General features: G+C 42.3%; 4 protein-coding genes and 4 non-coding genes across 12 annotated transcripts in view; 7 read left to right on the top strand and 1 right to left on the bottom strand.

Moving 5' to 3' along the window:
* Window positions 1-28,815: 28,815 nt before the first annotated feature.
* Window positions 28,816-32,124, top strand: LOC4326841 (acidic leucine-rich nuclear phosphoprotein 32-related protein). The gene is made up of 2 exons (XM_015766089.3): window positions 28,816-29,305; window positions 31,516-32,124. The coding sequence occupies exons 1-2, from the start codon at window positions 28,892-28,894 to the stop codon at window positions 31,768-31,770; spliced, it is 669 nt and encodes a 222-aa protein (XP_015621575.1). The 5' UTR covers window positions 28,816-28,891; the 3' UTR covers window positions 31,771-32,124.
* On the top strand, window positions 30,436-30,532 carry LOC112937712 (small nucleolar RNA Z119). Its single transcript, XR_003240371.1, has one exon. It is a non-coding gene; the product is annotated as a small nucleolar RNA Z119 (small nucleolar RNA).
* Window positions 30,654-30,751, top strand: LOC112937710 (small nucleolar RNA Z119). Its single transcript, XR_003240370.1, has one exon. It is a non-coding gene; the product is annotated as a small nucleolar RNA Z119 (small nucleolar RNA).
* LOC112937707 (small nucleolar RNA Z122) lies at window positions 30,890-30,984 on the top strand. The gene has a single exon (XR_003240367.1). It is a non-coding gene; the product is annotated as a small nucleolar RNA Z122 (small nucleolar RNA).
* LOC112937706 (small nucleolar RNA Z122) lies at window positions 31,288-31,376 on the top strand. Its single transcript, XR_003240366.1, has one exon. It is a non-coding gene; the product is annotated as a small nucleolar RNA Z122 (small nucleolar RNA).
* A 2,242-nt stretch (window positions 32,125-34,366) lies between the features above and the next one.
* LOC4326840 (serine carboxypeptidase-like 26) lies at window positions 34,367-38,223 on the top strand. 2 transcript variants are annotated; one of them, XM_015766669.3, is made up of 10 exons: window positions 34,367-34,794; window positions 35,053-35,160; window positions 35,292-35,387; window positions 35,484-35,576; window positions 36,180-36,268; window positions 36,593-36,868; window positions 36,958-37,103; window positions 37,193-37,288; window positions 37,611-37,716; window positions 37,836-38,223. In XM_015766669.3, the coding sequence occupies exons 1-10, from the start codon at window positions 34,386-34,388 to the stop codon at window positions 37,986-37,988; spliced, it is 1,572 nt and encodes a 523-aa protein (XP_015622155.2). In that variant the 5' UTR covers window positions 34,367-34,385; the 3' UTR covers window positions 37,989-38,223. The 2 variants fall into 2 exon arrangements, with proteins under 2 accessions (XP_015622155.2, XP_015622154.2); XM_015766668.3 differs by having other exon boundaries at window positions 36,955-37,103.
* Window positions 37,988-57,438, bottom strand: LOC4326839 (serine carboxypeptidase-like 26). Of its 4 annotated transcripts, XR_010738896.1 has the most exons (11): window positions 56,901-57,438; window positions 56,701-56,808; window positions 56,497-56,592; window positions 56,315-56,407; window positions 55,548-55,636; window positions 54,909-55,184; window positions 54,693-54,841; window positions 41,153-41,281; window positions 39,134-39,229; window positions 38,807-38,912; window positions 38,190-38,664 (listed from the first exon to the last, which is right to left on the bottom strand). XR_010738896.1 is itself a non-coding variant. In XM_015766667.3 (10 exons), exons 1-10 carry the CDS (start codon window positions 57,241-57,243, stop codon window positions 38,518-38,520), a joined length of 1,503 nt encoding a protein of 500 aa, XP_015622153.1. In that variant the 5' UTR covers window positions 57,244-57,438; the 3' UTR covers window positions 37,988-38,517. The 4 variants fall into 4 exon arrangements, 2 of the variants coding, with proteins under 2 accessions (XP_015622153.1, XP_025881007.1); XR_010738895.1 differs by lacking the exon at window positions 41,153-41,281 and having other exon boundaries at window positions 37,988-38,664; window positions 38,807-38,964; XM_015766667.3 differs by lacking the exon at window positions 41,153-41,281 and having other exon boundaries at window positions 37,988-38,664.
* A 10,563-nt stretch (window positions 57,439-68,001) lies between these two features.
* Window positions 68,002-71,456, top strand: part of LOC9266994 (gibberellin 2-beta-dioxygenase 2-like) — a 10,336-nt gene continuing 6,881 nt past the window's right edge. Inside the window, exon 1 of the mRNA XM_015782092.3 lies at window positions 68,002-68,572. Coding sequence (XP_015637578.2) covers window positions 68,028-68,572 — 545 coding nt within the window. The 5' untranslated portion in view covers window positions 68,002-68,027. The remainder of the gene's footprint in view (window positions 68,573-71,456) is intronic.

The following is a 71,456-nucleotide window of genomic DNA, read 5'->3' as shown; positions in this document are numbered from 1 at the left end:
GAAGCAGTTGAAGCACAGACGCTGCGGACCTGAAGCGTCCCTGCGACCTTGAACAGGCTGCACAGTTGGCGTAGGAGGACGTGGCGCACGAGTCCCTTGCTGATTCTGCTGCTGTTGCTGCTGTGGGACGCGCACCACGAATTGAGGTCGAGGCGCGGAGCGAGGTTGCTGTTGCTGCTGCTGCTGCTGCGAGGAGGATCCCCCTGGGTAGGGATTGGTGTAGCGGACCCTCTGGTTAGCACCCTGCTGATTGCGGAAATTCGCCAAGCGGCGCTTGTGCGATTCCAGCTCCTTGTGCTTGGCTTCCAAGCGGATGCTCTTGTCCACCAGACGTTGGAAGTCCGGGTAGTCTCCAGAGACTAGACGAACAGACAGCTCAGGGTCCATTCCTGCCAAGAACTTCTCTTGCTTCTCCTCATCTTCCCGCACATCCTCCGGGGCATAACGGGCTAGATTGTTGAACTCATGCAAATACTCCATCACGGAGCGGTTGCCTTGCTTCAACTCCCGAAATTCCCTTTTCTTAAGAGCCACGACTCCAGCGGGCACATGGGTTCTCCGGAAAGCGGCGGTGAAGCGAGTCCAAGTGATCGGCTGTCCCTCTGGCTGCGTAGCCTGGAAGTGGTCCCACCAGAGAGATGCGGGTCCCTGCAGCTGATGGGCGGCGAAGACGACTTTCTCTTCGTCACTGCACTGCACCGTGTCCAGCTTCTTCCCCACGGCATGCAACCAATCCAACGCATCCACAGGGTTGTTGGAGCTAGAGAAGGTGGGTGGGCGGATGCGGAGGAACTCGGCGAGTTTAGAGTGTTGTGGGGGTGGTGGGGGAGCATTCTGTTGTGGCGGGTTTTGAAGGTGGTGGAGGAAAGCATTCATCATGTTGGCTTGCTGGGCGAGGATTTGGGTGAGAATGGCGTTGGTGTCTGGTGGTGGTGGTGGAGGTGGATTGCCTTGGTGGTTGGGGTTGCTGCCCTCGGGTTGGTTGCCTTCACCGGTGTTAACATTTCTCCTGGTCGTCACCATCTGAAAACCCCACACAGAACCAGCAAACAGAGAAGGAGAGCTGACGATTAAAACTAACCACCCACGACTACTATTATTCTTAAATTTATCACTGCTATTAAATTGGTTCATTAATGTTCAAGTTGCTTAGGCAAATAAAATAAGACAGGCTCCGACATAGTTACACCACACACCGGCGTAACCATGCCCCACACGACTCAACAAGAAGATAAACGAGAAAGAACACACGCGCAGGCCTACTAACTGCTCGTCTAACGCTGCGACGGGCCAGGACGGAAGGTGAGCAACAGCGCACCCTCCGTGCTACCAACGCCGGAGGCTTCCCCCTCCTGGGGAATCACGGGCGCAGGCTCGGCACGAGGGGTCTCGACGAAGCAGGTCCACGCCAGGGACTGACGAACAAGCTCGGGCCTGGAGGTGCTCTTGCGGGCGGTGATCTTCTGGCTGCGGCAGACGCGGCGACGCTTGGGACGGCTGTCCTCTCCCTGGGCGATCTTGAGCTGATGCAGCTGCGCCTCCAACGCGTCGAGGTCCTTCTTGAGCTGCAGGTTCTCCTGACGCAGCTCCAGGATCTTCATGTTGTTCTCCACCATGCCACGACGCACCATCTGGTGGAAGTCGATACGAGCCGCGTCGTACGCCTCCACCATGCGTGCCAGATGCACGACGGTAGCGTCATCCTCCGAGCTGGCGTCTCGGAAGGTGGCGTAGTCGCGGGCTCCTCCGCGACGAGGGTGGTAGCGGTAGGGCGAGTGCTGCAACTCGTCCGGGTAGCGCTGGTGAAGGGTGCCGATGGCGAGGAGAGCGGCGTTCTGGCAAGCGGCGGGGAAGGAATCCCCACCCGCGGTGACTGCCAGCGAAGTCCGCTCGGGAGAGCCGGAGAGGATCACTGCAGTGACCTCCCAACCAGCGTGAGGCTCTGCATCCTCACCCTCCTGCTCCGGGAGCGGCCTGGCCTGGTAATCCACTCCATGTGGATACCCCAAGACCACGCACATGCCTCGCAGCTCCAAGACGAAGCCAGTCATGTCCAAACCACGACGGGTAACGCTGCCGGCCATCTACAAACAAAAACAAAAGAAAAGCAACATTTTAAAAGATCAGATTTTGACGATAAATGAAGCAGCAAGACAAAGAGAGAATAGCGGGTTTTCACAAATAATAAAGGATTTTTATTTTTGAAAATATAGCTAAGGCTTGGGATCTACGGCTCGTCCTAGGGTCAAGGGAGGCTCTGATACCAACTTGTCACGACCGGAAATCACCCAACAGGCGTTCCTGACGTGCGTGCATTATTCCTTGTCCCAGGAGGCAAGGTACACCAAAAGTTGATACAATTCAGAGTTTAACAAGCGGAAGCGTAAATAGAATTATTACATGGGCAACGAAGGCCCAACACACTCAAAGACAACGAAAAACAGCGGAAGACTAGGGCGACGACCACAGGCGCTTGACGGCAGGCACGAGCTAGACACCGAAGCCTTCATCTTCCAGGAACTCCTCATCTGGGCTTGGGAAAAATTGAGCAAGACTGAGTACAACCACCGTACTCAACAAGACACACCCACGAATGCATAATAAATGCAAGGGAGTACAAAGGAATTATAATATAGGGATTAAGTTTTGCAGTAAACAGCATTTAAAAGTCACTTAGTTGCTCAAAGCTACTTTGTAAAGACGATCCTAGAGCTACACAGTATTATTAAACAAGGCCGTGAACCCTCACGAACCTGCCTTAACCCAAGGCCTACGATGATTCGGACCGAACTGGCAACCCGACCCTGGGTCCCAGCTCGTCCCAAGCCAACCCAGGCCAACCATTTCACATTTTAGTTGTTGAGCAAATTTTAAGAATTATAACACTGACTTGGGTACATTGCTCGGCTTGCCCATAACCGAGGGCGCGGCTATTCGAATAGATTATACTCTGATCAGAGGTGTACATCTTTACCCACAAGACACATCTTCCTCACGTGTAACCACGTGCCACATACCACCACGGTATACAGACGGAAGACGTGACATAGTTTCCAACCCATCCTAGCCTTAGACAAGAGTACCGACCCAATCCCGCCTGCGGCCGGAACCCCCGGGACAGGCAGGCAGGACTGAGCCCCTAGCAGCAGGGCACCAACCCTCTGCCATATGACATCTCGACTACCGGGCCGCAGCTCGTGTAGCCTTCATTTGCCCTGGAGAATGTCCATCGACCCCCGACTTCATCCATCTCCAATCCGTGTACTTTTGTTTATGACTAGACTGAGCCACAAACTAAGCCTTACCCACTAGACATGTGGAAGTACGGTAGCGCTTTGCAACAGAGGCCCGAGCTTAATCCTTATAGTGGCCGGGGTGCTACTTCCCACAACTGGCATGCACCCAAACCCCACCGAAAACAGGTTTTAGGGGTTTTGAAAGGGGAAGAGAGGTGTATGTCCAATTCCACCATAAACCAACAATTCCATAGTGTCCAGATGATATGAGAATTCCCAAAGTCTAAAGTTATAAAACCACCTAATGTTGCCTAATTAATCAGCGAAGCATCTACCTAAATTCATACTAGTGGAACCACGAATAGAGTACCCACTAGTTGGGGTTTTATTTATTCTAGGGTGAACAAGGTAATAATATCAATAACAATAATAATAAGGTCATAACAAAGGTAAATAGGCATGGCTAAATAAAACAGTGATAACGTGGGAATTTAAATAAAGCGATAATGCAATAATTTAAATCAACATAATTTTATAAACTGGGATTCAATATGATCAAGATGATGTGTCTTGCCTTGCTCGATTTCCCAATCGACGGCTTCGACTTCCACGAAGAGCGGATCTTCCGAAGCTGCAGCGTCTACACGACCAACGGAAAAGAAAAAGGCTTTAACACTAAATAACTCCACATAACAGCAGAAACAAAGCACAAAAATGGGTTCTTTACATCTTAAGGAAAAATTAGAGACTTGAACGGTCCAATTCCGAGTTCAAATGGCCAAGATATGGCCATTTGAAGTTTATATGCTCTTTAAATGGATATTTGCGAATTTCTTCATTTAATTTTCAATTAAAAATCTCATTTATTGCGTCAGCCGAGGGAGCGGGCGCGCGGACCGGGTCCACGGGAAGTGGGGCCCACGCGTCAGCCCCACGGTCCACGGTGGACCGGGCGCACGCGGCTGGCGGCGGTCGGCGCCGTGGGTCCCGCGCGTCAGCCGCACCCGCGGGCGCGGGCGGCTGACGGCCGGGCCCACTTGGCAGCCGCGAGGGCACGCCCGAAGGCGGCCTCGCCAGCACGGCCGACGGGAGGGGGACGCGCACCCGCGCCCCGATGGTCGCCGCCGGCGACCACCGGCGCGGCGGAGCGGCACCCGAGAGAGAGGAGGGAAGGGGGAAACGAAGGGGACGGTCCACGGCTCACCCCGAGACAGCGAAGGCGGCGGAAACGGCGGACGGAGCGGAGGAAGACGGCGGCGCGGTTCGGGAAGACGATGACGACGGTGCTCCGGCGGTCGGCGGGCGAAGCGGAGCGGCGGACGGGGTCGGCGGCAACACGGCGAAGCGGACGGAGGTGTCGCCGAGTAAGGAGGAAGTCCGGAGCGGCGGCGGCGGCGGAACGGAGCTCGGCGGCGATGGCGGAGAGAGCGGAGCACGGCGCGAGCACGAATCCGACGGCGAGAGCGAGCGGCGAGCGGCGGAAACGGAAGAGAGAGGCACGGGGGATGATTTTAAAGCACCGAGAGGGAGAGAGGGCGGCCGGGGAGGAAGGAAACCGGCCGCGGAGTTCTCGGGTTCCATAGATGCGCCGGCGACGATTACGGGCTTGATTCGAACGAATCCGAGGGAGAGAGAGAGGGAAAAGAGGGGGAAGAGGGAGAGGGAATCACGGGGAGTGATTCCCCTCTCTTTAATGCGCGCGGGGACGGCGGGATGCGGCGCAATCCGCGGCGGCGGCGGCGCTAGGGCACGGGCGCGGCGGCGGGCGCGGCGGGAGGAAGGCGATGACAGGTGGGCCCCACCCGTCAGCGAGAGTGGCGGGCGGGCCCGCCTGTCAGCGGCGCGCGCGCGCGCGGGGAGCCGATGGGCCGCGGGAGAAGAGAGAGAGAGAGGGAGGGAGAAGTGGGCCGAGCCGGCCCAAGAGGGAAGGGGGGGAAAAGAACTTCTTTTAGGATTTTCTTTTTATAAACCTTTTCCACTTTGTTTATTTCTTTTCAATTATTATTTGTGCTCTGAAAATTCCACTAAAATTTATTTAAGCATTTTAGGCTTTTAGGAAATATACAAAAATCCTACAAGCCTCATTTGACTTTTATCTTTGCACATTTTAATTGTTGGAGGCTTTCACATGAACTTTACTTATTCTTTTGCACAATTTCGAGGACAGATTTTAGAGTCGATTTGGGACGTGACACGAGGAGTGGGGGTGAAACCTGAGGTGTGGTGTGCTTGGTTAGAGGGGGTTATGCGAAGGGTCCTGTCACGGCCTCTTTCCGGTATGTCGTGGTGACATGTCGGCGCACGGAAACGTGTCGTGGGGCTGTGTCTTGTGGGTACAGTTGTACACCTCTGATCAGAGTAAAACTATTCGAATAGCCGTGCCCGCGGTTATGGGCGGTCAACCAGATTCACCGTGATTAGTCTCACCCTAGTGTAATCTGTTGAATTTGGATAGTTTAGGTGGATGGTTGGGCCTGTCGCAACGTGGGTTAGCGTTGGACAGCGGATGTCTAATACTGTTCAATTTTTTTACAACTGTTTTCGCATTAAATTCCTGTTTATAAATGCCAGTATTTATGCAAATGAACCTGCTTAGCTATCCCTTGTTAAATCCATGCATCATACCCCTATTCCGGTATGACTTGCTGAGTACAGTGGGTAGTACTCAGTCTTGCTCTACTTTTCCCCCCAACCTCAGAGCTCGAGTATGTGTCCGATGGCGGGTTCTCCGAGGAGTAGGCTTCGTCCGTGCCGTCGAGGATGCCTGTGGAGTGGTGTTCCCGCTGCCGTTCAAGTCAAGGCTTAGCTCCAGTTTCTTTTGTTTTTCCGCTGCATTTCTGTCAGACCTTTATAATGTTTGTAAGACGTGGATCTGTATGTCAACATTGTCGTTTGTGTACCCCGGCTGGTCCTGGACGGGGGTTTTAATACACATTCTGCTTGGAATTCTATTCGGGAATTTCTGGGCGTGACACCGGGCGACGGCGAGGACGAGGCTGTGCGGCGGCTCGGTGCGACGTGGAGGCCGGGACGACGTGATGGGGCTGTGCGATGGCGCGGGGCTCGGGTGCTCGGCTATGCGGCGGCAAGAGGCAGGGCGTGGCCACGCGGTGGTCAGCGGTCGCCTCCCCCTCCTCTCCATGGCCAACGCCACCTGCCTCTTGTCGCTGCCTCCACAGGTTCAAAGATTAGGCTATTTTTAGGGAATTTTTGGATTTGTTTTTTATCTTTGGTTCTTGTTTTTCCCTTGTTTTGTTATGTATCCGATTTTATTGTATTGAAGCTGTGAAACACTGATTTTGAAATGTATAAAATCCAAAGTGATTGAGTAATAATCCAAAGTAATAATCCAGAAAACTGTTGAGTAATGGCAGCAAGTGATTGGGTTCAGTAGTTCCTCATAGAAAATTACTGACTCTAGAGATATGGTAATATGGAGAAGACAAAATTGTTTGAAGCATGCACAGAACCGGAAGCGCCCCTTGTTTCAAAGAGAGGAGGACAGGTTATTCACATTTACTTTAATGGTCAGAGGTGAATTGAAAGCTAAGCAGTGGTAATTAAGACCACGGGGGGAAATAAGGATGTCTCCTATGTTACCATAATATGTAGAAGTATCGACGTAATTTCATAGAGTCATTCGATCTGAACGCTACATGAAGAACATAAGCCAGATGACGGAACGCAGAGACCATGTAGAAGATCATAACATGACCGATTCAGCATATTTGGATTCATTTCCTATAGGAAAAAGTACGAATTACCCCCCCATCCCCCCGAACTATCGCGGTCATTTGAATTACCCCCCTAAACCACAAAACCGGACATTCTTCACCCCGAACTATGTAAACCGGACGAATTACCCCCTCGACCCAATCCGCGGTGGTTTTGGTCTACGTGGCGTACGCGTGGCAGTCCAGTCAGCATTTTATTTATTAAAAAAATGTGGGACCCACCTGTCATACTCCTATCCAACTATTCCCCTCTCTCTCTCTTCTCTCATTCTCTCTCACTCACGCGCACGGAGAGGCAGGCGGGCGACAGGGAGCGGCGGCGGCGGTGGAGGCGAGCGGCGGCGGGGTGCGACGGAGGAGGCAAGGCGAGGCGGTGGCGGCGGAGGAGGAGGAGGAGGAGACAAGCGGCGGGGGATGAGGCGGCGGGGTGCGGCAGAGGAGGCGAGTGGCGGCAGGGTGCGGCGGAGGAGACGAGCGGTGGTGGGGTGTGGCGGAGGAGACGGGCGGCGGCGGGGTGTGGCGGAGGAGGCGAGCGCAGCAGCAGCGGTGGCGTCGCGGGCCACGCGGAGCCGCCTCGCCGCGACGAGCGCCACCACGACCATGGCGAGGCAGGCCGTCGCAGCGTCTGGCCGGTCGACCAGGCTAGCGTCGTGGGTCACGCGGAGCCGCCTCGCCTCGACGAGCGCCGCCACGACCATGGCGAGACAGGTCATCGCCATGTGGGCGCCGATGCGCTGGAGCATCGTGATGCCGCCGCCGCCTCGCCTCCTCCGCCCCCGCCGTTCGACTCGCCGCCGCGCTCACCTCTCCACCCCATCGCCTCCTCCGCCGCCGCCTCGCCTCGCCTCGCCGCCGCGCTCGCCTCTCCACCCCCTCGCCTCCTCCGCCGTCGCCGCCTGTCCTCGCCGCCGCCACCGCCGCCGCCATCTCGCCTTGCCTCGCCACGTTCCTGCCTCCGCCGCCGTCATCTAAAGGAGGAGAGAGAGAGAATAGAGAGAGAGAAACTGATAGGTGGGGCCCACCTATTTTTTAATAAATAAATTGCTGACTGGACTGCCACGTAGACCAAAACCACCGCGGATTGGATCGAGGGCGGTAATTCGTCCGGTTTATATAGTTTGAGGTGAATAATGTCCGGTTTTGTGGTTCAGGGGGTAATTCAGATGACCGCGATAGTTCGGGGGGGGGGGGTATTTCCTATATATCCACTCATGTGGTACTGCATCATACGATTCATATAAGATCCATCTGGGGAGAAGTCTCCATTTCTCCTTACGTCTTGTATGTTGGCAGAACGCACGGTCCAAGAGAAACTTATTAAACCTGAAGAGCTTTATCCGCTATCGAGACCATTTTCTTTCCTCACTCTCTAGGTGAGATAGCTGATACGCCCAACATAATAGTGGTCTCCTACTTTACTTCCCTGACCTTGTTTTCTTCTTTCTTTATGAATTAGAGTGCGTCTCTAGGGACGAGCCTGCTGATCTAACCGATTCATTGGTTGATTGGGAATCTAATTCTACAGAGAAAGTGTGGTTCAGGTCACCGCTGACATAGAAGTTTTGAAAAAGGGAGGGTAGCGATGAACATATGTAATAAAACTAGTGAATTACTAGCAAATTTCCAAATAGAATAGTGCATCCACGTCAGCATCTCTATTTGTCATTTCTAGATTGAATTCTTATGCTGATCTTTTGTTATGACTTGGTTTCCATTGTCCGATTCTGAGGATGCAAAGTAACGATCGAGAGGAGCGATGGGTGCAACACCTGACAGGTGAAAGCGATAGTGACGAAAAAAATGGACGAAACGGACGACTGACGGGTGAAAGCTATAGTGACGAAAAAAACGGACGAAACGGATGACTACGATTGAAAAAGATATAAATTTTAAAATATTAATTTAATAGGGTATTGAATATAATGATGTAAACTTTATCAAACATTATCGAGGCAATTTCGTTACGTACGTATTTCAAGTATAATGATATATTATAACCTAAATTTGTAAAGTAATAATTATTTTCTCATTTATACGTACATGGAGAAAAGAAGAGAAAAAGAAAAAGGGAATGAGAGAGAAGCGGATGGGTGGCCGTGGTTGGTTGGTTGGTACATGTACGTGTGTATGTACGTACTGGGAGGATGAGAGGTGGGACCGGATCTGGGTCAGGTGTACTAGGTAGTGTGAGTGTGTGACTGCAAGTTAAGCAGTTACACCAGCACCACTGAATTCGAAACGGATGATCCAGATGCATCTAGCAAGAACTGTTGTGCTTTACTAGGAAAAAGTATTTCTGAATTCACTGTAGCAAGCGATTTGGACTATTGGATCAAGAAACAGAGGGCTCAAACTGTGTGCAGTCGCAATAGCAACTGATCTCAATCCAGTGGGACTGTGTTATTCGGTTTATTTCTAACAATTTAAATATTGAACCCACCGTTTTGATTGAAAATCAAAGGCTTTTTTCTCAAAATTTCTACGATTTTTTCTAATTTATTAGAACGTCACGTGATAGCTTGGGAACATTTTAAGAAAGTTTAGTGGACTTTTCATATATACTTCCTCTGTTTTTTAATGGATAACACCGTTGATTTTCTGAGATACGTTTGACCATACATCTTACTAAAAAAATATGTAATTATTATTCATTTATTGTGACTTAATTTATCGTTAAATGTTCTTTAAGTATGATTTAAATATTTTTATATTTATACAATTTTTTAATAAGACGAATGATCAAATGTTGATAAAAAAAAGTTAACGGTATCATACATTAACAACGGTAGTAATAGATAATGTCTATATTCATATACTCCCTTTGTGTTAAAATATAGCTAATTCTGCACCTAGCCCTTCATCTGAAACCAATCATAACCGTTCCTTACTCAATTTCACCTACTTTCTTAATTTTCATATAAAACAAAAAAGATAGCTATATTTTCAGACAAAAGAAATACATGCAAGGTAAACCGAATCGGATTACTTCACGGTTCCAAACAGATGTGTATCGGTAGCTTTGATAGTTTGAATATAATTTAAGCTCCTTGCATGTCTCTACTATTAGAAAAATTGAAAATGTTTCCACCAGAATTTTGGTACGTCGTTCGTGTTTGAATCGGTTTTAATTTTATGTTTCTATCAAATCCTTTCTTTTTTTTTTTCTTATGCCAGAGTGTCCATCTTATCCGAGACACGCACGAATTAATTAGGCCCACACCTTTTCACGCGCCCCTTGCCCCAAATCGGGTCTACGCCTAAGTTTGTTTTTCACACGCGCCTTTGCGCGCCGCCGCGATTGGGCCCGCAACGCCCTTGCGCACGCGATTTTCCACATGCCCGATAAGGCCCACGACACCCTTTTCGCATGCCTGATTGGGACTACATCACCCTCGCCCGCGATTTAAAAATTGAAGATATTTTTGTCAAAACTATGGTACGTTGTCCGTATCCGATTCCCGTCACGCATAACAATTGCGAAGTTACGACTCGTGAGTGAACTGCGAAAGAGAGTTTGTATGATGTGGATACCAAGCGAATGAAATTCGTAGAGTCCGTGTGGATATCATGTACGTCATTGCCCAGATCATCTGATTCTATTCGTATTACACGACACATCCCTGTGACATATTAGCATGATTTCAAGTCAGTCTCCACACATACTTGTACGTACTATCAGAAATACCTTTGCAATAATACAGAAGAATCAATTTTACTTTCAAAAAAAACATGCCAACCGAATGAAAGATCATCGAACTTGTTGATTTCATCCGTCATCAATTCCTGCTCGACTTGAGGTAAAGTTGGACGACAAATCGAACTCGTGTTTAAAGGCCTCATTGTTTAACTTATGCTTATTCATGAATTTGAATTTTTGGTTTTTATCGTACTTTATTTTACCTCATTTATTTTTGAGTCACTAAGAACATGTATATAAAACATTTGCACACAAATAATCTTTTATTTAATAATAAGTGATTTGGATAAGCACATGAATAAACGAAAAAATGTATTGTGATTATTTATCCACCGATACATATGTTATATTGGCTCTACCTGTTGCAACGCATGGGCATCTTTTCTAGTAACACATAGGTACAAATAATATTGTTCTATTTGAGATTTTATCTACATCGCTATAATCTGGCCCACCACACAAGCAACAGTTCATATTACTTATTTTTCTTCCATTAATGCCCCCCTCCCCCAGAAATATTTTAATTTTTTTCAGTTTAGGACGCAAGTATGATCAGGTTGAGCCAAACTTAGCGCGGTTCTAAAACCATTTTTTAAGAAGTTCTTTCTTAAAATAATTTTGTCCAGTCAAGCCAAAATATACTGAAATATTGGTCAGAGTATCTTTTATTGAATTATCACAAAATCATATTGTCCTATGGTAAGAGTATATTTTAATGAATTATTAATTTCTTAACCATCCTTAATGCTAGAACCTTTGCTTCGTAGCGGAATACATGGATGAATCTAGATTTAATATTATAGAAATAATGGATAGATATATGCTGAAAATAATGTGGATGGTGATTTCACATGATGCATCTTGAGCTCTAGAATATTATAAATTGTAGTATAAGATTTACTTCCTCGTGTTTTGGGTTTTGAATAAATTCATGTATGGATCCATGTATATGTTTCGTATATGTGTCCAAATTTATATGGATGTTAGTAATTTAAATCAGGGATGGAAAGACCAAACCATCTTATAATTTGGAACATACTATGTAGTAATAGTTACCTATGGATGATGAGATTGTATATGTGCATGTTAAGTTTTGGGATGCATTTGGGACAACCACAATGTATGAAAAAAAATAATCTTAAGACAATGATTACACTTATAAAGTGAGCCATATATTTTGTGGGAAGTAGCATTAGCTTAAGGTGCACCTTATGCTTAAGCTCTACCACATGCAAAAAGAATTTTTTTTCTCTCATTCACCTCATGAGCAATAGTTGAAGCATTTTTGTCCATCTTATGCGGGCTCGTTTTGTGACAAAATCCGTGTCATACCATTGTGAGAATTGCTTTAATTAACAATAATGCACTATTTATGGGTCTCATCTTAATGTTACACTACACCATAAACATTAATATTACACAATAGAAGATGTGTAGAAGGTCTATACTTAGTTGGTTAGCCTAAAATTTGCTGCCGAGATGGCTATGCTCTTTTTTTTATTTTTTGGCAAAACTGCTATAACTGCCCTACATATAGAACACGAAGTTTCCTCCAGAAAGTTTGTATTTGCTGTTAAAAATATCGATAACGTCAGTCTTTATGGTCTGCCTTATATTATATTTAAAAAACACCTCTAAATCAATGGTTTTTAATCTATAGACTGCTGAATCGTTGTTAGAATTGTTGGCTAAAAGCAAAATGTTAGAATTGCTGACTAAATGGAACGAAAACTTCCTATAGAAGAAAACAGCAGTACTCTAATAAGCAGATAAATCGTACTCCCTCCGTTTCAGGTTACAAGACGTTTTGACTTTGGTTAAAGTTAAACTGTTTCTTGTTTAACTAAGTTTATAGATAAATATAGTAATATTTATAATACTAAATTAGTTTCATCAAATCAATAATTGAATATATTTTCATAATAAATTGTCTTGGATTGAAAATGTTACTATTTTTTTTCTACAAATTTGGTCAAACTTAAAGCAGTTTGACTTTGACCAAAGTCAAAATATCTTATAACCTGAAACTAATGGAGTATTAATAGTAGCAGTAACAAGCTAGATTCCAAACTGTCATACCATTCAAAACATTGAAATAGACCAAGTATGTTGGGCAGGATTATTGACCATGGGGTACGTAGTTGGCTACACAGTATAAGCTGATTTGACCCTGGTAATTAAGGACAACCAGTAATAACAATCAGCCGTGTGTGTAAGCACCACCACCACAAGCACACAGTCAAGAAGGGATGACATCTCAAGAAGAGATAATCCCATATATGCCACTAAAAATTGGTCTGATCCCTTATATGCCACTAAAAATTGGCTCTTCCCTTATATGCCATTGGTCCAAATTTGCGCATCCTCTCATGCCACTACCGTCAGTTGATCGTGTGTTGACCGTTAACTCTCAAGTAAAAAAGACATATTTGCCCTCTCTGAGTTGTTAGGCATGCAATATACTCAGAAGGGTAAATACGTCTTTTTTCCTTGAGAATTAACGGTCTACTGACGGGAGTGGCATGAGAGGGTGTGTAAATTTGGATCAATGGCATATAAGGGAAGAGCCAATTTTCAATCGCATATAAGGGATCAAACTAATTTTCAGTGGCATATAAAGGATTCTCTCTATCAAGAAGGGAGTATAACGAATTCTGATCAGCAGATCAGAGGTCTATCAATACTACTACTCCATCCCAGAAAAAACGAATTCCTAGCTATGAATCTAAACACATATGTGTCTAGGTTCGTAGGTAGGATTGGTCTTTTTTTTTTTAAGACGGAGGGGATACTTTTTTTTGTTTTTTTCTCGAAGGTCATGCTCAGACAAGAAAGGGCACGTTTGGATCCTAGGTAAGGGCCACCCTAGCCTTGCCTGGCAGGGCTATCCGTTTGGAACTTGCTCCCTCCGTCCTTAAAAAAAAAAGACAAACCCTGATTTTCGTGCCCAACGTTTGACCGTCCGTCTTATTTGAAAAAATTATGAAAAAAATTAAAAAGACAAGTCACGCATAAAATATTAATCATATTTTATCATCTAATAACAATGAAAATACGAATTATAAAAAAATTTCATATAAGACGGACAGTCAAAGTTGGACACGGAAACCCAGGGTTTGCCTTTTTTTTTTTTGAGACGGAGAGAGTAGTAAAACAGCCTGGCTTTTAGGGGCGAGTTAGCTCTGCAGGGCGAGAAAAACCTTGCTGGCTAGGGAGAGCCGATTTGGCTCGCTTTCGATGGAAAATTTCACTCGCGCGAAAATATTGTCTGCGGGCGACGCGGACTTCTCCGGAATCGCTGATATTCTCTCCCCAATCAGGAGACGAACTCATTGGCAGCAGCTCGGTCTGGAGGCGATCTCATCAACGTAGACTCCTATATTTGATTTCTCCTTTAGGTGTGTTTAGTTCACGCCAAAGTTGAAAGTTTAGTTGAAATTAGAACGATGTGATGGAAAAGTTAAAAGTTTATGTGTGTAGAAAAATTTTGATGCGATGCAAAAGTTAGAAGTTTAAAGAAAAAATTTAGAACTAAACTCGGCCTTTATCGTCAGCTTCTAACCTCTTCTTTCTCAGATACATGGTGTGCTGTCTTGTTCAATCGCTCTGTCAGGAAGTAGGTAGAGTTAGAAAAGAGCGTCTTTGATATCGTTTGCTTTGTGCTAGATGCAGCCTTTGCGTTGCCAAGATCATTTATTATGATGGTACTTGATTAAGGAATTCTCTTGATTTCTCATTTGTGAATCCTAAAATATGGTTGCACATAGCTTTGAGGTACTTATAGACTACTAGCAAAAGAATGGCTATGGAAAAAAAAACCATTGCAAGATTATTAACATGACCAGTGCCTTATAATTTTTAGACAAAAAAAGGAAGCAAAATAATCATGGGCAAAGCAAGAATTTGTGAAGGATCCAAACTGCTAGCCACGGCAAGACTAGTAAGCTGGCAATAAGATGGCTTAGCCATGCTGAGTAGGGTTGAAAGTGATTTAGATAATTTTCGCCCGACCGGACCTTTTTTTTTGGATTCGGATAGTTTCGATCGGATATATCCGGAAATTTTCGAATTCGGAATTTTTTTAAATATGAAAACGAATATGATATAGGTTATATCCGTCAGAATCAGATATCTGTCGGATATTATCCGGTATTTTCCATCGGATATCCGACTTACACATAAGTCTGCCATAGCCCATAACCCATCCCAACTAAAGAGGACGCAAATCAAACTTCTTGGCAAAACTGAATTTCGAATTGAATTTTATGATACTAAATGAACTCATATGAAAATTGTCAAAAACAAAGTTGCAGAACTCATTAAGATCTACTAATTTTATTTTGGTCATTTCTCTATCCGAGTTTCATTGAACTATATAAAATTTGAATTTTAAAATATAATAAATTCAAATAATTCTTCGGGTAGTAAATGATTTCAAATGGAAAAATTGTAAAAAAACAAAGTTGTATAACTTATCAAGATCTACAACTTTTATTTTGGTCATTTTTCCATATGACTTTGTTTGAACAGTTTGAATTTGAATTTGAAAATATGTCAATTTCAAACAACATTTTCAAATACTAAATGATTTCAACTGAAAAAGTCATCAACAACAAAGTTGTATAGCTCATCAACATTTATAACTTTTATTTTGGTCATTATTTCATCTGACAAAGTGATAGTAACATTGTTCACAAAATTTACATCTCTCATTTGATTTTATAAACTATAAGAGATATATGTAAATTTTGTGAACAATGTTAATATCACTTTGTCGGATGAAGAAATAACCAAAATAAAAGTTGTATATCTTGATGAGTTCTACAACTTTTATGTTCATGACTTTTTCAGCTGAAATTATTTACTGCTTCAAAATACATTTGAAGTTTTAAAATTCAAATTTTAAATTGATAAAACAAAGTAACAAGAAAAAATGGTCAAAATAATAGCAGTAAAAAATAATAACATGATAGAGCATGATTTTAGAAATATTTTGGAAAAAGAATCATCTAATTTGGAGTTCATATGAGTGAGATAAACTAGTTTTAAATTTTTAAATTTTATTTTCATATACGGCTCCTTAAGACGTCCGTATAGAAAAAATAATTTTTCCATGTGAAGTGATCCACATGTAAAAATGAGCTCATTTTGGCGTCTTAAGGAGTCATATGCGAAAATACCGACGCGGCAAATTATGGTCCGTTTGCAAAAATCATAGCGTCTCGTACACAAAAATCGTTTGTGTAGTAGTGAGGGGTTTTTATATTCCGATTAATACTCGTCACCTTATTTGTTATTTGTTTCGCTTCGTATGAGTGAGATAATATTCGATTTCGTTTTCATATATGGATTTCCGATTTCGAAAAAAATTATGAAAACAAATATGATAATAGAGCTAGTTTCCGACCGCATTCGATCCATTTTCATGCCTATTTCTGAGCTAGGCTAGCTGGGCGAAGGATCCAAACATACCCAAAATCACCGCCAGTGGCAAATAATCAGGGCACAACCAGTAATGGTAAATGAAGTGGGTGCAACTGTGTATTAGGGTAAAGCCAGTTGTCCGGTTGCCATGCTGGGCTAGCTTTCTATAAAAGCAGGTCATGTGGCCTTTTTCTTATTAAAAAAATTGGAAAAAAAATTCCATGCATGCTCATGTGACTGATTCTTCTTCTTGTTAAAACAATCCTGAGGCTAAAAACCTCTCAACTTTATTATTATATCATGTTAAATCATTCCAAAAAAGTACATAGCTAAATTAGATCGATGGTACTCCATTAAAAATAAAAAGACTATAAATTCAACCATAAAAAATAAATTCCCACCTAAAAGAGTAATTTATCTAGGGACTACAACTCCTACCTTTTTCATGTCATCCAAATTGCCATACAAAATTGTGAAATAATTAAACAACTATGTTGCATCATTATATATTATTTGGTTAGCATGCATAGCTAAATTGGATCTATAACATGTAAGTGAAAAAGAACAAATTTAACAATGAATAACATAACAATTATGAGAAAATAGATTGTACCTTTAGTCGGATGTAACAATATCCAATTACCTATGTCTTTTGGAAATGTGCTCAACTGACGAAACAAATTAAATCGGCTGATTTTTAACGTAAGCGCTATAAAATATATTATACATTGCCATTAATTTAAGGACTCAGAGAGTTTTTTAACACAAGTTTTAGTACATTTTGGATGGAAACAGATGAATGTTGATATATATGGCTTCCATACCTTTCATATATAAATATAAATTTGTCTATTTTATACATGTAGACAGTTAAAAATATGAATATATATATATATATATATATATATATATATATATATATATATATATATATTAAATTTGTTTGATGCTCCATGGTGCCCATGCTCCAATTATATCCACCATTCAGCTGCTTTAGGATTTGTGCACTCAAAACACAACGTTTGAATCTGTTAGCGGGTTTAACCCGATAAAAGATATTCAATAGCTGGTTTGTGCCATCTTTCCATTTATTTATCCCTGCATGATTTGCATGTATCCATTTCCATATAATTATATTTATATATATATATATATATATATATATATATATATATATATATGAACATTAATAGGCTACAAACACGTTCATTCTTCGTACACATGCAGAAGCAACATTAAAATCCATGTAGACATTACGATATACTAAAATATAAATAAATTTTATGATTAGTTACTTAAAAATACAAGCAACGCTATACTGGATCGCGTGACAACTCCGATAAAATTGCAGCCATATATAGGACACATACAACGACATTTTTGGACTTTAGAAAATAAAGATTTTCCTTACATAAGCAACGCCTGCCCACTTGAGAGATGGTCAGATGGGGAAATTTGAGTCTAGATTCAAGACACAAAACAAGATGAGCCTCGCGGACACGCCCACGCCGCGTCTCGGCTGTCGCTCGTCTTCTCACGATGCGGCGTCGCCACTCTCTCTGACTCGGCTGCTGCTCTGCGCGGAGGAGTACGAGGGGGGGGGGTGGGGGTCAGCGGGCGGCGCGAGGTATGGCGAGCGCCACACCTCGCCCTACCGAGCCCTCCGCCCCTGGACGCCAGCCGCCGCCATCCACCGTGCCCGCGCGAGGTTGGCCCACTGCGCATGGCCGCCCGTAGCCGATCACCGTGCCGCCATTGCCGTGCGCTCTCCCGTATCACCGCCGCCGCACGGCTACCTCTCTCCATCTCCGTCGCAACGCACCGCCCGGCCGCCTTGCGCCTGACCCACGTCGACGAGCCGCACCGGGGTGAAGAGAAAGACCGGGTGATAAGAGAGATAAGGGAGAGAGAGCGCGCGCTACACACTGACAAGTGGGTCCCACCACGTTGAGTCAGCTTGTCAGCCGGGTCAACAATGCCACATCGGATGAAACCGCCAGCAGAACCACCGAGGGAGGTGATTTGCTCTGGTTTTCAGAGATGAAGAAGGCGTTATATCCGGTTTTCCGATTGAGGGATGTTATTCACGCAAACGCAAGAGATGAGGGAGGCAAAATGGACTTATTCCTACCAGGAAAAAGTACATAAGGTCCCTCATCGGGTCACCAAATCAATTATAAAATCGTCCCTAAACCAGAACATCATATATATAGTATCCCCCAACTTACAAAACAGCTAATTTTAGGTCGTTAGGCAGTATTGACTCTGGTTGACTCGGGTTTTATCCGACATGGCAACTGAGTCAGTGTTGGATCTACATGGGCTTCACATGTTAGCCTTAGGCGGTTTTGCTGCTGCAACCGAATCCAATTATTCAATGGCAATTGCATCAGGGGCAGCTTTCTCGGTGAGGCCGTGCGTCGCGTCTGCGTCAGCCGCTGGTGCCTCGAGGGCCGGGCAATTGGGAACAGCGGCTACGGAGGAGGTGGGAAGTGGTGGGTGCCACTGCTGGGGTGGTCGGAACATCGGTGTTGGCGATGGATGAGCGGCGGGAGGCGATGGTGGAGTGGTACATGCAGTCGTGGAAGCTCCGCCGCGGCAAAGAAGAACGACAGCCCCGCTGCTCCGCCATCAACGACCGCGCCTCCTCCATCGGATGCGCTACCTCATTTTTTCTTCCTCCTCCTCCATTGATTTTTCTTCCTCCTCTCTATATCCTGTCAGAGGAAGACAGGCGGCGGCAGCGGTGGCGGCGAGGGTAGTCAGAGAAGGGGCGCCGGCTTTGGGATCTACTCCGCCCAAGCCATGGTGGAGGAAAGTCGAATAGGCCGCCCTTGTGGTGTGGCACGTGGACCGACGCCGAGAGGATGGGCGACGATGGTGCAGCGCGCCAGCTTTTTCACACCACACGGGGTCGCATGCTACTGCTGCTGCAAGCTACAAGAGGCAGCAGACGCAACGAAGAAAACTTGACAACAATGGCAGTTAATGAGTAGCAGAGCAATGGAAGTTGAGGATGAAGAAAGATGGCATGCATCACTTGCTCTCTTTCTTGGGAGAGCCATTGATTGCAAAGCCTGGAGAAGAGGAGAAGAGGCATTACTTGCATCGCATCCTCCTCTTTTGCAACAACAAAGATGGCAACGATGAATCCTCGCCGGGAAGAGCTGCAGATGGTGCTCAGTGCTGACCATTCCAAGCTTGGAACTGGAGATAGAGGTGAACATGGCGCAGCTGCGGTTTCCTCCGCACGCCGGCCGCCGCCCGCCTCGCCATCAGGGTCCGTGGGGGTGGGGAGGGCACCGCCGCCGCTCCTCTTCAAGATCAATAGGAGAGAGGGGGATTGGCACGGGGTGCCGAGGAAGAGGGAGCTAGAGGAGGGGAGCGAGGTATGGAGCTCACCGCCTGTCCCATCGTCAGGGTCCATGGGGGCAAGGCAACACTCCGACTGAAAGAGATGGGGGAAGAGGGGAGAGAGGGAGAGGGAGAGGGAGAGGGAGAGGGGAAGAAGAATTTAAGGTTTCACTAACAGGTGGGTCATATGTGGGTCCCACGTTGATTCAGTTGCCACGCCTGATAAAACCGGTGTCAACTAGAGTCAATACTATATAAGGACCTAAAGTTAGCCGGTTTTATAAATTGGGGGATTTTGTATATCTGTTTTTTTTTATGAACAATTTTGTACAGATTGGGTAACAAGATGAGAGACCTTAAATATACTTTTTCCATTTGGCCATAGGTGGGCCGTGTGCAACCTATGGGTTGCAACTTGCAAGTGCACTTTCTGGCCCATTAACGTACAGCTCTCGCATAGGAAAAAGTACACCGAAGGTCCCTCAACTTGTCATCGAGTTACAAAATCATCCCCTAGCCGTAAAACCAGATACAACGCGTCCTCCAACATACAAAACCAGTGCAAACTAGGTCCCTCGGTGATTTTGACTCCGGTTTTATCCAACGTGGCAGCTGACTCAGCGTGGGACCCATGTGGGCCCCACATGTCAACCTCCTTTTCCCTCCCCTCTCCACCTCTCTCTCCTCTCCTCTCCTCTCCCCTCCTCTCTTCTCTGTCTCTACCCACTCTCTCCCAGAGGATCAGCCGAGCAGAGGGGAGCGGAGCAGTGCCGCCGGTGGCGGCGGCGGCGGCGACGAGGCCTGGGTGGATGACCGAGAGGAAGGGGCGCGGGTGTCGGCGAGGCCCCACGCGAGCTCGGCGAGCTCGAGGCGACATCACGTCAGGCTCCCAAAGCTGGCGTACAGCACCGACCCGGTCGGCTGCTCGTCAAGCCAAGCCATGCACGCGGCGTCCTCTTCCCACAGGCTCAGCCCAGCGGCGCCGCCGCCGACTAGGTTGTTTGCGCGGTCGGCGCCGAGCGGGCCGATGGTGTACACGCGCGGGAACTCGTCCTTGAGCACGTCGAAGACGTCGGACTCGAGGTCGTCGAACGTAAGTGTTGAGGATGAGCCCCGGCGCCCTGGCGCAGCTGTTCGCCTCGTCCTCGTCCACGCGTAGTGCGAAGCTGGTCGGGTCGAGCGTGCGAACGAAGCTGCCGACGTCGCCGAGACGCACCGTCGGCACGCCGGCGATCAATTCCAGTCTATCGGCGTGTCCAGGTAACTGTTCGTCAGGTAGCTCTCGTCTGCCATGGCAGGGGAAGCAAAAGCGAAGGATTTAGTCCATCACTGATCCATCGCATACAATATAGCACGCGCCAAGTGTGCAAGCACGTGTGACAACAAACACATCCATGGCGATATCGATCATACACGTGCGACGGAGTGATCGCTCGCCGGACGAAACGGACCTTTGAGCGAATGAGCGGCGTGTACGACATCTTAAGCATTGTTCCATTCTAGTTATATGAAATTATTACTTGATTTCTTGATTATGTAATATGGTTGTATAATTTTTTTACTTACCTTTGAACGCTAATGTTAATAGATTGTTGCTCGAGAAAATATTGATGGTTTACAACTCTAATATGGCTAATTACAGTATAAAACTATAAATGCTACAAGTCAACTATATGGGTATAGGTACCCGTTGGATACCCGTTACCCGCACGGGTATGGGTATGGGGAAGATTTTCTACCCGTGATGGGTGTGGGTATTTAAGTGGGAATATTTAGACGTCGCGGGTGTAGGTATGGGGCAAGGGAACCCGATGGGTATGCACCCGTTGCCATCCCTAATCACGACGAGCCGAACTTGGATAATTTCGCCACGAGATGCTCCGGGAATCACGCATGTGTAGAGAGAAGGTGCCTAAATCAAGCCAAGGTAAATTAGGAGGTGGGAATTTACAACAAATCTTCTTCTTACAGGGAGGCATCTCAAACCTAGAGTGATATTTGGGGTGGTTTTTGTAATTTTCCCTTTCTAGTACTATAAGGGCTAATTTGATACTAATATAGTGATAAAGTAAATATGTGTTAATTATAGATTAATTAGATTTAATATATTCGTATCATAAATTAGTCTCCATCTGTGCAATTAGTTTTGTAATTAGTGTCAAACATCCGATGTGGTAGGGATTAAAGTCTAGTCTCTGTATCCAAACACCCTCTAAGATCACTTGTGCGTGCAAAAACGCTGATTGCGGCCAGTCACACGCGCCCTATCGCGCGCGATTGGACACGTGTCACGTGCGGAGAGGGGGCGGCGGACGGCGCGCCGCGCGGGAGGGTTTTTCCGTTTTTTTGTTTCTCGTTTTCTCCCGTCTTTTTTTGTTTCTCTTTATGTTTGGTTTTTTTCCTTTTTTTTTCTCTGTCTGTTTTGGTTTTTCCGTTATTTTAGAGTTCTCTTTCTGTTTTGGTTTTTCTGGTTTTTTTCCCATTTTTTCTTTATTTTTCTTTTCGGTTTCTTTAACATATATGTATACAATTTTTTTTATACGAGTTTGTATACATACGTATACAAATTTTGTATGTGTGTATATAAACTAGTTTATATACGTACATATACAAAGTTTGTATACACGTATTAAAGTTTATATATGTGATGTTTTTTTGTTTTTTCGATTTTTTAATACATATGTATATAAAGTTCACACACGTCATATACAAAGTTTGTATACGTGTATTATATATATATATATATATATATATAATATTTACATATAAAAATATATTTTTTATAAGAGTAGTACTAGTAGTAGTATATTATACTAGTAGTATAAGTACTACTAAGAGAGTAGAGGAGTGGGGGTGGTCGCGCATGATGGCGCAGGCGCGACTCGCCAGGTAGCCACCCCCTGTGCGTGCGCAAAAAGCGCAAGAGATGACTTATGTTAACAAAAGATTTTAAGGGCAAGTTTTATAGTAGAGGTGACTATCACATCCAATTTCATGCATAATATACATAATTAAATTAAGAGATGATATGTACAATAGGTCACCTCTACCACACAATCCCCAATATTTCTAACACTCTCACATGTTTATTGAAGTTTGTGTAGGGGCTGCCCCTTGCATGAGAGGTGACTATTTCTCTCTCATCCTTCTTCTCTCCTCCACCTCACTATTTAGTCCTATGTGGCATCTTAGGGCTTGTGCTTGGATGCTCGTAGTACTTGCCCTAAGGAGTAAAGCACTAATTGCAGTGCCAATGGTTTGTCGTTTCATTAAAAGAAATTAGTGTACACTCTCGTTAGATTTGGCTGAAGATGAGGATTAAACCCGTGCACGCAAAACGAGAAAAGGGTGGGATTATTGAGTTTTAGTTATTGTAAACTTGGAAAATAAAATTATTTAATATTATAAAATAAATTTATATATAGAAATGTTTAAATGAAACACATTGTTTAATAACAAAAACCGATATAAAATCTTTGTAATCAGATTCAAATAAGCACAATGAACATTGTTCCAGTCACTTCTCAGCTATGCTCGAGTAGGAGCCGTAACAAATGGGCATTAAAAAAAGAGTCCTACTATACATTCGACCAGTGCGTACAACGAGCATCCAATCACACCTCATCCACCAATCCTTGCACTTAGCTTCCTTCTATATGGGATAAAAAAATAGTAAATGTGTCTATGTCCTAGTTGAGTCGGATGTGGGTCGTACGCATTGGTCGTATGCATAGCAATTTCCATAAAAAAAACTCGTGAGAGAGTACAACTATGCAATTGGGTTTAGGGTGTGTTTATTTGTTCGTCTTTCTAATTTCTCTATACTTATTTTACGCGTGCATTCCCTGAAACTATGTTTTTTTAAAAAATATATATATAGGAAAATTGTTTTCAAACTTAGGGCCCCTTTGAATCGTAGGAATAAAAAAACGGTGGAATAGGAAAAACATAGAATTATGACATGAATGTAAGGGTAAAACAGAGGATTGCAAAACACAGGACAAACATAAGAATGATCGTTTGATTGGACTACAGGAAAAATACATGAATCGGATGAGAGAGATAAACTCAAAGGATTTTTACGAAGAGGTTGGATCTCTTGTTAAGTTTCCTCCAAAACCTGTATGCAATAAGCCATTCCATAGAAATTTTGTAGGATTTAGAAAACTTCAATCTTGCTACATAGGAAAATTTCCTATAGGATTTCAATCCTATGAAATTCCTTCATAATTCCTTTTATTTAAAGGGGGCCTTATATTAGTCTAGTGTTTATTTTCTTTTTAATTAATTATACGCTAATTCATCGCTTTGTTTGAAGAGAAGTTAGGAATTTCTACGAGCGAAAGGCAGCACCACATCTACAATTTTTTTTAAATTTCTGTGCTTTTTATCGGATCACGAAACGTTTGCTTCAACTCCACATCCTCCAAACGATTATTTGAGATTTGGAGCCAGTCTAGTACTATTTGAATGAGTGTCTTGCTTCTTGTAAAAATAATGAATGAATTAGCCAATAATCTTTTAACTTACAATACTTAGAGTTCGTTTAGTTCGAATCTGCAGTATCGAGCGGCTTATAATCGACTTATAACGTACCCGTAATAGAATTTGAAATTTAAAATTTAATCTTAGAATCAGTATCTGTTTTACTCATGTTTATTTCATCACTTTTCGGATACCCACAGTGCAACACACTATACTATGAGGATCCCAAAAGGAGAGAGAGCGTACCAATTAATCCGACACTAATTCTAATCCTACAGTGCAAAGTTGCTTAAGTTGTTACTACTACTGACTTAAATTTTGCATTCAGCTCCTATAACTTTCTATTCAGTCCTCATACTTTCTTATAATGTATGGATAAGTCTAATATTTTTCACCAAACACCACAAAACTAAGAAAAAAAATACGCTTCACATCCCATCTCCTTACGGCCTCACCTCCACCGGCCTCTCCTCTCATCTTTCTCTCGCTCCTCTTGGGCCACGAGTGTCGTCTCTCTCTCCCCATCCACCAGCGGCGCCTCTCCCTTCTCCCATGAGCTTTTCAAGCATAGATTGAGGTGGGTGGTGGTACATTGAGCTCTCCTAGTGAATCAAGCTCCAATGCGATGGTAGATCAAGGTGGCGATTGCCGAGTTCTCCGACAGGCCCGATTTGCTTGAACCAGTAGCCTTGGCGGCAGATCTGCCTAGATGTGGTGGTCTAGGCAATGGCAGAGGAGCTTTGCAACACAAATTGAGTGGTGATAATGACCTCTTGTCTCTTGGTACGTCCCTTCTAGCCATCTTTCTCCACTTCAATAGTAGTCTTTCTCCACTCCGGTCACATCCTTTGCTTCCTCTTACCACTAACAAAATTGCACAAGGGTGTGGGTCCTAGGGGACCATGCAGGGCAGACTCGTCAAGTGCTATGCCCTAACAACTCGACAAACCTTGATGAGGAACGGGTTTCCTTGCGAAGGGACAAATAGCTTTGGGGATGGAAAAGGCTAATGCGTGATAAGCCACACGCACGATTAATCACACGACCAATTTTGTACGGTATTATGTACGCATCAACTATACATGTTTGTACATACATACGTATGTATGTGTATAAAATTTGTATACGTATGTATATATTAAAAAAATGTACGTATATGTACATTAGTTTTTATATGGTACGGAGTACGCGTCCATGCATATATATATATATATATATATATATATATATATATATATATATATATATACCTAAAACAATTATACAAGTATATATACGTATGAATTTTTTATGTATACGTACAAAGTTTGTACGTGTATATAAAAATTTATACATCAAAAGTGTATTCGTATAAATTTATACATACAAAAAAGTTATATAAGTGTATATATATATAAAGTTCATACATAAATACACTTTATGTGTGCGTACTTGGTATACATATGTTTATATATAAACTTTATATACACATATAAAGTTTATACATTTGCATGCAAAATATATACATACGTATAGGTGTACAAAAGGAACAAAAGGTGGAGTTGATCGTGTGTTTTGACTGAGACCCTCTTCAGGGAGGTATGACTGACGCTGATGTGAAGGGAAGTTTGAATGAGAGGACACATGCTGTATCACAAACGGTCTTAAGAGGGTCACAGGCATGACTGACGCTGATGTGAAGGGAAATTTGAATGAGAGGACACACGCTGTATCACAAACGGTCTTAATAGGGTCACAATAGGAGTACAACATGGTTTTCTTAAATTTACCTTTTCCTTATCACAGGATCTTGCTTATTTGAGTGTAGTCAAATTTGAAATTTAGAACATAACTTTAGAATTAATTTTTTCAACATTAACTTTTGGACGCTAATGTAAAAGTATAAGAAATCTCGTACTAAAATTATACTATTCGTTAGGTCGCTACCAAAATACCTATATCTTGCATGTTTAAACAAAGGACAATCATAATTACCCCTTAGGAATTTTGTTTTCATGTGGATGGACAATTTTCACCAATATCATATCCATGCTTCTTCCTAGTTCTTTCTTTTTCCTACACAAGATATAAAACTTTCATGTGACTATACTGTTTTTCTAACACAAGATAAACATTCTTTTTGAAAGGAAGATACTGAGTATACAAGGATGAGCTAATTCGAGAACAAACCTAATATATGTTCTGAAGAACTAGAGGGGGATGAAAAGATGGATGAGGAAGGCCAATCATACCCTGAAGATGGAATCTCTGATAACCTGGGAGAAAAGGGTAACAACGATTGCACATATAAACCTTAATTAAAATATGTTTAAATAAAAACACTATTTTAATATATTTTGAATAAAAAAACTTAATTAAAAGATTACTATTATTTGAATTGAAATTTTTAGATTCCTAGTACTAAGCGTTTACAATAAAAAAAAATCTAAGGACAGTCACGTAAGGAAGCCCACTTACACCGAAAGTAAGAGAGTCAAAACTAGAGATGGCAACGGGTGCATACCCATCGGGTTCTCTTGTCTCATACCCACACCCACGATGTCTAAATACTCCCACTTAAATACCCACACCCGTCGCGGGTACAAAATTGTCCCCATACCCACACCCATGCGGGTAACGGGTATCCAACGGGTACCCATACCCATATAATTGACTTGTAATATTTATAGTTTTATTGTAATATTTATAGTTTTGTACTATAATTAGCCATATTAGAGTTGTAAACCATCAATATTTTCTCTAGCAACAATGCTATTAATATTAGTGTATAAAGGCGAGTAAAAAAACCACATTACATAATCAAGAAATCAAATAATAATTTCATATAACTAGACTAAGCAATGCTTTAAGATGTGAAAGAAGTTTTATGCTATGATTTAGTAGTCGTTGAGAGTTATAATGCTCATAGTTTTAAACTCAATCAACGGGTATTTTTCTACTCACGGGTTGGTGGGTATGGGTGGGTAAAGAACGGACCCATACCCACGTACCTAATGGGTAAGAGTTTTCGCCCGTTAGTAGACCCATGGGTATAAGAGTTAGAACATGATTGGCTCCTAATAGAGTAAAAACCCGTCGGGTCTCAGGTTATGGGTACCCATTGCCATCTCTAGTCAAAACACTCCATTGTTCCTCACATTTCCTTGAAGGATCTCCTCAAACCATAGGAGTATCACTAGTCAGCACTATTTTCTATTAATATAACTGTTTCATGATAAAATCATCAATGTAGTTTTAATTTGTAGTAAAAAATCATGAACTCTTTTGAAAGATTTTTATGTATTAAAAATAAATTAACAAGTGATCATTTTTCTCGATAACTGTATACGTACATGACTCCATTAATACACTGTTGGTGCTTCCTCAACAATTTTGACATATGCATTCTCATATCTTTGAATATTTCTGTTAGATATTTAGATACATGAAAAATTTAAGTGCATATTTATCATAGAAGTAATTTTATTACAATAATATGGTTTTGTTTGGTTTAATAAACAAACTATATTGTATGTGTTGTTTAAAAAACTAATAGTACTGTACTACAATAGAATAGTGGCTAATTTTTATGTTTTGTACACCATACAGATGCCTAACATAACATAAGTCGGATATATACATACATACATACATATATATATATATATATATATATATGTATATGTATATGTATATAGTAAATTTGTTTGGTGCTCCATGGTGTCCGGGCATCATTGTTGAAATTGAGTATATACCCAATTCAAATGAGCATGAAACTTTTTCAATTATTTAGGTATTAATATTAACTACTTTACTAACTAGTTGAAAGCAAGTTTGAACTGAATTTGAACTTGTTTTTGTTAGATTTTGATTCTAGGTATATAGCATCCATACATATAATTAGTTAGGTATGTAATCATGGATTGTGAAATAAAGTTAAATTTGAGTTGTTTTGTTGATAGGTATAGGTATGAATCGAATTCTTATAACTAGGTATATACTCACAATTTGAAAATTTTGAAAAATTTAAGTGATTTTGTGCATTTGAAACCATGGTGCCCGGGCACCATGGTGCCCCATATGAGTGTCCTATATATATATATATACACACACACACATGTATTTTAGAAAACTCTGTACAATTCTATCTCTAAAAATTCTTGTTTAAAGAGAAGTTTAATTAGGAGAAATATTTTTGGTAGACCATGAGGTCATTTGCCGGGATGTTTACATTCTAAGAAAGTAAATAAAAAAATGCAACAGTTTATTTTTGGGCGATAAATCTAAATCTTAATGTATACCAACTGATTTTAGGTGGTGTTTGGATCCATAAGTCCTAGGGACTTATTTTAGTCTTAGGACTAATCAATTAAGTTCATGGCTGTTTGGTTATAGGGACTAAAAGGGACTTAAGTTCATTAAATGCACTGCACAATGACCATATTCCCAATAAGCACCTCCATTTGGGACTTCTGGAAAATACCCTATTAGGGACTTTTTAGTCCCTCCTGTTTGTTTCTCTAGGGACTTTTAGGGACTTAAGTGGGGGGACTTCTTCTTAAAGTCCCTCAAAGAAACAGGGCCTTATTTTACTATAATCAGAATTTAGAAGAGAGCGTGAATCCAGAGTTTTTTTTTATTTTCTTGGGAAAAAAGAATCTCCCTCACGCTGACGTCAGCCCTAGCGTTCTCCTCCTACCCCGTCTCCGGACTCCGGAGTCCTCCCCCTCCACGAAGGCACGAACCGATCCCCCGCAGCCGTCCGATCGTCCGCCACGTCATCGATCCGCGTGACTGTTCTTGTCTCGGACGGCCAGGATCTCCCCGCAGGCATCCGCCCCGCCCCGCCCCCTGTTCTTCCCCGCGCCGCTTACAAATTCGCCCCAAATTTTCCCCTGATTTTTCCGCCGCCACAGCACCAAACCAAAGCAAAGGGAGAGATTTCTTTCTTCTTCTTGATTTTTTTTGATTCGCTTCTTGAGATGAAGCCGGCGGTCGAGGTGGAGGAGGGGGACGAGCGGGCGGCGGAGCTTGCCCGGAAGAAGGCCGCTGCTGCTGCAGCGGCGGCGGCCAAGAAGGCGGAGGAGGCGGCGGTGGAGGAGGAAGAGGTGGTGAACGGGGAGGAGGAGGTCGAGGAGGAGGCGGTAGATGGGGAAGAGGGCGACGGCGACGAGGAGGGGGATGGAGAGGAGGAGGGGGACGACGAGGAGGAGGACGCCGAGGAGGGGGAGAAGGGCGCGGCGGGGCACACCGTCGTAGAGATCTCCGACGAGGAGGATGAGGAGGACGGCGAGGAGGGGGATGGCGGCGACGACGATGACGACGACGATGATGATGACGACGACGACGACGATGACGAAGAGGAAGAGGAGGAAGTCGAGGGCGACGAGCAGGAGGTATAATTTTTTTTCACGCCTTGATCCCTCGAATATATGCTAGTATGCTTTGTTCATGTGTTCTTCCTGCCTGCCCTGATAGATCTATCTTTATGCTCTACTGTTACGATTAGTATGAAATTCTTCAGCTTCCTGCGCGTTTTCTTGCTAATTTTCTCTTGCACAAATCTGGAAAAGTAGTTCTATTCTCAGATCTGTTCAGCACCTTTGTCCCTAAAATACTCCAGTAGATGTATCTGCTTAGTTTTGAATACAATAGCGTTCTCTCACATCAGTAGATGTATCAGCTTAGTTTTGAAGACTTTTCCTCTCAAAAAACCTTTCTAGAAGGTCGAGATTTTTGCAAGTCTGAGGTCGTTTTTTTTTTTTTTTTTTTGCATATCGATTTCTGTAGACGGTCAAAACTTAATTTTGTTTTTGTGAGTTGTTTTTACCACTCAGGAAACTATAGATCTGGGAATAAAGAAGCCTTTTTTGGGCAAAAAAAATATAGATCTTGGAGTAAAAAGGTTCAGTTTTTTTGGCAAAAAAAAAGAGAGAAGAAAACCCTGTTTCCGTATTTTCTGTAGATCTGGGTGATTGTTCTCTGCCATACCGTTTATCCTTTCCCAGTACTTTTGCGCTGATGTGGTAATTTCCTATGAGGACATGTTAGGTTTTCTACTTTTCTAGTCTAGTCTTATCCACCTGCTGTTTGTGTGGTCTGTGGTGTAGCCCATCAGAGGCCCATCTCCTCCCCCAAGAATAATAAGTCCAAAGGGCATTTTGGCATATGTTGTTGTTAATATTATTATATATTTTTTTGATATATTAAAAATAATCGGATATTGGTTCTTGATGCAAGGACAGGGACGTGTGACGTGTCTACCACTGTTCATGAACTTCAAGAACCCCTTATCCGTCACATGTCACATGGTTCTTGGTTTGGGTTTCTGAGGAGATTTTATCTCTTAACACATCAAGATTTAGATGTGATTCCTTCAGGCTTTAGGCTTTATTTACCGTGCCTTCTAGAAACAATCGCCTAATGTTGCTTCTCCTATGGGCTCATGGGAAGTTAAACACCTGGATCTGGGCTCTTTCCTATGGTGGAAGGCTAGATCTGTGAAAGATTAGTTGTAGGATTTTGTTTTTGGAGATGATGATTTGTATCAGAGGCTGTTTCTGAGGACGGGCCAATGGCTCTCCCAGTGCTGCAAAGAACTGATTTGCCGTTCTGATCCAAAACCACTTCGTAGATTGCTGTTTGCAAGTAGAACCTATTTTAGATCTGAGGGGGGAGTGGTACCAGTTTGTTGACCTATAAAGTAATTGGATTTTGGATTTTGTTTTTGCTTTGTTCATGTTCTTTTGGAGATGATGATTTATATCAGAGGCTGTTTCTGAGGATGAGCCTTGAGCTCACCCAGTGCTGCAAAAGAACTGATTTGCCGTTCTGATCCAATTCTCTTTCTTTATTTGCATTTTCTCCCTTAAAAGATCTGCCTAGTTTTTTTTGGTCAAATTAAGATGGCGTTGCTATCTGATGCTTTCGAATATGTGCTCGAGAATTGAGAGCATCTACTGAAAGGCTTAGCTCCTATTTTAGGGATATGACGAAAAACTTATTCCAGAGGTTGTTTCTGAGGGTAGATCTCTTCTGCCTGTGATTAAACCTTGCACGTCAGTCCGATCCCATTCTCAGTAGATCTGAGAGGACAACCTGGTCTGATTTGTTCCTCCGCAGTTCTTTGGAGATCTAGTGATATTTCACTGCTTTCTGAGGAAGATTCCTATTCCCTATTTCTGAAAGTATTGCGGGTCAGAACTTATCACGGAAGACAAAATAAGCTTAGCATGGACATTGAATCCATATTCCATCTAGTCTTTTGCTGTTTATGTACCTGTGTAACCTTGCTGAATCTAGGTCTGTTTCCCAAGGTATTGTCATACAAGTAGGCCCTGATTGCTCATCTTCCACTGACCTTATTGAATCTATCATGTTTGGGAAATGATGAACAATTCATCTCAGATATCCTTTATGGATTTATTTTCAGAATGATGAAAATTTGCACGTCAGTCTGATCCCAAAGTTGTTTCTATTCTCATGTTTAGTCAAATTAGAGTTTGCCTTGAAGGCAATTTAAGCTTAAAGATTCACCATGCATCTTAATATCCGAATATCGTTCACCTCAATCAGTCATGACACGCTTTTGATGAAATTTCTGCAGGAGCTAGGAACTGAGTATCTGGTCAAGCCACTTGGTGATGCAGAGGACGAGGAGCATTCCAGTGACTTCGAGCCAGATGAAAACGGTGAGGGTGCCGAGGATGAAGAGATTGATGAGGACGATGATGGCGATGATGATTCCGCGAAGGCGCAATCCTCGTCGAAGAGGAAGAGGTCGGGTGGCGACGATGAAGATGACGACGATGATGATGACGATGGTGATGATGATGATGATGGTAGACCCTCAAAGCGATAGTTGAGCAGCTCATCTGGGGTCAGTTGTGTCCTCTGCAGGGTGCTAGAAAGAAAATAATCCTCTTGGGGAGAAGATTGTTGGTAAATGCTTGTAGCTTTAGGACATCTGTGGTTTAGGTTTAGCAGCTCAAAAACTTGAGAGACAGTCCATCATGTTAGTCGTTAGTGCATACTGCTGATGTGTTTGATTAACAGCCTCTTTGAGAACATCATCTGTATGAGGAAAGATATGAGAGGCTTGCTTTATGCTTTGTGTAGCTTCTAATTCAGGTCTCTGGAATTTCTTGGTGCTTCGTACTGAATCCTGCCTGCCACCATGATGTTTCTCTTTACCAAATTTTTTTTTGTCTTACTATTTCTACTGGTCGAGATGTGGCAGTCCCATCCTGATGCTATCTTTATGGAATATAATTACTAGAGTTTCTAGTAACTCTTTTGCAGGTACTGTAGTACTCCTGTTTAAGGTGAAATGTTGTGGCTGTGATTGACCCTAATCTTGTTTTCTTGTCGTATTTAGATATGTGACCAATCTCAGCTTCATCTATCAATTCAAAAGATCTCGATTGAGCCAGATTGCCAGTAAACTGAACCTCGAGAGCTCAAAATCATACAAATTTGCCACAAGTTGCATTGATCAGTTTGACATCTAATTTGTCTCAACCGTCGTCATTATTTCCCGGGGCCAACGAAAATGACGTTTGAACATTACAATCTTTCTCTTCATAACAATGATGTGCAGCCATTTGCGTCTGCAATTTTCGATAATCTCTCTTCATAACAAGGTACAGTTTTTTTTAAAAAAAACAAGCTTGGTTTGTACAAATTGCATAGCCATTTGCATGCTTTTTTTTTTTGAAAGAAGTTTGGTTTGTACAAATTTTATTTTGTCGTTGGCTGTGTGGCTGTGGCGGTGCCCAGCCAACTCAACAGAAACGGCATCAAGTGTTGCGAACAAGACAATCACTGCTGAGCATTGTGAAGGGCATTATTTTTGCTCCAATTTGTGCAATCGATGTCATTTCGCGACAATAGCAATCATGTGAAAAGCGACCAGAATCCAGGATCCTTCTTGGTGGCATGTAAAGTAGTAGCATAAACTGGTAAGATTTTGCCTACAATTTGCCGAGATAGCCGGCTGGATTTTAGCCTTCTCCTGTCCTGGCCCATGATCTAGCCAATTTGCAGATTGCTCCTACTGGTCTCAAAGCAAATAGGTGCTACATTTCCCTTTTGGCAAACCAGCCTATAATAAATATTATGATTTCTGAATAGATTTTTTTTAACAAAAGGCAAGAGTTCTGCCTTAGTTTACCTCCGTCCCATAATAATTGCATTTCTAAAAAATAGAGATAGATTGATAACAAACATAATTTACCACAGTAATCCTATTTAATAACTGCACTGCATGCGCATATTCCATACCTATACTTATATAAGGAAGGTTGAGGCACACATTTCATTTGTAAACTTAATTAAAAGGAAGGTTGAGGGTACACATTCCATTTGTTGGGTCCCATCTTATCACAAATATAATTTTTCGGGAAAAAAATAGAATGGTAGAAATGCAATTATTATGGGATGGAGGTATTATTCAGATAGGAGAGGGAAACAATTCTAAATGAAATTTAGTTTGGCAACGAATTGAAGCGTAGGGAGTGGGGATGGAGTGCCAAGAAGAGATGACATGTGTGGAGAACAAGCTAGAGAATTGGTGCGGGTGTATCCCAATAAGTGAGCCAATCCGTGAACTCACTTATATCGCTTGTAGAAATGATTTTGCATGCTAGCCCACCTACAACCCTATTGGCGTGCCTCATTGGCAATGGTGACGAGGGATCGTGGCATTCAGGGGCGGAAGTAGTGGCGACCAAATGGGGATTGATTCAGTTAGAGGGGATGAAAAAGTCGATGAAGATGACAAAGGAATTTCAACATGATGACCTTAAATTCGACTAATATGAAAAGAAACACTCAAATCTTTTTTAGACAATACTTAATATTGGCTTGTGATTCATACTAAAGATTTGAGAGACCGACAAAATGGAACACATGTTGCTCATGACTGAACTTAATTATAGTCTCACGAAGGAAAATGTCAAAAAGGATTATTATCATGTGAGGTTAGTTGGTGGCATATTGGCAAAAGTCTGTTAAAATTCAAACTTGAAGATTCTTTGTTCTCAGAAAATCAATAAATATAAATGGGCTATGTTAGAACTTAATTGCATTTCAGTGAATCCGTGAATGATAAATACATGCTTAAATAGTGTTCGAACTGCTTTAGCTATGTATTTGTCTTTTTTTTAATCATGCAACTGAGTTAATATCAAAATATTGAAAAGATATATACCATATTCTCCAACGCAAGTGCTAAACCTTTTTCTTTTGAGAATTTTTATAAACTTATCTTCTCTGTGGACACTGGAAAGTGCAAATTTACAGTGGGGTAAACATTTTTTTAACTGCACTATCAGCTGATCGGTCAAGGACTTTTTACAAGCACAATACTGATTTTCTTTTTTGAAGGGAACAATACTGATTTTCTTACTTGCACATAAGAAAAGTATCTCAATTGCCACACATACCAGCAAATGACAACTTGCTATATATGTTCAAATGCTGCAATATCTCTTCCCCCCTCCAAACACTGAGCTGGTAGTGGACACAGAGAGTTCTGCACTCTCTTTCACTGAGGAGAGCAGAACAGAACAAGAGGAGGAGAACAAAAAAAAAAAAGAGAAAAATCCTATGGCCTCTTGTGCATCACCAAGGCTCAAATCCCTGTGCCACCATCCACTCTTCATCATCTTGCTTGCTCTCTCATTGCTGCAGACAATCACAGCAGAGGATGAGCAGGAGGCTGATAGGGTTGCCTTCCTCCCTGGGCAGCCAAGGAGCCCACAGATGTCTCAGTTCTCAGGCTACATCACTGTGAACAGCCAGAATGGCAGGGCACTCTTCTACTGGTTCTTTGAGGCTCAGGCACTGCCTTCCAAGAAGCCTCTCCTGCTCTGGCTTAATGGAGGTTGTTGTCATTTGTGCATTGAGCATATGCATTTCTTTGCTTGATGGATTGTTCATTCATATTGATCAGTAGCAAGCAAACAAGTATTAGTTGTACTTTGATTTGTCTGCAGCTATATATGTTTATTCACCTGATGTGTGATGGTTTAGTTCGTCCTTTCTAAGTAGTCATAGAATATTTACCCTGTCATTTTTGTATGTGTGTTTCTTTCACTGTTTCTTGTTTTGTATCGCCATTCAACTGAATTTCCATATTCAGGTCCTGGTTGCTCATCTGTGGGCTATGGAGCAGCTTCTGAATTGGGTCCTCTCATGGTCAATGGAAATGGAACAGGTTTGGAATTCAACAAGTTTGCATGGAATAACGGTACGATATTATTGTTCATCTTTTACCGCTCGTATCATGTTGCACTCCGAAGTCACGTCATGTGTAAAGTTGCTACCGGTCAATGTGGGACTAACAGAATTAATCTGCAATTGTTCCTCTCCATGTTTCAGAGGCCAATTTGTTGTTCTTGGAATCTCCTGTTGGAGTCGGCTTCTCCTACACAAATACCTCGTCTGACCTAGAGAGCATCGATGACCGTTTTGTCGGTATTTATCTAGTCTCAGGATCTTCAACTTACCTCCCTTAAAGTCTGAAAAATTTGTGTTATTGTGCTCATTAACTGTATTTTTCGAGCGGCGCAGCTGAGGACACCTACAATTTCTTGGTGAATTGGTTCAAGAGGTTTCCTCAGTACAAAAACCATGACTTCTACATCTCTGGAGAGAGCTATGCAGGTATTGTGCAGACAGCTCCCTTTCTTCCAACAAAAATATAGAAAAGTTGAATAAGCCCACAAGAAAAAGAAAAAGATACCGGATTTTCACCTTTTGTTAATTAATGAGTAGTGTAAGCATGCAAAACAGGAATAAATCCACCATCTTTCCACTCCTCAATATTCTCTAGTCAAAAGGTTTAGCCTAGAATACATGTAGTCATCCAGATCCTATTCCCTGAAGTCTTCAGTCCACACCAATACATGGATCCCACTATACCACCTTTATTAGGTCCTGAACAAGTTGATGTTTGTTATTCTGTTGAAAAATACAGCTATCTTTTGTTAGGGTTGGAATACTCATTTTTTGTTTGCTTCTGTCACTAAACCCAAAACAGTCCTATCAAGGGTCAAAGGAGAGAGTGGCTTATTCAACAAACTATATGGTCAAAAGTACTCAGATTTAAACATTGGTGGCCATCTAGTGGACACACGTATCAGGGCATATGCTGCAAACCACATCATCCAATGTGTTTCACAACATGCAAACATAACCTTGAATAATAAGACAGTTACCAACTTTTTATTTTGTGGGGAAAGACACTTACCAACTTTGATGCAACAGGGCACTATGTTCCTCAGCTTGCTGATGTAGTGTATGAGCGCAACAAGCATGTTGAAACAAACCAGCATATCAATTTGAAAGGATTTATTGTAAGTACCTTATGAAACTGATCAAATTTTCTTTTGGCATCAGATTTCTGCTGAAAGAATGTTATATTGGAAATTAGCTTGAGACCTTATATGTGAGTGCTATTTCCTCGAACATGTTTATGAATGATTGTGTATTTGTGGGCTTTGCTGGATCTCTGTTTATTGAGTTGTTCTAGTTTGAAACGCTGACAAGCAATTCTTTTATCTTATAATACTTTCATTTCCTCATTCATACCATTCAATTTAAGCATATTATGCATTCAGTATGCTCTCCCAAAACAAACTGTCAATGATCCAATCACAAATGCCAACAATATTTTGCAGGTTGGCAATGCAGAGACTGATGATTACTATGACTACAAGGGACTAGTTGAGTTCGCTTGGAGTCACTCAGTGATCTCAGATCAACTCTATAAGCATGTCAACAATGTTTGCGACTTCAGGTTATCACCCCGTAGCAATGAGTGTAACCATGTAATGGGATACATATATGATCAGTACGATATGATCGATATTTTCAATGTGTATGCACCTAAGTGCAACACTGATGACTCATCCCTCTTTTCCACCTCCTACAGTACAGCTGATATGAATGCTAAGGTAACTGTAATGCTTAACAACTAGTATTTGTACTGTAGCAAATATGAAAACAGAATGAACTGAAGATAATTGAATGCAAATTTCAGAAGAGGCTTAAAGGCACGAGGATGTACTCAGGGTATGATCCGTGCTATTCGTCACATATCGAAGATTACATGAACAAGATGGATGTGCAGAAATCACTTCATGCGAATACGAGTGGATTGATCAAGGACAGAAAATGGAGTATCTGCAGGTCATATATGCATGAGCTTCCTTGTGAATTTCTGATTGATCAGATATACTAAATGGATAGAAGAAATGACATCCTCCATACATTTGCAGTTATTCAATATTCGACAATTACGACATCACGGTCTTCTCTGTTCTTCCTATTTACTCTAAGCTTATCAAGGCTGGCCTACGAATATGGGTCTACAGGTTTGGTTCTTGCATACTAGTTTGCCTTAAGAATTTGATCAAGATATTATGTTATGCTACAAACTACATTATCTATAAGGGACAATTGCCCTTATATCTCATTTTTTCTTCATCATGCTTTCAAAAAAGTTTGTTTCATTTCCCTGCCTTTGACTGTCATGAGTTGGTTTAGTGATTTTTTAAGTGCCACTCAAGTAGACTCATACTTACATTCAGGACCTGCTTTTACTTATGCTCACTAAATTCTGTATAATTTCGAATTCATCAAAGTCATCACAAAATTTGGGACCAACACGAGGGAATTATCAATTTGATTTTACAGTGGAGACGTGGATGGCAGGGTTCCAGTTATTGGATCCCGGTACTGCGTAGAAGCCCTTGGCCTTCCTGTTAAGTCACAGTGGCAACCATGGTACCTAAACAATCAGGTTGTTACCCTATTACATATTCCGTGTCATCTACGTGTATTAATCAAAATAAAGTGTAAAATTATGAATTACAATTTGTAATATTGCACAATTTCTTCACCTATGCAAATCCAATGTAGGTTGCTGGGAGATTTGTTGAGTATCAAGGATTGACAATGGCCACAGTAAGAGGAGCTGGACATGCAGTGCCACAAGACAAGCCAGAACAGGCACTGGTGGTAATCAATTCCTTTCTTTCAGGCAGGCGACTACCAACAAAAAACAACCGATGATACAACCCAGATAAAACTTACACATAAAAATAAAGAAGGAATAAGTCATCGATATTATCATACATAGATGAAACAATACATGTATTGTAGGCTCTTCATGTATGCAATTGTCTGTGTCAACTAGATGCCACCCTATACATTAATCTGTATATTTTCCTTATGTTTGAGTTTTATGTTGAGAATGATAATTTCAACCCTATATTTTCAAACAAAGACTAGAACTTGCCCTTGTTAATTCTTTGAATGTTTAGCACAATCTTATCAATGTAATTGCTTGAGACTTGAGATGCTTTACCAACAAAAGTTACCAAGAGCTTCAGGCTGGATAGAAAGAAGTGAAAGAATGCAACAGCAGCATTCAAAAGGATCAGACTGAAATTCAAACTGTCCCTTAAAAGGAATAATTTCAGCTATGCCATGGCTCCTGGAATAATGGTTGACACTTCTTTCTCAAACAATAATGGTTGACACTCATTGAGCAACTTTTAGGACAAATAGTCCCAACTTCCTTTTAACCTAAATTTACCTTTCATCGGTGTGTTAAGAGCTGTTTACCAAGAAGAAATGTGTCAATCAGAGTGAGCCCTTCTTCAGGTTTATTAAGGGGTACCAAATGTCCAGCACCTCTAATCGTCACCATGGTCATGCCATCGTACTCCACAAATCTTCCTGCAACCTATATTGCAAGTGATTTCCAGATCAGTGCTACACTGCTACTAGAATACAGATTCACATCCATCAACTAACTTGACTAACTACATCAGTGCTACATTGCTACTAGAATGTAACATCACTGATGATAGTTCAAAAATTCAGACCTGTCTGTTCAGGTACCAAGGTTGCCAGTCCCTCTTGATATGCAGCCCAAGCGCTTCCACGCAGTACCTTGACCCGATCACTGGGACCCTACCGTCGGCATCTCCACTAAATGCAAAACAATCTTACTCGTATTAAACTTCCCAGCACTATTTAGCAGCTGTTTTGAAGGATTAAAATTCAGATAGAAGCAGCGTTATATTTCTGATAAGTTTTAAGAAGTGTTATCAGGGGAAAATATGCTTGCTTGGATAGGTGATGAAAATGTTCATGTCTGCATGTATTTGGAACAGGAAAATGGTCTAAAGGTACAGGAAGAGGAAACACACCTGTAGAGCCAAATTCTGAGTCCTGCTTTGATGAGCTTCGAATAGATTGGCAAGACAGAAAGCACCGAAAAGTTGTATGACCTTAGAATGGAGTCACTGCATGATAAATCAAAAATTAAACAATTCAAATAAATATTAATGTCTACTTAGCCTAATATTCACAAAGATGGCTAAATATCAGAATAAAAATGTATGATTTACGACAATAGTGTATTGAACTGTTAAGTGTAGATAGAATTTCATTTAGAGTTGCAACTACTGTTAGATTTTGTTGGGCTGTGTATATGTGTGTGTGTGGGCTGTGTACATGTGTGTGTGGTTCTAGGCCGAGAATATTTATAGCGCCATTGCTGGGAATTATATTTCTAGTAATATCGTTAAGAAATATCAGCAGTGGCGCTGCGGCCGGACGAGCTGAAGACATTTGTGATTGTTTTTCTAGAAGCTTCATACCCTCTCTCAATTGTTTACTCTGTACATATACAAGCATATGGGTACATGGGTCTCTTGGGCCACAACACACATACAACCTTTAGGAAATGGTACAAGATTCCATGTTTTGTTCTTTTTAAGAGCCTCTAGTTCATCTAGCATAGCTTGATGCCACCTTGGATCTTGTTTTGCTTCTCTCCAATCGTTTGGACTTTGCATTGGATCTAGTGATGCTACAAAGGCCTTATATGTAGATGATAAAGAGTCATAAGAAACATAGTTGGATATGTTATTCTCATCATCACCCTCATCTTGAGCTTCAAAACCATACCTTAGTGGAGGTTTCCCTGTATTGCTTCTTACACCCTTTCTGACGGTAATTGGTAAGTTAAATTCTTCTCTAACTTCTTCGTCTCCTCCCCCTGACTCCAAAGTCCCTTACTCATGACTTACATCTTCCACTACCTGATTATCCTCTTCAACTTGTTGGATTATTGGAGACCTTGTTATACTTGTGTAAACTTGAAGATTTTCCTCTTCATATGGCTTACTCCATTCTTGCTCTTGTGCAATAGGACTACTCATAGGACATGGAATTGAACCAACCACAAACTTTTCTTTCTTTGATAGTTTATGTCCCTTTGGACCCAAGATTTCACCTTCCATTTGTTGACTATCATGACCACTAGTTGAATTATCAAGATCAATGAATAAAGAACTTAAATATGTCTTCTCACCATAAAATGAGATAGATTCTCTAAAAGTAACATCCATACTTACAAAGGTTCGTCGTTCTGATGGACTCCAACACTTATACCCCTTCTGGCCAGATGAATAGCATATAAAGAAGCATTTGACAGCTCGAGGATCAAGTTTTCCAACAGAAGGTCTATGATCTCTAACAAAGCAAGTGCAGCTGTGGAACAATAAATTCATTCTTTCCCAATATCATCTCACATGGTGTATTCATTCCAAGTATCCTTGATGATGTGCGGTTGATAAGATAAGTTGTCGTCATTATTGCCTCGCTCCACAGAAATTTAGGTACATTCATAGCATACATTAATGAACGAGTTATCTCCAAAATACGACGATTTTTCCTTTCAGTGACACCATTTTGCAGAGGGGTATCAGGCCAAGAAGTCTGATGTAATATTCCTTCCAATGAAAGAAGTCTACCAAATTCACTATTCAGATACTCCCCTACATTATCAGTTCTGATAAACTGAATCTTAGCATTAAAATGATTTTTAATATATGTATAAAAGTTCTGGAAACATTTAAGCACCTCATTCTTATGCCTCATAAGATATAACCATGACATGCGAGAGTAGCAATCAATAAATGTAACAAAATACTTCATTCCACTCACAGAGACTACGGGTGAGATCCATACATTTGAGTGAATCAACATATAAGGCAATATACTTCGGAGTCCCCTACTCACATATGATGTTCTTGTATGTTTCCCATACTCACATGCATCACATACTAACTTATGTTTATCCAATCTACTCAGTTCTGCCGGAACATCTTACTCATAGTTTCAAAAGATATATGCCTCAGTCGACAATGTAGAAGTAATACCTTAGTCTCTTCTTCACTTGTGGAAGCCATCAATGCAAGACATACATCTTCACTTGTCCCCTTTCGATCCAAGTACCAAAGTCCATCACGACTGATGCCAATCCCAAGTTTCTTCCCTGTTTGCCTCTCCTGAATTAAACAATTCTCACGATCAAGAGACCCAACAGTCCATATGATCAACAAGAAAACTTTTTGAAACCAAATTCACTGGAAAGGAAGGAATATATAACACTGATGATAAAGTGATTGAAGGAGTACACTGCACTGTACCCTCTCCTTTAACTGGGCATGATGTTCCATCAGCCGTTTGAATTCTTTCTTTTCATGTAAATGGGTATGGTTTATATGATGCAAATTCTCCACACATACCCGTGACATGTCTGGATACACCCGAGTCTAGTATCCAATTTGAAAGAGATCTATTGATGGACATAAATGCTTGGTTTGAGTTATGTGAAGTGGAATGAACAAGGTTGGCAACATCAACATTTGTAGGTCTAGAAGAACCCTCTTCAAGAGTGACTACATTAGCTTTGTGATCACCTCTATACTCATAGCCTCTACCTCTGTTACCTCTACCCGCATGACCTCTTCCACCTCTTGCCCCGCCCTTATCACCATATCTTCCTCTCCCATAACTAGGCTTGTGTGGAGCACGACAATCACGCATAAGGTGTCCCATCTCACCACAATTGAAGCACTCCCTGATCTTTTTACTTTGTGCAACTACATATGTGGGATTTGGTGAAGATGGTGTGACACTAGGCAATACTTTCTTCTTAAGCTCCCCATGTGCCATAGTTGCAATAGCCTCATCAACGTAGGAAGAGTGGTTTGATGAAATATTGCATCTCTTCTCCCTTCAAACTCCGAATTTAGGCCCTTCAAGAAGTCAATGACCCTTCTGCACTCAATCCATTTTCTCATTTTTGCTATACAAACGGGGTGTTCTAACCCAAGAGGATCATAATGATCCAAATCTAACCACAAATGCTTCAGTTCTGCAACATATTCTGCAACAGAACGTTCCCCCTGTTTCAAAGCACTTATCTTCTTTTGTGCCTCCACCATTAGCATCACATTTCCTTCTCCCGAGTAAAAATTAGTGAGAGTTTTCCACATCTCACTTGCACTAGAGATGGTCTCAACAGTTGTTGTAACAGTAGGGATAAGTGAAGTTAACAACCACGCTAATATTAAAGAGTTGGTAGTACTCCAAGTCTTCCACTCAACACTTAATGTACTGTCAGGCTCCTTTATCTCCCCTGTAACATATCCTTCTAATCCCTTTGTCTTCAAGATCAATAATGCTCTCCTTCACCAACTCAAATAATTTTTGACTCCTTCTAATTTAATATCATTTTGCATCAACTCAATTTTTTTACTGATTCAGCATGCGAAACAATCGCATTGCTGGTATTAGAGGTCTCACTAAGTTTCTTAGCAAGCATATCTACCAATTTACCCATCACCTGTTCAATCCCTTGATTTTCCCGCATTACAGCAAGTTAATAGCAGCTATATCCCTTCTTCTCACCTCCACAAGTTAATCTGTTCCCCTTCTTTTATTGCTGTGAGACTTCAATCTGACCAAATCCTCACCTTCTCAACAGTAGCAGTAGAAAAAATTCTCACCTTCTCAAGCAGCATCCGCAACACTTTCTCAAGCAGCAAGCGGCAGCTGCACCTTCTCAATCAGCACCTCTACACGCTAGCAAGCAATATCACCATCTTCTCTCCACACACACAATCGCCAACAGTAGAAGCGCACCTTCACTCCACACGCCATCGTCAACTTGCCCTCCGCGCATGCGGTCGCCGTTGGCGCTTCCAGCTAGCTACACCTTCTCTCCATGTCGGATTCCTCCAAGCACAACCACAGCAGCTGCCGGTGCCTCCACCGTCAACACTGTCGCTCCCTCACCACAGCAACCGTCGCTGCCTTGCTCCCTCACCACAATAGTTGCCACTGTCTCCACCCTCAACACGCTCTCTTCCTCGTCAGGAGCTCCAGCACCACACGCCAGTACACCTAGGGGTGGGCGTTCGGTCTAACCGAAATTTTCGGTCTCGGTCTTCGGCCTTTTGGTTATTTCGGTCTTTGAAAAGTGAAGACCGAATTTCAACGCAAAAATGTCAGGACCGACAAATTCAGTCTCGGTCTTTTCGGTCTCGGTCTCGGTCTGACCGAAATTCAGCAACATTTTCATATATGCAGAGAAATAATGGAAATTTTCAACACAAAAATCACAAAAAAAAATCCGTAAGCACGTATGAGTAAAAACTCTTATTAGGTTATATGCCTAGAAGAAGTAGGGATGTGAAAATTAGAGTTTAATCCTATTGAACTTAGTGGATTGTAGATTGTATTTATACTTTTTTTTTGTTAATTCGGTCTTTTTGGTCTATTCGGTTAACCGAGGAGACTAACCGAATTGACCGAACAAAATTCGGTCTTTCACCTCCTAGGACCGAATTGATGACCGAATTTCTCGGTCTCGGTCTTTTTCTGCCCACCCCTAAGTACACCGCCGGTGCGCCGCGCTTCTCTGGCCATAGCCGCCGCCAGCTAGGGTTTAGTGTCGACGCAGTCGCTGGCGACCAAGCTCTAATACCATGAAGACATTTGTGATTGTTTTTCTGGAAGCTTCACACCCTCTGTCAATTGCTTACTCTATACATATGCAAGCATATCGGTACATGGGCCTCTTGGGCCACAACACACACACAGCCCAACAGGAGTGTGGCGCACCGGCGTCGTGGAGGCGTTGGAAGGCAGAGGGCGCAGGCGCGGAAGCCAGCGGTGAAGGGCCGGGACGACGGGCTCACGCTGGAGCAGCGTCGCGAGAGGGACGCAAAGGCGCTGCAGGAGACGGCGGCCAGGAAGGCAGTACAGGGACTCACGGGCTCACGGCGACCAGAGGGAGCAGGACAGGTAGAGGCTAGCGCATGCAACAAGGTGCACTGGTGGAGGAAGCAGAGGAGTGTGGGCCGAGGATTTGGTGAGCTTTTGCTGTTGCCGTTGCAAGAAAAAGGGGGGGGGGTTAGTTTGCTGTGTAGCTGCTGTAGCTTTTGTCTGCTATTGCAAGGTTAGGTTGAGATCTCACAACAAGAAATGAAGGGGCACACGAGATTTGGGGGCAGAGCTGCACTTGGTTCTGTTGGTCACTTAAGAAGGTGAGGAATTTGGTCATTGTAACTTGATCTGTACTGCGGTGGTTAAATCAATCACTTGGGAAGGTTGGAACTATTCTACTGATGTTTTGCTTGATATTGTTGTTATGGGAAGAAATAGAAGGGATGTAGTTGTAGTTGCTGTAATGGGGGAAAATCAAGGAATTGAACAGGTGATGGGAAAATTGGTAGATATGCTTGCAAAGAAACTCAGTGAGACCTCTACTACTATCAATGCAATTGTTCCTCATGCTGAATCAGTACAAAAAATTGAGTTGATGCAAAATGATATTAAGTTGGAGGGTGTCAAAAATTATTTGAGTTGGACAAGGAGAGCAATGTTGATTTTAAAGACAAAGGGGTTAGAAGGATATGTCATAGGAGAAGTGAAGGAGCCTGAGAGCACAAGTGTAGAATGGAAAACTTGAAGTACTACCAACTCTTTAGTGGTAGCGTGGTAGTTGACCTCACTAATCCCTGCTATTGCTACAACTGTTGAGACCATCTCTAGTGCGAGTGAGATGTGGAAAACTCTCACTAATCTATACTCAGAAGAAGGTAATATGATGCTAATGATGGTGGCACAAGAGAAGATAAGTGCTTTGAAACAGGGGGAGCGCCTATGGCAGAATATGTCGCAGAGTTGAAGTGTTTGTGATTTGATTTAGATTATTATGATCCTCTTGGGTTAGAGCATTCTAATTACATAGCAAAAATGAAGAAATGGGTAGAGCGTAAAAGGGTCCTTGAGTTTTTGAAGGGCTTAAATCCGGAGTTCAAAGGAAGAAGAGATGCAATGTTTCACCAAACCACTCTTCCTACCTTAGATGTGGCTATTGCAACTATGGCACAAGAGGAGCTTAAGAAGAAACTATTTCCTATGCCACATCGTCTTCATCAAGTCCCACCTATGCAATTGTACAAGGTAATAAAACTAGAGAGTGCTTTAATTGTGGTGAAATGGGGCATCTTATGTGTGATTGTCGTGCTTCTCACAAGCCTAGTTATGGAAGAGGAAGAAATGGTGATAGAGGAGGAGCAAGAGGTGGAAGAGGTTATGAAAGTAGAGATAACAGAGGTAGAGGCTATGAGTACAGAGGTGATCACAAAGCTAATGTGGTCACTCTTGAAGGGGGTTCTTCTGAACCTATAAATGTTGATGTTACCAACTTTGTTCATTCCACCTCAGATAATTCAAATCAAGCATTTATGTCCATCAATGGTTCTTATCCAAATTGGATATTAGACTCTAGTGCATTACACATGTAACGAGTATGCGTGGGGCATTTGCATCATATAAACCATACCCATTTACACGTAAAGAAACAATTCAAATTGCCGATGGAACATCATGCCCACTTAAGGGAGAGGGTACAGTGCAGTGTACTCCTTCAATCACTTTATCATCAGTGTTATATATTTCTTCCTTTCCAGTGAATTTGGTTTCAAAAAGTTTTCTTGTTGATCATATGGACTGTCAAGTCTCCCTTGATCGTGAGAATTGTTTAATTCAGGAGAGGCAAACAGGGAAGAAACTTGGGATTGGTGTCAGGCATGATGGACTTTCGTATTTGGATCGGGGAAGGACTAATGAAGCCATGTGTCTAGCTTTGATGGCTTCCACAAGTGAAGAAGAGCTAAGGTGTTATTTTTGCACTGTCGATTGGGACATATATCTTTTGAAATTATAAGTAAAATATTTCCAGTAGAGTTCAGTAGAGTGGATAAACATAAGTTAGTATGTGATGCTTGTGAGTATGGGAAACATACAAAAATGTCATATGTGAGTAGAGGACTCCGAAGTATGTTGCCCTTTATGCTAATTCACTCAGATATTTGGACCTCACCTGTGGTTTCTATGAGTGGAATGAAGTATTTTGTCACCTTTATTGATTGCTACTCTCGCATGACATGGATATATCTTATGAGGCACAAGGACGAGGTGCTTAAATGCTTCCAGAATTTTTATGCTTAAATGTTTTCAGAATTTTTATGCATACATTAAAAATCATTTTAATGCTCGGGTTTAGTTTATTAGAACTGACAATGGAGGGGAGTATATAAATAAGAATTTAGTAACTTTCTTTCATCAGAAGGAATATTACATCAAACTTCTTGTCCTGATACTCCTCCACAAAATGGGGTGGCTGAGAAGAAAAATCATCATCATTTGGAGACAGCTCGTTCATTGATGTATACTATGAATGTACCTAAATTCTTGTGGAGTGTGGCTGTAATGGCAGCAACATATCTTATCAATCGTACACCATCGGGAATACTTGGGATGAAGACACCATATGAGATGATATTTCACAAGAATGTATTTGTTCTTCCACCAAAGGTGTTTGGTTGCACATGCTTTGTCAGAAACAACAGACCTTCTGTTGCAAAACTTGATCTTCATAGGTTATTCCTCTGGCCAGAAGGGGTATAAGTGTTGGAGTCCATCAGAACAATGAACATTTGTAAGTACGGATGTTACTTTTAGAGAATTTGTTCCATTTTATGATGAGAAAATAGATTTAAGTTCTTTTTTTTGTTGATCTTGATAATTCAACTAGTGTAATCATGATAAACAAAGGGAGGATAAAATAATGGGTTCCAAGGAAGATGAACAAGCGAAGGAGAAAAAAGTTGTGATTGGCCAAATCCCAGTTGATATGAATGATCCTATATAAGAGCAAGAGTTGAGAAAGCCACATGAAGAGGAAAATCTTCAAGTTTACAAAAGGAGGGCAAGATTTCCAGTGATCCAATAAGTTGTAGAGGATAATTAAGTAGTGGGAGATGCAAGTCATGTGCAAGTGCCTTTGGAGTTAGGGGGAGAAGAGGATGAAGTTAGAGAAGAAGAATCTAACTTACCAATTGCCGTCAGAAAGGGTGTAAAAAGCAATGTAGGTAAACCTCCCTAAGATATGGTTTTGAAGCTCAAGATGAGGGTAATGATGAGAATAACATATCCAACTATATTTCTTATGACTCTTTGTCATCTACATATAAGGCCTTTGTAGCATCGGTAGATTTAGTGGGAATTCTAAAGAATTGGAGAGAAGCAAAGCAAGATCCAAAATGACATCAAACTATGCTGGATGATCTAGAGGCTCTTGAGAAGAACAAAACATGGAATCTTGTACCATTTCCTGAAGGGAAGAAAGTTGTCAACTGTAAGTGGGTATATACAATAAAGCAAAACCTTAATGGAAAGAAGGAAAGGTAGAAAGCAAGGCTTGTTGCTAAGGGGTATAGTCAAACATATGGAATTGATTATGATGAAACTTGTACAACTAATTTTGATTGGTCACTGCATCAATTAGATGTCAAAAATGCATTTTTACATGGAGACCTTCAAGAAGTGGTGTATATGGATATCCCACCTGGATTTAGCACTTCACAAACTGAAGGAAAAAAGTGTTGAGGTTGAAGAAATCTTTATATGGTCTCAAACAATCACCAGGAGAATGGTTTGATTGTTTTCAACGTGTAATGCGTGCCTAGTGTAAAAAACCGGACCGGATCGGCGGTTCAACCGGAACTGGAGGTTGGCACGGTTCGGTCGAATAGAAAGACCGGACATGCATTTGAACCACTTTCAACCGCCTAAACTAGCCGGTTTTGCGATGAACCAGGCATAAAACCGTCTTTGGTCGGATCGGACTAAGACAAACTGGGCCGAGTTAGTGTGTTTTGGGCCATACATGTCCACAGGCTTGATTTTTTTAGCAAAAATCGAAGGAAATGTGCACTGGTGGGGAGTCGACCCCGAGTCGATCGGTTACAAGCCAACTCCCGTAGCCATCCTACCATCCAAATGTATGTGACAGTACAGAAATACATATATTACATATATATTACATGTACTTAGTAAACTGCGGTTCGACCGACCGGTTCACGGTTGAACCGTGAAACCAGTGAACCAGCATGGTGACCGGGTCATCTACCGGTCACGTTTTTTTCACTATGAATATGTGGCATGGGTTATAAGCAATGTAATGGGGATCATACATCATTCTATCATCATAAGGGATGTCACGCTACTATCTTTGCCGTGTATGTGGATGACATGATTATCATTGGGGATGATTCTATAGAGATAGCAAGATTAAAAGAAAATCTAAGTAAGGAATTTGAACTTAAGAATTTGGGTCAGCTGAAATACTTAGGCATTGAGATTGCAAGATCTCCTAGAGGGATAGTACTTTCACAATGAAAGTATGCGTTAGATCTACTCAGTGACACAGGTATGCTTGGTTGTCGACCAGCCTCTACACAAATTGAACAAAACCATAAGTTGTGTGCTGAATTAGGAGACCCAGTAAATAAAGAGAGTTATCAAAGACTTGTGGGACAGGTGATATACTTGTGTCATACAAGACCTGATATAACCCATGCTGTAAGTGTGATAAGTCAGTATATGCATAATCCTGTCACCGGTACTGTACCAGGTCCGACATTACTCACGGCAAGTAATCCAATGAAGACGCGACCAGCAAGAGTACGCAGGCCTAATGTGAGAGTAACTGGGCCGGAATGGGCTTAGGTCCAGAATGTAAACGTGCGAGTATATAAGCACGAGTGAGCAGAGGGGAAAAGGCATCGAACAAGTGAACAGAAAACTATTCCTCCCTAACTACTGCATCTTCCCCTGCTCCAAGTTCTCTCTTCTGTTCTTCCCCTTCCTCCTACCCCTTTCTCTCTGTTCGAATCTGCTCCTCTAATCCTAAATTCCCAAACTCGCAAGCAGATTCGTAACAATAGGTATCAGAGCCATCCATCCTGGAGTACCTCGACAAACCTAGATACTATTCCCGTGCGCAACTCAAGTCCCAAGAGATGGAGCAACAATTGGCGGAACTCGCGGCGGCCATGGCGACAATCCAGAAGCAGAATACCGCCATCCAAGCTTCGATGGGATCCTTGGAGGAAATCAAGCCTATGGTGGTGGAGCTCGCGAGCTGGAAACCGGCGGTGGACAAGGCCATGACGGAGATGCGGGACGACCTCGGCGACCTGCGCCAGCAAGTGGAGCGGATATCCCGCAATCCAATTCTCGCCGTCAAGCCAGCGGATCTGCCCCCTCTTCTACCCACGCCGACGGTGCCGAAGGAGGAGGAGACGGCCTCCAAAGGGGCGGACGCGAGTTCAGGGCCGTGAGGCCGCAACGTTGCAACGATGAATCGGGGGAAGGCGTCTGGAGATGATTTCTCTCCAACGTCTCTCCCGGCCAAGGGATTCCATGGGGGTAATGCTAGAGTAGATTGCCCACAATTTGAAGGAGAGAACCCTAGAGCCTGGAAAATGAAATGCGAAACTTATTTCCGAGTAAGTGGGATTAGCCCGGATGTGTGGGTTGGGGTTGCTGCTTTGCAATTTTCGGGGAGTGCTCTAGTGTGGTTGCAATCCACCAATGCTCATGTGGAATTGATGGGGTGGAATGATTTCTCGGAGGCTGTTTGTGCTAAGTTCGGGAGGGAGGAATTTCAGAGTCTCATTAGACAGTTCAAGAGGCTTAGGCAGGAGGGAACCGTTCTTAGTTATGCAGAAAAATTCAATGAGCTGATGCATCAACTCTATGCTCATCATCCATCCTGGAATTCAGTATTCTTCATTACTGAATTCCTTGATGGACTGAAACCTGAAGTTCGCGCAGCCGTAATTTTACATCGTCCAAACGATTTGGATACTGCTGTGGACCTTGCTTGTTTACAGGAAGAGGTGTTGGAAGCGGGACGACGGGATTCGCGTCGGATTGATGGAGGTTTTTCTCATCGGGTCGGACAGCGTACTGTGGGGAATGTTGCTTTCACTCCTGGGCGAGCTGGTGGGCGAGTTGATGACAGAACTCAGCCTCTGGAGGATCGAGTGGCAGCACTATGTGCTTATCGCAAGGCTAAGGGATTGTGTCACACTTGTGGGGAAAAATGGAGTAGGGAACATAAGTGTGGGCCAACTGTGCAGTTACATGTTGTGGAGGAGTTACTCGACCTGCTTGAGGAATCGGATGGGGAAACCAAATCCGCTGGAACTGATGAGCTGACAGAAAGGGCTTCTGAAACTGTTAGCGAAGTCTGTCAGATTTCTAAAGAAGCTATGCTAGGGACTGAATCTTCTGGAACTTTGAGGCTGCAAGGATTAATACAACAGTATGAGATAATGATGCTTGTAGACTCTGGCAGCACTCATAGCTTTATATCTGAAGAAATGGCAGGCAAGATAAGAGGCAATCAGAAAACTGTGCAATCTTTTCGAGTTCGGGTTGCTGATGGGGGAATACTCCAATGTAACAAAGAAATGCAGAATTGTCTTTGGCTGGTTCAGGGTGTTTCTTTTCAGAACAACCTGAAAGTGTTACCTCTTGGAAGTTATGACGTAATACTTGGAATGGATTGGCTTGAGCAACACAGTCCTATGCAAATTGATTGGAGGGCTAAGACTCTGAGATTTAAACATGCACAAAAGGATGTTTGTTTGCGAGGTGTTAGAGCTGATATTAGCAGCTGTACATCTCTATCTGTCAATCAAGTTCAAGGACTGATTCATCGGGAAGCTGTGATGCAAGTGGTTGAGTTGTGTTCTCTGATCAAGGAAACAACAAATACAGAAGTACCTCAGGCTGTCGACCAGTTGTTGAAAGAATTTGTTCATGTCTTTGATGAGCCACAAGGTTTACCACCGGCCAGGGTCTTTGACCATTCAATTCCTTTACTGCCAGGAGCAAAACCTGTTAACTTGCGACCTTATCGATATAATCCAGCTCAAAAAGATGAGATTGAACGGCAAGTTGCGGATATGCTCCAACAGGGAATCATACAACCCAGCTCTAGTCCTTTTTCATCACCTGTTCTGCTGGTGCTTAAGAAGGACCTTACTTGGCGATTCTGTATTGACTACCGCCACCTTAATGCAATTACAGTCAAGAATCGCTACCCTTTGCCAATTATCGATGAGTTGCTTGATGAATTGGCGGGCTCCTGTTTATTCACGAGTTTGGATTTAAGAGCTGGCTATCATCAGATCCGGATGCGCCCAGAAGATGAGCACAAAACAGCGTTTAAGACGCACAATGGACACTACGAATTCAGGGTTATGTCCTACGGCCTTACCGGAGCCCCGGCTACCTTCCAAGGATTGATGAATCAGATCTTAGCTCCATTGCTTCGCAAAGGAGTGTTGGTGTTTATAGATGACATCTTAATCTATAGTCAAAATTTGGACGACCATGTAGCCTTGCTGCGACGGGTGTTTCAATTGCTAACTGATCATCAACTTAAGGTCAAGAGAAGCAAATGCTCGTTCGCCCGTGCAAGTCTAACATATCTTGGGCATGTTATTAGTGCAGAAGGTGTGGCCACTGACTCAAAGAATATTCAAGCGGTGCGCAACTGGGCAGTACCCTGTAATGTGAAGGAAGTGCGAGGATTTTTGGGTCTTGCGGGGTACTATCGGAAGTTTGTACGCTCTTTTGGTATTATCAGCAGGCCCCTTACTGATCTGCTCAAGAAGAATGTGGTGTTTGTTTGGACGTCGGAGCATCAAGCGTCTTTTGATGCCTTGAAGGAAGCTCTAGTTTCGGCTCCTGTCCTAGCACTACCGGATTTCTCCAAAGTTTTTGAAATTGAGACTGATGCGTGTGATAAGGGTGTTGGCGCTGTGCTGATGCAAGCTGGTCATCCGTTAGCCTTTCTCAGTAAATCTTTGGGGCCTCGAAATCAAGGGCTGTCCACTTACGAGAAGGAGTGCTTGGCGATTCTTCTCGCTGTGGAACAATGGCGCTCTTACTTGCAGTTTGGAGAGTTTATAATCCGTACTGACCAGCGCAGTTTGATTCATTTGGATGATCAAAGATTAGTAACACCTTGGCAACAGCGTGCTCTGACCAAACTGCTTGGTTTACAATACAGAATTGTCTATAAGAAGAATTGTCTATAAGAAGGGACTGGAAAATAAAGCCGCCGATGCTTTGTCACGCAATCAGTCAACCGATGTGTTTCAACTCAGTGCGGTGTCTTCCTGTATTCCAGTTTGGTTGGCAGATGTGCAGCTGGGATATGCTCAGGATCAAGTTTCCTCTCAACTGTTGACTAAGCTCTCGTTAAGTCCAGAGGCGCTCCCTGAGTACAGATTACAGAATGGCATTATCTACCATAAGGGAAGGATTTGGTTGGGTAACAATGTGGAGTTACAGACTAAGGTTCTGACTGCACTGCACAATGCAGCAATTGGGGGTCATTCTGGTACTCAGGCAACCTTCAGTCGAGTGAATAAGTTATTTGCTTGGCCTGGACTCAGAAAAGCTGTGCGCCAGTTTGTGTCGGCTTGTTCCATCTGTAAACAGGCCAAAGCAGAACGGGTTCGGTACCCAGGTTTCTTACAGCCTCTTCCAGTGCCCAAGCATGCTTGGCAAACAGTCCATCCTCAAACGGACGGCCAAACCGAATGGGTAAATCAGTGCTTGGAAACCTTTTTGAGATGCTTTGTGCACGCTTGCCCTAAGAGGTGGTATCGTTGGCTCGCTTTGGCGGAATTCTGGTACAATACTGCCTTCCATTCGGCTCTGGACAAATCACCATTTGAGGTATTATATGGTCATTCTCCTCGGCATTTTGGTGTGCTCGATCGCTTTGAGTGTGCTGTTCCAGATTTGCAAGACTGGCTGAAGGAACGGGAAGTGATTACCAGTTTGCTGCGACAACATCTGTTACGAGCTCAGCAACGTATGAAGTTCCAGGCTGACAAGAAACGTTCTGATCGTGAGTTTGAAGTTGGTGACTGGGTGTTCCTGAAGGCACAGCCGCATGCTCAGTTCTCCTTGACAGGACGTTCTAATCACAAATTGGCTTTCCGTTATTTTGGTCCCTTTCAGATCTTGGCGCGCATTGGAAGCGTGGCTTATCGCCTGCAACTACCGACAACTTGTGCTATTCATCCAGTAGTACATGTCTCACAGCTCTGTCAGGCTTCTTCACCAGCTCCTGACTCGTCGATTCAAGACCTGCCAGCGTTAACTGAAGATGAAGCGCTACCAGTTCAAATTCTTGCTCGTCGTGCAGTCAAGAAAGGCGCTGGAGCTGTGGAACAACTCAAGATTCGTTGGTCTGGTCAGACGTCCGCTGAAGCAACCTGGGAGGATGGTGCTGCACTGCGTGCGCGTTTCCCTGAAGCACCGGCTTGGGGACAAGCCGTTTCTGAAGAAGAGGGGAATGTCACCGGTACTGTACCAGGTCCGACATTACTCACGGCAAGTAATCCAATGAAGACGCGACCAGCAAGAGTACGCAGGCCTAATGTGAGAGTAACTGGGCCGGAATGGGCTTAGGTCCAGAATGTAAACGTGCGAGTATATAAGCACGAGTGAGCAGAGGGGAAAAGGCATCGAACAAGTGAACAGAAAACTATTCCTCCCTAACTACTGCATCTTCCCCTGCTCCAAGTTCTCTCTTCTGTTCTTCCCCTTCCTCCTACCCCTTTCTCTCTGTTCGAATCTGCTCCTCTAATCCTAAATTCCCAAACTCGCAAGCAGATTCGTAACAGATCCTAGAAGTGGTCACATGGATGCTGTGTATAGAATTTTGAGATATTTGAAGGGAAGCCTAGGTAAGGGCTTATGGTTCAAGAAAATTGACATCTTGATGTGGAGGGATACTGTGATGCAGATCAGGGCAACTGTCTTGATGATAGAAGGTCAATATCAGGCTATTGTGTATTTGTTCGTGGCAATTTAGTATCTTGGAGAAGCAAGAAACAATTGGTGGTGTCTCGTTCAACTGCTGAGGCAGAATACAAGTCAATGTCGATTAGTTTGAGCGAGTTGTTATGGGTAAGAGATCTTCTAACTGAATTGAAGTTGATGATAAACATTCCCATGAAGTTATGGTGCGACAGCAAATCAGCCATTAATATTGCTAACAATTCAGTCCAACATGATCGAACAAAACATGTGGAGACCGATCGCTTCTTTATTAAAGAAAGGATAGATGACAAAACCTTGAAGTTAAACTTTGTGAATTCTAGAGAACAAGTGGTTGATTGTTTAACGAAGGCTTTAGGTGTTAAATAGTGTATGTCGTCATGTAGCGAGATGGGCATGATAGATATTTATCGCCCATCTTGAGGGGGACTGTTGGGCAGTGTATATTTGTGGGTGTGGGCTGTGTACATGTGTGTGTGGTTCTAGGCCCAAAAAGGGTCCATATATGCCCCTCGTATATGTATAGCTGAATATGCAATAGAGAAGGACTTCAGATTTAAAAGAAAATATAAAATTTTAAGAGTTTAACAAATCTACAGTTGCCACTCTAAATATTTTTAGTGGAAGAAATTTAAGCCGATTCTTAAGTTAAAAAAAAAGAAAGAAAAGAAGCCAATTCACCTGCAAACCTTCCATTTTCCAGGGAGCATCCCATTTGCATTTGCATGGAATGCTTTCTGCACGTCTGGCTTGTTGAAGTACTTCTCAGCATATGATGAGTAGCACGCGTCATATCCTGAGAACATCCTAATCCTCCTACTGAATTGTTCCTACCAAGTCAAACAACAAGCCTTAGAATTTCAGAAGCAGAACTAATTTGAACTATTTGTCATCAACCTGATCGCTTGCTTCGAGTGCGTGATCGAAAGCAGCTACTCTTGATGTTTGAGCAAGATTGCACTTGGGTGCATAGATATTGTAGATGTCAATCTCTTGGTATTGTCTGAAAATACTACTCATGGCTTCATTGCAATCATTCGTCCAGTTTGAGATCTTGAAGTTGCACACCTTCTTGACGCGCTCATAAATTCCATCTGACACAACTGCGTGGCTCCAAGCATATTCAACAAGACCTTTTGAGTCGTACTGATCATCAGTAAGTGGATTACCAACCTGTATTTGGGCCCAAGTACCAATGTTATGATTCCAGAAAGTTTAGAACTTATTTCGAGAACTGCAAGATTTTATTTTTCCTGTTGGACCTTCAATAATAGATGAAATACTCTTTTCTGATGTTCCACTGATTTTTATCTAAATTAAAGACCATTATCTAGAAAAAGCATCATCATTACTGTCAATATGTTGCTAAAATATTATAGGTGAAATGTACTTTCAGCTCTCGGATTCTTAACGAAGAGTTTTTGAGTCCATTAAAATGGACTTTACCAAATAATATTGCCATCCAGTTTTGAAATATGAAAGAATGAAGCCAAACCAGCAATACTGGCAAACTAATCAGTGAATGGATGTACTCACAATGAACCCTTTCAGTTTGATATATCTGTTGGCCTTCTTGTCTTTGTTCCTCTCATAGACAAGGTCTGCAAGCTGTGGCACATAGTGACCTGCATTAATTCGAAAATTCTTGTTGGTGATGTACAGGGAAAAGGAATTATAGGGCATCTTTTTTACTACCGCATATGAGATATCACATAATTCTAGTATGACCAGTCAATACCACTAGTAGTGCTCAATGGGATGAGGATCTTGCAGGAATGAAACATTTCATTTTGGAAAATGAGGACACGCCTTCATATCTAAATAGTATGAAAATGATGTCAAGTCATGATGTTAACCAGGACATATTCACTTTGCTTCTATTTTCACGGATTATGATATCCTTCTTCCTAAGCACCTAAATATGCTTTTTTTTTATGGTTACAGGACAGATCACTATATTACCTGCAACTAAAATTTTGAACTTCTAGAAACTTGTAGTAGACATATTAGGGCTCAGCAAACTATCTTATATGCATAATCTGAACTATTGGCTCAAATCTAGTAAAAATTTGAATTAGTTTATCTCAAAGCCAATTCATGGTTATTACGGAATAGATACAAGTATTACTAATAAATTCCTAATTGGAAAGGTCAACTATAATCTGAATTTGATGCATTAGCATCATTTCCTGAACCTTTTCAGACATGTAGGCTACAATTTCAAGGTTGGTTGTTCTAATCAAAACAACAAAAAGAAGGCCAAGGGGGCAAGAGACGACTTTCATGTTCATGTGAAGAATTACCTGCATAGCTCTCTCCTGAAATATAGAATTCATGGTCTTTGTACTGTGGAAATCTGTCCAACCAATTTACCAGGAAATTATATGCGTCCTCGGCTACAAGGAAGGAAGGCGCCAAAAACATCTCAAATGTGACAAACAATGGTCAAGAAAAATATACTTTACCAATAACAATACTGAATTACCTACAAAACCATCATTCAGTTTGGTGAGGTCAGAGGATGTGTTGGTGTAGGAGAAGCCAACCCCAACTGGGGACTCCAAGAACAGCAAATTGGCCTCTGGCAAGAACAATGTGAAAAACAGTGACATGCGTATAGCATTTTATTAATTTGCTCAAACCAATTGGAACAATTATAAGAAACAAAAATGCTTAGTTTTTGCACAACCTTTGTTCCATGCAAATTTGTTGAACTCAAGCCCAGCTCCATTTCTGCTAACTCTGAGGGGCCCTAGTTCAGAGGCAGCTCCATATCCAACTGATGAGCAACCTGGCCCTGCATGCACATATGCACTCATGTAACAAATGTGTACCAAAAAGTTCACATTTCTATTGCAGAAGTAAATGATTCAGACATTATTGCACAACCTCCATTGAGCCAGAGCAGGAGAGGCTTCTGAGAGGGCAGTGCCTGGGCCTCAAAGAACCAGTAGAAGAGTGCCCTGCCATTCTGCCTGTTCACAGTGATGTAGCCTGAGAACTGAGAGACCTTCGGGCTGCTTGGCTGCCCGGGGAGGAAGGCCACCCTATCAGCTTCCTGCTGCTCATTGTAACCAGCAGCAGCATAGCAGTGCAAACTCTGGAGTGAAGAGAAGAAGAAGAGAAGGAGAAGAGCAGCAAAGATGAGTTGCTGCTGCTTGTGTGGAGATTGGAGAGGAGAAAGAAGAGGAAGAAGAAGACATCTTGCTGTTGCTGCTGCTTCTGTTGCCATGTGAAGTGTGAAATGTGCAGCTAGGACAAGAGCAGCATGGTCATGTAAAAAGGCAGAGGTGGCTCACTGAGTCACACTGCTCAATGTGTGCGACAGTGAGAGCGAGAGAGAGTGAGATCATGTGAACGGCATTGGAGGGGTCACAGGAGGGGGCTCACCTCTGACTGAGAAGAGGAGGAGGATCACAGGTTGCATACTTGCATTGCAGGCGAGCAGCAAGGCTGCATATATGCAATGCACATGTGAGCACAAAGGGGATAAGGAATTTTATTTTAGCTGCGCCGCGCGCTGTTGCCGAGGGGCATCTTCTGTGTTCTGTCCGTGTTGGGGAGTGTGGTTCTTGGCATGGTCTCTCCCGGGGGTCAAAGATTTGGTGGATGTGTTCTTGGCGTCTTGCCTGACAGAGATCGATGATCACGGAGAACATGATCCACAGAGCACAGTGCAGACATACCAAATATTTGTAAGTATTTAGTTTATCTGTGAAAAACAGGACAGGAAAAACACAAAAAATAGAATAACGCAAGAATTGAAATATTGAGTTCCTCTAATGAAAAAGTTTATTTTACTCCCCCAAACTATTTTACTGAAGCACTTAACCCTATATTTTGGCTCATTTTACACCCTAAACTATTAAAAATGTTTGCTTCACTCCCCTAACGCTATTTCTCTTCTTTAGTTCTCATTGTATAAGTCATATTTTGCACTGAAAAATTGGTAGAATAAAAATGCATCCACAACCTACATCTTACATTCTTTTATGATTTTTTTCCTCACTGTTTGCATAGGTTGAATCCACTCCAAACTGATTTAAACATCAAAATTTTAAAGTTCAAGCTAACACCATGAAAAAAAATTTCAAAATATTTTTAAACTTTGGTAATGGTGTCAACTATTACTCTAACAAATTTCAGCTTAAAATAAAACTTGTATAAAAAGTAACAAAAAAAGGAAATGTTATTAAGGAGTAAAGTGAACCATTTTTAATAGTTCAAGGGGTAAAATGAGCCTAAAAAATAGTTTAGGGAGTTAAGTGATCCATTGAATTAGTTTGGGGCAGTAAAATGGACTTTTTTTCTTCTCTAATCCCACAGGAATGAAAATCATCAAAAGATCAAACCTTCTTTCTTATTTTCTTATACGAAATTAAGCCGTCGGAATACAATCCTACCAAAAAATGTTCTTTCCTTTTCTATGAACCACAGGGTTCTATAAAAAAAATATTGGTAATTGAAATCCTCCAAAATCACTACCAGAACACTCAAATGGTATGTAGTGGCTTGAGCTGGCTAGCTAGCTGCAGCTTAATTAGCTCGAGCCTACATGTACGTACCTTGCAATCGTCAAACGACTCCAGCGATTAGATGACCTGAAAATGAAGTACTCAACAGCGGAGATAAAAGCGCCTGTTTGACGGAGCTTTAGATTCTAATAAGCAGCTGTTTGGTAACCAGCTTTTGAGAATCTAGAAAAGCTCTGAAAACCCAGCTCCTTCAGCTTCTAATTTCTTAGTTCATTTTTGAGAATATATAACTACATATTCTTAGAAACTGTGGACTTTTGGGGCAGCGCTTTTCCCAAACAGGCACCAAAGTGGAGCGGTATACGTTACTGGCACGTACGGTGGTTGTGCATCCACGGATCAGAAATTACTCCCCACCCACGTACGCCGGCGCTCTTCCGACTCCGGCCACCGCCACCATCCGGCACTCGGCAAGGCCCCGACCATCCATCCATTGCTACCGTCGCCGCCGGCTCCATGGATGAATAGCGGCGGCGGCTCAAGTGGGTGGTGGGAACTAATTAAGCTCCGTGCGGACGTTGGGCTGAAATCTGCACACAAGTTTAGGCCCGTAGAGCATCTTTTATGGAAAATCTGGATACAAAGGCTTCGTGTTGCCTCGAGACCTATTTAAGGGTTTTTTTTTTGTTTAGATTGATTTATAGGCTTTTAAGTTATCCTTTCTTTTTTTGAGAAATTTTAAGTTATCCTTTTAGCTTATGTGATTTACAACCTAGTGAATTTAAAGTCTTAAGTTTAATCCCTGAAAAAAAATCTTAAGTTTAATGTTAGAGTCACACTTTTACTTCACGTAAGGTAAAAATGTTTCTTCGGCCTAACTAACTTTTGGTTTAACAGTGATAGAGTGACTCATGGTTTTAGAAAAAAAAACAAATGAAAAAGCTGTTGTTTAGATTTAGATTTTTTGGCTTACTGTATTTGCTTGTAAACCTAGACAAAGAGCACCTAAAACACGCTATTTTCTTCCTAGACTATGTGGGTTTAAAAAATGTAGGACATCAGGATCGGAGTATATCCCAAAACTTGACAAAAGTCCACTCCTCCCCACATCGCACGAAGCACACAACCACTGTTTGCCCCGATAAAATCAGCGTAAAAAGACAAGTGATTGGTTAAATAAAAGGGTTAATTAGATCCATGTCACTACAAATATGCTACTTTATATAAATATCAATGGTACTCACGATATCGGCCACATGCCACTACTACACGCGAGATTTTCCTGGACGCCGGCCCCTATAGCTTCCAGGCGGGCCATAAGTAGCTCCGCCTAGAACAAGCCGAAGACCGGCGCCACCCGTGCAGCCCACGTAAGGTGACCGCTTGCGATGGTCGGGGGGCTATATAAACCCCCAGCCCGACCGTTGCCATATATGTCGGTGTTTTCTCTCTCCTAAACACCCACAAATTAGGGGGGAAGGTTTTCGACCTCAAATCTTTGATTGGGTTCCATATAAAAGGTGTAGAGCTTGTTCTTCTCCTTTATTTGCTTCCATTTTTGTAAGTTTTCGTCGGTGCAATTCGAAGAAACTTGCACTTTTATAAATGGAATAGTGTAGGCACTTTTTGTTTTTTTTATATTTTAGCTAATGTATAATGTTTCCATTACATGTTTTTAAAAGTATTTAGTATCCAAATTGAAAAGTTGGGTTTGCCTCCATTAAATTTATTTTCATTCGGATAAAAGGACTTTTTTTCATTTTTTAGAAATGGACAATATTATATTAATGGTTAAAATTCTGTACGCTCGTTTAAATTGTCCATAAAACTTTAATTTACTATTTGATTAGTTCCCTCTGTTTAAATACACTCATTTTTGAATCGGGCATGGATGTATTCATGACAAGCTGTATTCTAGGTCATGGATCGGACATGAATGTACAACACAAAAAGAACTCATCCTACGTTCTTGAAGGAAGCAGGCAAATTCGTTGAGCTGGCAAAGGCACATGCTGTGAGGGAGAATTTGAGGGGCATTTTTTGCCCATGCAAAGATTGCAAGATCTGAATTAAGTATTGTCGCACATCGTAGAGCGAGGATTTAAGAAGGGTTACGAGATAGAGAGAATCTCTTATATGCCACTCTAAATTAACCGGCTTCCTTATATGCCACTTCAAATTGGCTTATCCCTTTTGTGCCACCGGTTCAAGTTTCTTCTCCCTTTTATGCCATTGCCGTCAGTCCACCGTCAGTTGACCGTTAACTTGATTGTAAAAAGACGCATTTGCCCTTGAGAATTAGTCTACAACCAATAATAGGTATTTTAGTACTAATATAGCTACGGGATACAACATATGAAAATTGATTTTTTCTACATCGCGTGCAATTTTAGCCATTACCATCGCAAATAAATTTTCAATGTAAGTATGAAACATGCAGTTTTCCAACAATATTTTTAATATAAAGAGCATTTTTCACTGGTCCTGACAAAATTTTGTTCACTCAAAGAGGATTTAAAATAAATTAGTTATGATTTTTTTGAAGTTTACACATTTTTTAGTTGAGAGGGCATATTAGTCATTTACGAAAAAAACTAACCTTTGACTAACAGTCAACTAACACTATAGTGGTAGGAGTGGCATAAAAGGGTGGAAAAACTTGAACTAGTGGCATATAAGGGAGAAGCTAATTTTGAGTGGCATATAAGGGAACTGGTCAAATTCTAGTGGCATATAAGGGATTCTCTCTACGAGATATAGACTTTTCACGGGGAAGTCGGTGGTCGTAACGAAGAGGCTGATGATTTCTGCTTTGGTGATGCGTAAAATATTATAATCGAAGACATGTCACAGGGAACCATCCCGGAATGCGGTGACTCTAGTATAGACGATGCAGATATTGATTTTGATCTGGAAGATATGTTGCGGCATGTTGAACCAGAGGTCCTAACTGGTAGAAGACGAGGGTTGGACAATTGGGAAGCGTTGAAAAAACAGCGAAGGATCTTCTTTACGACGAAGCGAAAGGATGCGACAAGGACTATACGGTGTTGCGCTCTGTGCTTGAACTTCTCAGATTGAAGGCCAGACATGGATGATCGGACACAAGCTTCAATGATTTGATGGATATTTTGAGAGTTATGCTTCCTAAGTCGAACCTCCTGCCGACAAACACTTATCAAGCGAAGAAATTGATATGTCCATTATCTCTAGGTGTTCAGAAGATCCATGCATGTGAAAATCATGGCAAAATTTGCTACAGGACACCGAAAGATTGCGACCTTTGCTATGAGACACCCGAAGATCGTGTATTTGCTCGTGGGCACTGCAAAAAGTGGTAATAAGTTGCTGGACAGTCCTCCCATTATTTTATTATTTCCGGTCAAAATGGAGAGAGAAAGAGCTGTGTAAGTACCAAAATGCCCCTGGACACATACTGTTCTTCCTCTCTCTCTTCTTTTCTTTTCCCCATTCTTCCTCGCGACGGCGGCTGGCCCGAGCCGGGATGGCTCGGCCACGGCGGGGCAGCGTCGCATCGCAGGGGTTCACCGCCGACGGTGATGACGCACGGCGGCATCCTGGCGCACGGATGAGGTCGGCCAAGCTTGGTCGTCGACGATGGCTCGCGAAATGTCTCGGCAGTGGCGCTTCACCTTGGATGAACAACGATGGCTCGATTTCTTCAAAGGACTACCATGCATTCATGTCTTTCGTGTTAGAGAGGTCCATGCGAGGCTACCATGGCAGGGAATCGGATTGGGACTCACCGGAGAGGGAGAAATCGAAGATGGAGCTCGGCGGCCGGAGTTGGAGAAGATGATGCCGATCTCCAAGATCGCTGCGCCATTGGGTGGGGTACTTGGGGGTAAATGGTCCTGGTTCTCCTCTATCCATTTCTCAGAGTTTTGGGCTGATTCTCTGGTATTTTGATGAAGTTCACAACCCATCCTTGTGTGGATACATGTTTCTCCTCACTTTTGTTTGTTTCCCCTCCCATCTTCAGGGTTTAACACCTGCATACCAATATACACCAACACTTGTGGAATATGTGAGATTTAACACCTATCACTATGTTGGATGTTTTATTATCTGTACTTTATGCAGATGTTGGCGGTATAGAATCGGCATTTAATAACTGCCAACAAAACCCCCCACACTTAGCTCTTTACTCGTCCCTGAGTAAAGGTTAGTGTAGAATGAATTTCTCCAAGATATAATTCAAGCATATAAATTATTCAAAGCCATACCTGCACCTGTGAACTCTATCAGTGGCTAACTTACCATCTTGAGTAATTGATAAATGGAACGATCTCGATTCCAGCCCTTCTTGTTCCACTTGTCAAACTCATGGGATTTTATGAATTTTCGCAAACTAGCTCTTTTTCTCATATTGACTTTCTCTCTTGTCACTCAAGTATTCTGTCTTTGTGGGTCCTCACCAAGGCAAATTGTGTCTGAACTTTTTCCTATTCTAAGGCTGATATGTGGAGCTCGGCAGGGATAAAATTGTGACATACCTGCATCATATATATTGCAAAGCCAAAAATATGGACTCAAGAAGATCATCAGTCATACTCCTAGATCAAGGGTCTTTATTTGTGGTGGAAAATGGAAAAGCAAAAATATTTTATGGAATGATGGAATAAAGAAATAATTATCCTTTCTACTATACCTTCTCCATTTTCATGCTCATTGTTTTGAGAGCAAGCTTTATTTCTTTCTTTTTTTTTCATAGCCATGCCTTTCCCTCCTTTTCTCATTTTTTTTATTTTTGCCAAGGATTTTCTAGGAGAAGAAAGCATAGTCTAAAGTAGGAGTTTATTTGAATGGAATTTTTGTGGGAAGCCAATTTCCAATGTAGAAGCTTAGCTTAATTATATATGTGGAAAAAATGGAAATGACCCCTTGATCTTGAGAGTATGAATGATATCTAACACGAGTCACATACATTTGATAAAGCTCAATATAATGCTAAGCAGTCATATGCATAATAAGGTTTATCATTGATATACTTGCATATGGCCTTGGTAGGTATAGAGTAAAGTCAATTAGAGGAATGAGCTTTTAAAACAAAATTTTATTTTGAAAAACAAATTCCCATAAGTTATGACAAATATTGCAAGAATTTCTTTCATCTTTAATCATCTCACATATAGCAATTACCTAGATGCATAAGGTTCCCTAAACATGGATGATTGTTCACAAGTACAAGTTCAGCTGAGAATAAAAAATATACAAGGTTAATCATAGAAAGAATTTCATTAGTTGGAGATTTTATCTTTTCAATTATGCTTGAACCAATCATTTTCTGAATTTCCAGCTCTAGTACCATATCATGGTAGAGATATACAGATAATAGACGTGCTCACCTGCTTACCTGTGGAAATTGAGGGTGATTGGGGTCAGTGTTGGTTCGGCCGAACCACTCGAGTGCCCAATCACTCTACAATTTTCTGTAGAGTTTGATGCACATCAGATGTTCAGCAATTTTCAGACTATATGCACGTCAGAAGCTGGGATATCTTCCCACACTTATTCAAAACCTGAACTTTATTGAACATAAACAAAACAAACTTGGCAAACATTGGGGTTAACACCAATGAGCCACATTATTCATAGCAAGTGCTTACATGATTGGAAAGTAAAACACCAAATACCTACTACTTTATTCATGAGAAAGGAGACATCTAATTAGCATAATATTTATTCTCCTTTCCCATCTCTATGAATGCACGTTTGATCTTAGCGCACAAACCGACGGCACGAATTATCTCGTGCGGTTGCCCTAGCACATGCTAGCCGTGGGGAATAACCTATTATCCCATGCAGTCGGTATAATTTGACCGCACGGGATAATAGATTATCCCGTGCAGTCCTCCTTACTGCACCGCACGAGATAACCGATTAACGGACCGCACGGGATAATCGATTATCTCGTGCGGTCGGCCCGCCCGCACGCGAAAATACCGATTTTCCCAGACGAGGCGCTGCAGGCAGGCCGAGCCACCGCACGGGATAATCGATTCAACCGCACGGAAAAATAGGGTCTGTAGTAGTGTGCCACTAGAATCTAGGGAAATTGGACCTGTGACACTCCGTCGTAAATTATGCTGTCACCTATCACTGATCAAAATTTACGATATCGTCCATATTTTCCATCACCGATCGATGTATAGTAAAATTTTGGAACCAAAATATATGTGATTTTTTATCTTGATAGGAAAATGAGGAATACTCTACATTATATTTTTCCATTAACAAGCAATTGATTTTACAAATTGCAATCAAAAAATGCAAGTTCAATAAAATGCCATTGCATAATTGTGTTTCTTCACATTATGCTATCACCAATTTCCCAGGCGGTCGGCCATATAGCCTCCCCTTCCCATCTTGCAGGCTAGAAAAATGGTAGTAATTTGTCTAGGAAAATGGTTTTCCTACTAGTGGTAATTCGTACAATATATACATCGCTTGATAGCAAACAAACTATAGTTTTTTTTTTTTTAAAAAAAAGAGCATACTTCCTGCGTCCAATTTTAAGTGCAGTTGTGAGTTTCCCTGTCTAATGTTTAACAATCCATCTTATTAGATTGTTTCTATCATTAGTATTTTTATTATTATTAGATGATAAAACATGAATAGTACTTTATGTGTGACTTAATTTTTTTAAAAAAATTATAAAATTTTGAAATAAAACGGACGGTCAAACATTATACACGGAAGCCGGTGCAAAAGCTTGACACAGATTTCTTAAACGCATATGTCGGCTATTGAAACAGACAGATCCATTTCTTAAGAAGAAAAAAATAAGAGCAAAGAAGCAGTATCCTCGCAGCCTAGCAGGCCAGTAAGAAGAAAATGTGGACACAGAAACGCCAAACCAGCATAAGCTTGGACAGGCTAACAGTGAGGACAGGGTTTCTCTTTTTGGGTACAAATAGTGAATGCATAATATATACAGTAGTATGTTCTCTTCTCCCTTTCCCCTGCCGTGTCATCTGGAAGCACCAATATATTACTCACACATTCATGCATGCCATGGACTCATCGACCAGATGCCATGATTCATGCATGCCATGGACTCGTCGACCAGATGCATGGCAGTGCATGAACCCCAGCCGTCAGAAAATATATTATGCATATATGCTCGGCAGTCCGGCTGCTTAAACAAATATGAGATCGGCTAAAACTAGCTGAGGACGGCAATAGAGCGGACCTATCTAGCTAATACACCATAAATTGACAGCTTCTTCAGTCTTCAGGATTTGGATGATCCTCTGCAACGCTGTTAGTTTATGGTTACTTCTATATATGGTTGTATTCTTTTTGTTGGCTTTCTCAACTCAAGCTCTTCTTTATAAACTATTAAACGGTGTATTTTTTACAAAAAATTTATGTATGTAAGTTAATAAAAAAATTCACATTAATCCTTTTATTTTTTAAAAAAGCTAATACTTAATTAACTATATGCTAATAAATCGCTCTGTTTTACGTGCCGAAGAGATTAATTCCCAGCGCAACGGAACGAACGCAGCCTATTGGCTGTGTTCGTTTGATGAGTTTCACGCACATTTCCCAAAACTATTAAACGGTGTATTTTTAAAAAAATTATATACAAAAGTTTTTTTAAAAAAATTATATTAATTTATTTTAAAAAATAGCTAATACCTAATTAATCACGTGCTAATGAGTCGCTCCGTTTTGTTTGTGCGGGGATTAGTTGCCAACCCTCACTACTGGAGAAGTGATCTTTGTTGGGTCGGCCGATTTCCACAATAGACTCGATTCTAATAGGAACCGGAAATAGAACCGGGACTAAAAAATTTTGATCTTTAGTCCCAGCTGGTGTTACCAACCAGGACTAAAGATCATTTTTAGTCCCGGTTCAAGAAGTTGTTAGGTTTGAGACAGACCCAAATTATTTTTAGTCCCGGTTGGTATAAACAACTGAGACTAAAAGTAGACATTTTGTCCCGGTTGTTTATACCAACCGGGACCAAAGAGCACCCCGAGCCGCACGCCATCGATCTCGATCTTATCCGGCCGATTATCCCTCCCCCTTTCTCTCATTAAACAACGCCATCTCCTCTCTCCTCCCCTCATTAAAAGCGCTGGCCTCCATCTCCTTCTCCATCTCTTTCCCTTCCTCTCCCCTTCCCCTCCCATTCCTCCCCATTCCCCTCTCTGGAGTGGCGGCGCCAGCCGGGCGGTAGTGGCGGCGGCCGAGCGGGCGTGGCGGCCGGCCGGGCGGGAGCAGTGGTGGCCTGCGCTGCAGTGTAGGGAGGCGGCGGCCCGCGCACGGGAGCGGGCGATGGCGCGGCGGTGGAGGCAGCGGGCGCCGGGAGGAGGAGGCGGCGGGCGCGCCGGGAGGAGGAGGCGGCGCAGATGGGAGGCAGCTGGCGGCGGCGCACACGCGGCGGGCAATCCGAAAGCGACGACTTGGCGATGATTTTGGGGATGATTTTGTGATGTAAATTTGTGAGTGATTTTTACATGTTTTTGTGAATCTGTGGATGATTTTGTGATGTGAATTTGTTGATGATTTTTAGATGTTTCTATGAAGTTGAAGATGAATCTGTGATGTCAATTTGTTGATGATTTTGTCTGTGTGGTTGAGCTCGGTGTGAAATCAATATAAAATTAGCAAAAAACAATAAAAAAAGAAAAGAAAACAGAAAGCGTCACGTGGCGTTTTTATTTTTACTCCCGGTTTGGTGACTCAAACCGGGACGATCTTTAGTCCCGGATTCTCTCTCCCGGTTCGTTACCCGGGAGTAAAGGGGGTTGCGAACCGAGAGATGTGGGGTTCTCTAGTAGTGACTAACAAAAAAAAAAACACAGCGCGTTTGAGGTTCCCTAAAAAAATTGCAAGTTCACATTTTTCGTGGTGATCGACCTCAACCCTTAAGCAAAAGCAGTGATTATTTACGTCGGCTAGAATTTAGGCCCCCATTTGACAGCTAGCCACATAAGATCATCATCCTGTTGTTGACGTCCACGGGTGTTTGTATCCTCTCACATTGGATGTTTGACACTAATTTAGAGTATTAAACATAGACTACTTATAAAACTAATTGTATAAATGAGAGCTAATCTGCTTTACAATTTTTTTAGTCTAATTAATCCATAATTAGAGAATGTTTACTGTAGCATCACATAGGCTAATCATGAATTAATTAGACACAATAGATTCGTCTCGCGAATTAGTCCAGTGTTATGAAATAGGTTTTGTCATTAGTCTACGTTTAATACTTTTAATTATAGTGTCAAACATCCGATGTGTCCAAAATTTTCTATATGTATATGGACGTACACAAGCTAGCCAGCGGCATAAGATTATATAATAATTAACGGCCTGCAATTCAGATGATTGGAGAGGCCGTCTAACTAGCTACCTCCTAGGTCTGATCGATCATTCCCAAGTTTATATATAAAACACTTAAACTAAAGTTGCATAATAATTACTATCGAGCTTAAGGACACCAGGTCAAATGCAGAACCTATGGTCAGCATTTCCACAGGAATCTCCACATGAACACATATGACAACCAATTCCTTATATATATCGCCTTTACCAACAATGCCACCATCTGCACAACAGCACAAGTGCAGGAGCAGCATCAGAAGCAGCCACAGCAGCAACATTAACGCCATGGTGGTGCCGGCTGCTGCTGCGCCGGAATGCGGCCGCCGGGAGGCGGCGGCGGCAGCTGCGGCCGCCGTGTTCTGTCGGCGCGGCCGGGGCGTCGTCGTCCCGACGGTCGACATGTCGGCGCCGGCGGGGCGCGGCGAGCTGTCGCGGCAGGTGGCGCGGGCGTGCGCCGGGAGCGGCTTCTTCAGGGCCGTCAACCACGGCGTGCCGCCGCGGGTGTCCGCGGCGATGGACGCCGCCGCGGCGGCGTTCTTCGTGCGGGCGGGGGCCGAGAAGCAGCTCGCCGGGCCGCCCGACCCGCTGGGCTACGGCAGCCGGAGCATCGGGGCGAACGGCGACGTCGGCGAGCTGGAGTACCTGATCCTGCACGCGAGCCCCGACGCGGTGGCGCGCAAGGCCAGCGCCATCGACAGGGAAGACCCTCGACGGTTCAGGTACGCTATAGCTATACATGCAGCATATGCGCGAAATTTTAATCGATCACGAATCACATTGCGCTCGTGCGCAACGTATCATCTATAGTATATCGTAACATTTCTTGTCTCTCCGAAAATTATAAACGGCTTCGTTTTCTTTCTCTGATTAATTAGCAGCTGTGTTTGACTGTGTATGTGGTTCATTGCTTCTTAATTTATATGATAAACAATGCATATGATCACGTTTATATTAATGATCTGGATCAAGTTATATGGAAAAAAACGGTAACAACTTATTTGTTATTTGTCAATCGCCTGAATTTTTTCCCCTTCTTTTTCGTTCGACTAATTAATAAACTTACACTGTTACACATGCATAACCTAAATTTTGCCCAACACTAAAACTTTCAAGTTTATTATGAATTTAGTGCGAGTTTTAGTTTCAATGAATTTGTATTGCTTGTCTCTATATTCCAACATTTTGTTTCATATTGGTAATGACACACATTAAATTATATTTTTTTCAAATTTATATTATAACATAGTATACATGTTTCAATTCTAGGAACAAAATTGACATCGAGTTTTAGATGTCAATGTAATTAATGGTTGAAACGGCTAATTAATATACATGAAACAATCAGCAACTTGACAAAGATATGAACTCGATAATATTATTGCGGAAAGTGGTCGAGGAATCCTTTTCAGTATTTTTTTCATTAGCGAGTAGCACTTTTGAGATAACAAATTCTCTTTCAAATTGTATTTACACATGCTCTAAGAGACGGAAGCCAACAACGCATTCCTAATCTCACTAAAATCCTGTTGAAAATCCACTTACATGTGCGTAATATTCGTGGACACCAAAATTTGAACCCTGGTGGGTATAGTCATGCACGGTGCACCCACGACTCCACCACCACACCACTGGTGTTTTCCCCGTAAGTGTTTTTATTAATGAAAACTTGGAAGTAATAAAAAATTCTGTGGCAACCTAAAACAGAACCAACAAAAATTATCTACATTATAATGTCACTATATATAGGGTCATGTGAGAACCATTGTAGAGAGGTCCAATCAAATACGCTATCAGCGATAGTTAGTTTTGTATGAACCCCTCTCTCTCTCTCTCTCTCTCTCAACAAATAATGTCTCCAAGAAGGCATTATTAGTAATTCACAAAAAAAAGGAGGCATTATTTGGAAACATATGTTTTTCTGTTTCGTTAATGAATGGATCTGCTCATTCCATTCTAGTAGATAGTTTATATTTTTGCCACGCGGAGATGGTAAAAGGAGGAAAAGATATATGCAACGAATAAGATTGAGTTATTTTCAGCCTATGGACTTATGGATTAAGTTTATCATGATTGTCAAACTACGATTTCTCCAAAAACTTTAAACTACAGTGCTTATGTATATAACTTGGTCTAAGCTTTTTTTCTTGTTTTTATATAATATTTTAGTTATCTCTATAAACAAATGTTTGTAATATGTCTAATAATCCATATATAAATAACATATAGCATTAGGTGTGAGCTTATAATTTTTTTACCGAAGTTACTCCCTCTATCATAAAACATAGCAATATACTTCGTAATACTAGCATTTTAGGGCATAAGGATTAGGATGAAAACTCTAAAATACCCCCTCATAAATGCATGGGATTGATGGGATTAAGGATACTGTGAGTGGGGTGTGGTTTCTGGATGGCTAGTAGAGTGAGGACCCACTAGGGGTAGTGTGGTTTCTAGATGGCTAGTAGAGTGAGGATCCACTAGGGGTAGCACGGAGAGTAATAGAGTAAAAATCATCTTTTACTTGTTCTAGGTAGCTATGTTTGAGACTAAGGTGACATGTTGGTACTTCATCGGTTTTTAGTCGCGTATTTATTCTGTTACCATATCACACTAATGTTTATTGTATCTATTCCATCTTGATTATCCAAGAGGGTGGTTGAGAAAGAAATTCTCTTGGTTTTTAAATTTGAGGGTATACATAAACTTTTTCCAGAATAAATAGTTCTGGCTCTCGACAAGATCTCGGCAAGTTAGAACATTGATAGACCCCGGGAGATCTTCTACTGGCCAAAACTAGGTGTGACGATATTTCATATATTTTCCCAAAACGAATCGATAGGAAGAACCCTCAAGAGGGTGAATGAAGGTATCGACAGCACGGGACTAGCATTGCACAATTGGCCAAACAAAAGGAACGCGCAAACACAAAAAAAGAACGCATGCACTGATCGATCAGGGGAACCTGAAACAACCAATTAATGGAAACCAATGTATACCAGAAAACATAAAAGTGAGTGGAAAAGTGTTGTGTTTCGTCTGTGGTATGGTGACAGGATGCTTGATCAGCTGCCCGCAGGACTGATGGGATGGGGCCCTTTAGGTCATTCGTGCTGAAAGTCCGAAAGAAAAGTGACAACTCCTGTCAGCCTACCTCTGCAAATTGCTCCAAAGACTGATGACTACTCCTTCCGTCCCGTAATATAAGGTAGTATTTGGTTGAGTGGATGGGATGGGACGAACCCACTTTTAGGGGTGTTTGGTTGAGGGGTGAGTGGGATGGGTTGGTCCCTGGAGAGGAATATTCCTCTCAGATCCGGGACCAACTGATCGGGGAAAATGTGGCGGACGAACTCGTCCCACCTGGGACGAGCGAACGGCGTGACGACGCCTTCCTACCGCGCTCGCGCTGTTCGCCCTCGGGAGCAACGGCAGACGGCTCGGGCGACGGCGACAGCGGCAGGCTCGGCGACGGTGACCACGCGGGGCTCGGCGATGACGACCGCGGCGGCGGGGCATCGGCGATGGCACGGCGGATCCAGTGGTGGGGAGGGCAGCGGCGGCTGATCCGGCGATGGGGAGGACTGTGGCGGTGGATTCGGCGAC

Source organism: Oryza sativa, chromosome 1 (genome assembly GCF_034140825.1).
Source record: "Oryza sativa Japonica Group chromosome 1, ASM3414082v1".
NCBI lineage: Eukaryota > Viridiplantae > Streptophyta > Magnoliopsida > Poales > Poaceae > Oryza > Oryza sativa.
The sequence above is the reverse complement of the archived record's forward strand: the minus strand, read 5'-3'. Positions and strand labels throughout refer to the sequence as shown.

Bases quoted from the DNA above. Each gene is read 5' to 3' on its own strand.
- LOC4326841 (XM_015766089.3), top strand. From the start codon at position 28,892: ATGAAGCCGGCGGTCGAGGTGGAGGAGGGGGACGAGCGGGCGGCGGAG. The intron at 29,306-31,515 runs GTATAATTTTTT...AAATTTCTGCAG, and splicing joins TCGAGGGCGACGAGCAGGAG to GAGCTAGGAACTGAGTATCT.
- LOC4326839 (XM_015766667.3), bottom strand. From the start codon at position 57,243: ATGGCAACAGAAGCAGCAGCAACAGCAAGATGTCTTCTTCTTCCTCTT. The intron at 56,809-56,900 runs GTTGTGCAATAA...ATGTGCATGCAG, and splicing joins CCTGCTCTGGCTCAATGGAG to GGCCAGGTTGCTCATCAGTT. The intron at 56,593-56,700 runs GTTGTGCAAAAA...TGTTCTTGCCAG, and splicing joins CAAATTTGCATGGAACAAAG to AGGCCAATTTGCTGTTCTTG.
- LOC4326840 (XM_015766668.3), top strand. From the start codon at position 34,386: ATGCTGCAATATCTCTTCCCCCCTCCAAACACTGAGCTGGTAGTGGAC. The intron at 35,161-35,291 runs GTACGATATTAT...TCCATGTTTCAG, and splicing joins CAAGTTTGCATGGAATAACG to AGGCCAATTTGTTGTTCTTG. The intron at 37,289-37,610 runs GTTTGGTTCTTG...TTGATTTTACAG, and splicing joins CTACGAATATGGGTCTACAG to TGGAGACGTGGATGGCAGGG.